Source organism: Pseudophryne corroboree, chromosome 9 (genome assembly GCF_028390025.1).
Source record: "Pseudophryne corroboree isolate aPseCor3 chromosome 9, aPseCor3.hap2, whole genome shotgun sequence".
Classification (NCBI taxonomy): domain Eukaryota; kingdom Metazoa; phylum Chordata; class Amphibia; order Anura; family Myobatrachidae; genus Pseudophryne; species Pseudophryne corroboree.
Window position 1 is genome coordinate 405,340,682 of NC_086452.1, and position 72,089 is coordinate 405,412,770.

A 72,089-nucleotide genomic window follows, 5' to 3' on the forward strand; every position below is an offset into this window, starting at 1 on the left:
GGCAGACAGCGTCCCCTTTTATACACATTACGGCAGACAGCACCCCCCTTTTTACACATTACGGCAGACCGCGTCCCCCTTATTACACATTATGGCAGACAGCGTCCCCCTTTATACACAATATGGCAGACAGCGTCCCCCTTATTACACATTACGGCAGACAGTGTCCCCTTTTTTACACATTACGGCAGACAGCGCCCCCCTTATTACACATTACAACAGTGTCCCCTTTATTACACATTGCGGCAGACAGCATCCCCCTTTTTACACATTACGTCAGACAGCGTCCCCCTTTTTACACATTACGGCAGACAGCGTGCCTTTTTACACATCACGGCAGACAGTGTCCCCTTTTTTACACATTGCGGCAGACAGTGTCCCCTCATTACACATTACAGCAGCCAGCGTCCCCCTTTTTACACATTACGGCAGCCAGCGTCCCCCTTTTTACACAATATGGCAGACAGCGTCCCCCTTATTACACATTACGGCAGACAGTGTCCCCTTTTTTACACATTACGGCAGACAGCGCCCCCCTTATTACACATTACAACAGTGTCCCCTTTTTTACACATTACGGCAGCCAGCGTCCCCCTTTTTACACATTATGGCAGACAGCGTCCCCCTTTTTACACATTACGGCAGACAGCGTGCCTTTTTACACATTACGGCAGACGGCGTCCCCTTTTTTACACATTGCGGCAGACAGTGTCCCCTCATTACACATTACGGCAGCCAGCGTCCCCCTTTTTACACATTACGGCAGCCAGCGTCCCCCTTTTTACACATTATGGCAGACAGCGTCCCCCTTTTTACACATTACGGCAGCCAGTACCCCTTTTTACACATTACAGGAGAGAGAGAGAGAGAAAGAGAGATACTTACCATCTCTACCCTCTGGCAGTCAGGCTCCTCGTGCAGGCAGATCCATTCCCGGGCAGCGGAGAAGGAGGTGGGAGGGGGACTGGAGCCGCAGCAGCGCTATGTAATTGGTGGAGGCGCCGCTGCAGAAGCCCCCTCTCCTTCCGCATTAGCTGTCCGCCACTGTGAATGCTGAGATGAGGGAAGCGCATCCCAGCATTCACAGCAGCACCGGGCAGCCAATACGGAAGGAGAGAGGACTGCTGCAGCGGCGCTACTACCAATGACATAGCGTTGCTGCGGCTCCAGTCCCCCTGCCTCCTCCTTCCCTGCCTCCGGCGCTGCTGCTCTCCTCCAGTGCGGCGCACGGCACAGAACAGGCGGCTTGTAATGAGTCAATTTGACTCATTACAAGCTGCTGGCTGTGCGCCCTCAGGGTAACTGCGCTGTGTGGCGCACTTGATAGAAAATGGATACATAAAATGTAACTTTTATTAATTAAATGTTAAAAGGCCTGTAACGGTGAAATATTAAAACCACATACAACTACTGACAAAACACCATGCAAACATATATTGTTAAAAACACACACTGTGCCCAATGTGTCGTGCATACCCTGTATACTTTAATTATTTGGTACTATGACCTCCAACGTATTGCGTGTACTGTCAGCTTGAGTACTTGTAACAATAAAGATGTTAATATTCGTGAGTGTCTTATAGTGTACTCTCTTGTTATCTAATTCTTGGCCAGAAACTGGATAGTATGCCTTAAATGCTGCTGCGTGTATTACTGGACTATAAGTCCCAGTATTATCATCTGGATATATCCTCTTATTATATATGATGTTCCAGGACCATTCAGGTGTGGTCTTAATATGAGTCGTTATACGGTAATGCCTCACAAATTCCTAGGCGTAATTAAATAGTCTCCCCTTCTATCTGAGTATATACTGGTAGGCTATTGCCTGGTATAACCCAAAGGAATTTGTGAGGCATTACCGTATAATGACTCATATTAAGACCACACCTGAATGGTCCTGGAACATCATATATAATAAGAGGATATATCCAGATGATAATACTGGGACTTATAGTCCAGTAATACACGCAGCAGCATTTAAGGCATACTATCCAGTTTCTGGCCAAGAATTAGATAACAAGAGAGTACACTATAAGACACTCACGAATATTAACATCTTTATTGTTACAAGTACTCAAGCTGACAGTACACGCAATACGTTGGAGGTCATAGTACCAAATAATTAAAGTATACAGGGTATGCACGACACATTGGGCACAGTGTGTGTTTTTAACAATATATGTTTGCATGGTGTTTTGTCAGTAGTTGTATGTGGTTTTAATATTTCACAGTTACAGGCCTTTTAACATTTAATTAATAAAAGTTAAATTTTATGTATCCATTTTCTATCAAGTGCGCCACACTCAGACCAATTTCTTTCTTTCCTTGTGCATAACTTTTTTTTTTTTATAAATCTGTTTATTTTGATTTTCATAGAGTATAAGGTCAAACAGGAACAAATCGGTAGCATTTGATGACGTAAACAATTATATCATGTAGGTAGGTACATCAAACTGTATCGAAAAGAAAACATACAATCTTATCTGAGCATGGGAATAAAAGTAGTGAAAAAGGCATATGTTCCCGTGTTTCAGGTATGCACTATTTGTACCATAAAACCCTCAGGAAGATGTTCCTTAAAGCTAACCATTAAAACATCATTCAAAAATCAATTTGTTTTCACATGAAGATGAGAAAAAAGTACAGAGAGAGAAGAAAGAAGATGGGGTAGGGAAATACATTAGGGTAAATGGGGAAGGAGGGAAAGATGCTCCTGACAATTGAATCGAGGAAAAATAGCAGTGAATATATCAATCTCCTGGCAGGGTCTGGAGGAGGTCAACCCTAGGACTGAGAAGCCTAAACGGCATGGATGGTTATGAGGTAGATTCTTCTAATAGTTTCCTATGGAGAAACCATTCAGTTTGTTCAAAGACTTTAAATATCTGGGCTTGTGTGGACTGATCTCGTGACTCTATATAAAGACCCCACTTTTTGTAAAAAGTTTTAACCCCCACCTCTATATTGGCTTGGACCGATTTCCTATCATAGTATAGTATCTGTAGAAGTTTACCATGAACTTCCCCGAGTGTAGGGGGAGAGGGTGATAACCAGTGTGATAAAATAATTTTCTTTGAGACTGTTACCAAAATTGTGAGAAATGGTATAGTTCGCCGTTTCTCAGGTCCTAAATGCCATTCGGAGAAATTTGCACACAAACAAGATAGGGGTGTTGCTGTTACATGTATATTCAAAAGCTTATTAATGTAAGCCAGAAGTTTGTTCCAAAAACGTTTAATCCGACCACATTCCCAGAACATATGATAGAAGGAAGCCGTACGTATATGACATTTGGGACATTCCCCAGTTTCCGTGGGGTGAAACTTAGCATGTTGGCTCAAGGAAATATAGGCTCTCTGTAACGTACGGAGGTGGACCTCCTGTAAGTAAGGTGAGGCCAGGGCTTTCAAGCTAGAAACATAATGATCACTGAGTTGGTGATGGGCAGTCAGAGTAGGTATATCTTTACTCCATTGGTGAAGTAGTCTTTCCCATCTACAGTCTGTTGTGCTAGATGTCAGAATAGAGTATATTTGTCTAATGCGTGTCGGGCCTATTCTATGTGTTTTAAGCGAAAGCTGTAGTGGGTTAGTAGATAAGGGAGTTTCTTGTGAGGTAGTACTCCTGTGGGTAGCCAAGCCTAGATAGTGTCGTGTCTGTAGATACATGAAAAAATGAGAGTGGGGTAGGCTATATTTCTCTTGGAGCGATGTGAAGGAGTACATGGATCCTCCCGGGTCAAATACTTTGGAAGAGTTTGAGAGTCCTTTCTCTTTCCAGAGTCGGTAATTTGAGTTAAGGAGGGACGGGGGGAAAGCTGGATTACCCCATAGCGGGATGCATATAGATTCCTCAGGATTGCATTTAAATTTCTTGTGTAAAGCGCACCAGTTATAATAGATATCCCTAAAAAGGGGGTTAGCAAGGATGTGGGTCGGGATCAGTGAGGGTTTAGATAGGAGTAATGCCCCCGGGGAGTAAGGAGTGAATAGTGCCTCATCTAGAGCGGAGTCTGTATAGAGTTCCCTGTCAAACAGCCAGTCAGCAGCACATCTAAATAGGGATGCCATTGAGTAGGATGCGTAATCTGGAACACCAAATCCGCCTGCGGACTTGGGTGCCATCAGTTTATCCAAAGCAATGAACGCCTTCTTGCCTTTCCATAAAAACCTTGACATAATTTTCCGTAGATATTGAATATCATGTTTAGTAAGGCGGACTGGGAGCATCTGCATGAGGTAAAATATCTTTGGGAAAACAATACTTTGTAACACAGCTATTCTCCCTATCAAGGATAGAGGTAACAATTTCCAACCATCCAGTAGTGCGGTAATACGTGCAAGAACAGGGGTAAAATTTTCTTCATAAAGCCTGGAGAGGTTTGCTGGGATTTGAATCCCTAGGTATGTGATCTTAGTGAGGGCTATTTTGAATGAGAGATCTGGGAGTAGTGTGGAAATAGTACGTGAGGAGGGGCCTAATGGTAAAAGTTCTGATTTGGCCACATTGACCCTATACCCCGCCCTAACTCCGAATGCCTGTATCATTCCAAGGATCTCTGGGATAGAGGTCGATGAATCTGAAACAAATAGTAGCATATCATCGGCAAAGAGGGCAAGGCGAAGGTCAATATCTCCTATTTGAATTCCTTTAATTACACTCGATTGGCGTAGGGCAATCGCCAGGGGTTCCAATGCTACTGCAAACAGTAAGGGTGACAGTGGGCACCCCTGCCTGGTACCTCTCTGAATCTCAAAGGGAGAAGAGAGAACTCCATTGCAGGATATCTGTGTTTGTGGGGCCGTGTAGAGAAGTTTTAGAAGATTTACAAAATCTACTGGGAAGCCAAATTGTAGGAGTGTGGAAAAAAGATGATCCCAGTTCACCATATCAAACGCTTTTTCCGCGTCGAGTGATAGAATAACTGGAAGGGAGGAAGGGGTATTTGAAGAGGAGGAGGAGACATAAATGGCAGAAAGAACTCTCCTTACATTGATCTCCGAGTGTCTGCCCCAAATAAACCCAGTTTGATCTTTATGTATGATATGAGGGAGTAATAATTTAATCCGGTTAGCTAAGATTTTAGTAAGTAGTTTGTAATCAAGATTTAAGAGTGAAATTGGGCGATATGACCCTGGTTGGGATAAGTCTCTACCAGGTTTAGGGAGGACTTTGAGGATGGCAGTGTTAAAGTGTTTAGGAAGAGTATCAGAAGACAGAATCGCATTGAGGACGGACACCAGTGTGTCCCCTATTCGGGGTAAAAGAATTTTATAAAAGTCGGCACTAAAGCCATCAGGGCCCGGTGCCTTATCTCTGCCAAACTGTCCAATGACACTCCGGACTTCTTCCAATGAGATGGGCGCCAGCAATGGTGATGTCATGGAAGCCTGAAGCTGGGGAGCAGAAAGGTTATCCCAAAAGTTCTTGGGCCATGGTGACTGGGTGGGAGTAGTAGAAGGGGTGGAGTTTGAGGAAGAGGAATATAGATCCTCGTAAAATGTTTTCATAACATCAGAAATCTCCTGATTATTAGTAGTTAATGTGCCAGCAGGGGTATACAAAGGGTGAGTGACCATGGGAGGGCGGGAGCCCATGAGGAGTGTCGTCAGCAATTTGCCCGTTTTATTACCAAATTTGTAGAACCGATAGTTCACCGAGAATGAATACCTATTACCCATGGAGGACATGAATTCATCAAAGTGGGCTTTGGCTTCGATGTATATAAGGCGATTTTGAGGGGTCGGAAAGGATTTGTATTGCTGATAGGCTGTCGACAAGGGTCTCTGGAACTCCAAATATTGAGAGGCATATTTTTTATTGGTAGCTGAGACATAGGATATAATGTCTCCCCGGAGAACTGATTTTGCAGTCATCCAAAATAGAATTGGATTTTCCTCTAAATGTGACGCGTTGTTAGTTTTAAAGGCCTCCCAAGAGGATTCCAACCTTTGCTGGAATTTCAGGGAGTGAGCGAGATAGGAGGGGAATCTCCACAATCTGGGAGAGTGCGGTATGTCTGGGAAGTGGAGCGTTGCAGTGACTAGGGCATGGTCCGATAAGGAGATTGTCTCAATTTGTGAATCTGATACGTTCGGTAGTAGAGCATGGGACAGTAAAATATAGTCTATCCTAGATAGCGTGTGATGGGCCGCTGAGAGACATGTGTATTCCTTCTCTGTGGGATGTAAAGCTCTCCAGATATCTACCGTCTGTAGGCTGTCGGCTAATAGAGGGACCCCGAGTTTGGGTAGTGAAAGAGGTTTTGTTGGTGTGTGGGATCGGTCCAAATAGGGGGAAGAGATAAGGTTCAAATCGCCACAGAGTATTAAGGGGTCTGTGAGAAGGGGGGTTAATTTGGCGAGTAAAGACTGAAAGAAATTTTTGGAATAAATGTTAGGTGCATATACGTTACATAGTGTGTAAACTCTACCATTAAGCTTAACAGACAGTATCACATAACGACCTTCAGGATCAGTGACTGTGGTCAGGATTTCAGTGGTCACAGAACGTTTCGCCAATATGACAACCTCTCTGGCTTTGGAATTGTAAGAGCTGAAACCTAAAACCCGCCAGTTCAGGGCATTCAATTTTGCCGTTTCCTCTGGAGTTAGGTGCGTTTCTTGTAGGAATGCCATGTCTATGTGCTGTTTACCTAAATATAGGAGTATTTTCCGTCTCTTTGCTGGGGAGTTAAAGCCCCCGACATTCCAAGATCCCACTATCAGGTTAGGCATAATTCAGAGGAAAGGGCAAAACAGAGGACCTGTAAACCATTCACATAAGGGGAATGAGCATCATCACCTGCCTGAGGACGGGGGGTGGGAAGGAGGGGGGAGGGAAGAGACAAAACAGGTGGGGAAAAGAGGAGATAGAAATAGAAAGTAGTATTATATAACAGGCCATACAATTGAAAAGAGGATACTGTGATAAATAGCCAATATTTCTGTGACCAGTGACCTCCGGTCAACGAGCATGGGCGACTACCAGTGGTGGCAATCTCGAACCCCGGCATTCAGTGGTGTGTACCAGCAGGAAAGGAGGAGCCCCTCCCCACCGCGATATACATAAACAAATCCCACCCAGAGACCCCTAGTAACTGAGCTATATAACCAAATGCTCCAAGAAGCAATATAATATTATGATATAATATATGCAATATGCAGTGAGCGGTATATAGTATACAACCTGTGGCTAATGTAGTGGAGACGGCTGTATAACATGAAAATGCAGCATAATGGGATATGTCCCGACCAACATAGCGCTTTTTCAATTTGTATCTGTAAAGTATGCGCTTAGGTTAGAATATTTCAAAAGAAAAAAGCAGAGAATCGGTCAAAACAACATCTAAGAGCAGTTAAAGTAATTGTGGAGTAGCGATAGCTACCATAGTGCCTGTGAGTCATTGTTGCTCTAACAAAATAGATCAAGGCAGTCTATGCCTAATGAGCTACTAAACTGCAGGTGAACATTCAGCAGGAAATGATCAATTTGTCGCTGAAGGGAGATCAGAAATGTCCGCGCTGTCTTCTCTGGATATTGTCACTGACCTGGTTTGGGAGTGTTGTGGACTCGGGGCTTCTTCCGATGACCGGGAAGAGGAACCGCCACTGGGTCGTAGTAGAGATGGCCGGATGTAGGTCTTCCTCATGCAGGACTAAGACGGCAGGCGGGAGGCCCAGAGGAATTCTTGAAGGTCTCCTGTAAGACAAGACTTGTAGAAATACTGAAGGCTGGGGTACTGAGATATTGGAGACACTGTGGTATTGGAGGCACTGAGGTGCTGGGAGTACAGGGAGTGCAGGGAGGCCCTTGGAGGCACGGAGGTGCTTGGAGGCACGAAGGTGCTTGGGGGCACGGAGGTGTTTGGAGACACCGAGGTGCTTGGAGGGATGAGGTGCTTGGAGGCACGAGGTGCTTGGAGACACGGAGGTAACTGGAGGCACGGAGGTGCTTAGAGGCACGGAGGTGTTTGGAGACACCGAGGTGTTTGGAGGGATGAGGTGCTTGGAGGCACGAGGTGCTTGGAGGTAACTGGAGGCACGGAGGTGCTTGGAGGCACGGAGGTGCTTGGAGGCACGGAGGTGTTTGGAGGGATGAGGCACTTGGAGGCACGAGGTGCTTGGAGGTAACTGGAGGCACGGAGGTGCTTGGAGGCACGGAGGTGCTTGGAGGCACAGAGGTGCTTGGAGGCACAGAGGTGCTTGGAGGCACGAGGTGCTTGGAGACACGAGGTGCTTGGAGGCACGGAGATAATTGGAGGCACGGAGATAATTGGAGGCACGGAGATAATTCGAGGCACGGAGGTGCTTGGAGGCTCAGGATGCTTGGAGGCACAGGATGCTTGGAGGCTCAGGATGCTTGGAGGCACAGGATGCTTGGAAGCACAGGATGCTTGCAGGGACGAGGGAGCTCTGGAATCACAGCTTCCGCAGGAGAAACGAAGATACTCAGGCACCGGATCTCTGCCTGGTATCTGATTTTAAATTCCCCGCCCTAGCCTGATTGGCGGAGCAGGCAGGTGACGTCAGACCTGCTCCGCCTCCTTGCCCTCGCTTGTGATGGCGGCGTCCTTGCTTCCGGGAAGCCGCCGGAGAGCAGCGCCGACCCGCCGCTGAAGCCGGAGACCGTCAGGGGAAGAGAGGCGCCGGGCAGACCAGGCCACCCGCAGGGACAAGCGCGGTCGCCGCTGCCCGAGGTTCGTGACAGTACCCCCTCCTCCAGGAGTGGCCCCTGGACACTTCCCGGGCTTAGTCGGATGTCTGGAGTGGAAGATCCGAATCAGACGAGGAGCCGTTACTTCAGTAGCCCCAATCCAACTTCTCTCCTCAGGACCATAACCCTTCCAGTCCACCAAGTACTGTAATTTTTTATGAAGATAACGAGAGTCAAGAATAGTTTTGATTTCAAACTCCGCTCCAGCTTCTGCCACTACGGACGTTGGCCTAGGGAGTGCTGAGTGGAACCGATTCAGAATGAGGGGACGGAGTAGAGAAACATGAAAGGCGTTAGGTATTCGAAGATGGGCAGGCAAACCCAGTTTACAGACCACAGGATTTAAGACTTGTAGCACAGGGTAAGGACCGATGAACCTTGGAGCGAATTTCATGGTGGGCACCTTCAACCGGAGATTCCGTGTGGACAGCCATACCCTGTCCCCAACTTTATATTGAGGTGCGGCTTGCCGTTTCTTATCTGCGAAGAACTTGTACCGAACAGAAACCTGCTTAAGATTAGCATGAACCTTTCTCCAAATTTGTCCAAAGTGTCGTAGAGTGGACACTACAGCAGGAACCTCTATTATCGGAAGGCTTGGAAATTCCGGAACACGGGGATGGAACCCGTAGTTGACGAAAAATGGTGATTCCCCAGTGGAAGAATGAAACAAATGGTTATGGGCAAACTCCGCCCAAGGCAACAACTCCACCCAGTTGTCCTGTGAAGGAGAGAGATACAAACGAAGAAAAGTCTCTAGATCTTGATTGACTCGTTCCGTTTGCCCATTAGTTTGGGGATGATAAGCAGACGAAAACTTAAGTTTAATGTGTAGAGTTGAACAAAGGGCTTTCCAAAACCTGGCGGTGAACTGTATGTACTCCATGGTCAGAAACAATCTCTTGTGGCAACCCATGCAAACGAAAATGTTCTCGGATAAACAATAGAGCCAAAATATAGGTAGAGAAAAACACAGGAAAAAAGCGCTCAGTGCCGTTTCACATCTAACAAAAAAAGGGAAAATGTATTGCGATACTTAATGTCCAAATTGTCGAAACAGTCCAGTGGTTAGCAGAATACTATTCTGCTCATCATTGAGGAGATTTTGAAGGACATAAAGAAACCTTGACACGAGGGTTCCCACTTGTGGAGAAGTGAGTATGGTACGATATACTTGAATTACCATCATATGAAAGATACCTTTATGAGTGGATCAATATCACATTTATTGTGAGTGGGGTACGCATTGGATCCCTGCTTTTTGTTGGTTGGCATCTGAATAGAGAGTTTCTGACATACTACACCATGATATTGTATTGTTTTTCTTTGCATATCATCATGAGCCATTTTTGAAGACAGTTATCACTTCTTGGGAGAATATTTCCAGAGGATCACTAGATGGGATTCTGCTAACCACTGGACTGTTTCGACAATTTGGACATTAAGTATCGCAATACATTTTCCCTTTTTTTGTTAGATGTGAAACGGCACTGAGCGCTTTTTTCCTGTGTTTTTCTCTACCTATATTTTGCCTATAAGGGTTTTAGTGGCCCTTTTCACCACAGGTAGCTGCATAGGTGTTTTTGCGCCTTGGGTAATTCATCACTCTATTTTCTGTAAACAATAGAGCCAGTTTCGGTGCTGTCGGGAGACCAGTCAAGGGCACAAAGTGTGCCATCTTCGAAAAACGGTCAACGATAACCCAAACGGTGTTGCAACCCTTGGAACAGGGCAAGTCAGTGATGAAGTCCATGGAAATGTGAGTCCAGGGTCTCACAGGGATAGGCAGAGGACGAAGTAACCCTGCAGGAGGCAGACGAGGAGATTTATGTTGTGTACATTGGGGACATGAATTAACGCAATCTTGTACATCCTTCCTCATGGTGTTCCACCAGTAAGACCTTTGCAGAAACTTGTACATCTTCTGAGCGCCGGGATGACCGGAAAACTTGGAGTTATGGGCCCACAGTAGTATTCCTGGGCGGAATCTAGCTGGCACGGACATTCTTCCAGGAGGAGGAGCTGGAGTAGTTAAAGCAGCAGAGACAGAAACTGGATTCAGAATTAAACCCCGCTCCGGAGGTTCATCCTCGTCTGTGGGAACTTGTGAACGAGAAAGCGCATCTGCTTTAATATTGAGAGTCCCGGCCCGGTACTTGATAATGAACGAGAATCGGGAAAAGAAAAGTGCCCATCTCGCCTGGCGAGGATTCAAGCATTGTGCGGATTTGATGTACAGCAAATTCTTGTGATCCGTGTAGATGGTAAACACATGTTTAGCCCCTTCTAGAAGATATCTCCATTCTTCCAAGGCAGATTTGATTGCCAAGAGTTCCTGGTCTCCAATAGTGTAATTTCGTTCGGCTGGAGAGAATTTACGAGAATGGAAGCCACACGGATGTAATTTTTTATCAGAGGAATACTGGGAGAGAACAGCCCCAACCCCGACTGAAGATGCATCAACTTCTAAGAAGAAGGGTTCCTCGAAATTTGGTTGTTGGAGAACTGGAGCCGTCATGAAAGCTAACTTTAAGTGAGAAAAAGCTACAATGGCTTCCGGAGGCCACAAACTAGGATTAGAACCCTTCCTCGTCAGGGCAGTAATGGGCGCAACAATGGTGGAGAAACCCTTAATGAATTTCCTGTAGTAGTTCGCAAAGCCCAGGAACCTTTGTATTGCTTTCAGGGAAAGAGGCTGAGTCCAGTCACGAATGGCCGACAACTTTTCCGGATCCATGCGAAGCTCCGTCCCCGAGATGACATAACCGAGGAACGGAATAGATGTTACTTCAAAGGTACATTTGGAAAGCTTGGCGTAGAGATGATTCTCTCGTAAACGGTGTAGCACCTCTTTGACTTGAGTCCTGTGTTCGACAAGATTCTTGGAAAAAATCAGTATGTCGTCCAGATATACCACAACGCTCTGATACAGCATATCACGAAAGATTTCGTTGACGAACCCCTGGAAAACCGCGGGAGCATTACTAAGACCAAACGGCATCACCAAGTATTCGTAATGCCCATCTCGGGTATTAAAGGCAGTCTTCCATTCATCCCCCTCTCGGATGCGTATAAGATTGTAAGCTCCTCTCAAGTCGAGTTTTGAAAAAATGCGGGCACCACGAACCCTATCAAATAACTCTGTGATTAGTGGCAAGGGGTATTTATTCTTAATAGTAATGTCGTTTAGGCCGCGGTAGTCGATGCATGGTCTCAACCCCCCGTCCTTTTTCTTCACGAAAAAGAAGCCTGCACCGGCAGGGGAGGAAGAGGGGCGAATGAATCCCTTGAGCATATTGGACTTAATATACTCCGACATGGCTTGAGTCTCGGGAAGAGACAGAGGATATGTGCGACCACGAGGTGGCGTCTTCCCTGGGACAAGGTCAATAGGGCAGTCCCAAGGCCTGTGAGGTGGTAACAGGTCAGCAGCTTGTTCCGAAAATACGTCCTTGTACCCTTGATATGCCTCCGGAATGTGCTCTTCATCCGTTTTGGAGGTAACACGGAGCGGACAAACAGGAGTAAGACAATTAGTGTGACAAAAGGGACTCCAGGACAGAATTTGTGACGACTTCCAGTCGATGTGGGGATTATGACTTTTCAGCCAAGGCATTCCAAGAACCAGATCATGAGGCATTTCTGGGATTACCAAGAGTTCCAAATCTTCCTGATGTAGAGCCCCGACCTGCAGCTTAACTGGCCCCGTGCGCCACATTATAAGACCTTTGGAAATTCTAGTCCCGTTGATAGCCGTCAGTGAAATTGGCCGCTCAATAGGCCGTAACTTTAAACCCAAACTTTGGGCACAGAAAGAAGAAACGAAGTTCCCTGCAGCTCCGGAATCCAATAGGGCTTCACAAGACCTGGAGACTGAATTGGAGACTAGAGTTACTGGAAGCAAGCAGTCCGAAGTTGGAGAAGCTTTTGTCGTAACTCCCAGCTTGACTCCTCCGGAACAAGCTAGGCCTGCCCGTTTCCCGGACGGGCTTTACAAGATTTAAGAAAATGATCTGCGGCTCCACAGTAAAGGCAGAGTTTACCCTCACGACGACGCTGTCGTTCTTCCGGAGACAGTCGGGAGCGGTTAATTTGCATGGGCTCATCTGAGCTGGGTGAGGCCACCGGCCTAGGAGTAGGATTCCGGAACCTGGAACGATCCGAACGGCTACGTTCTCTTCCACGCTCCTGCATCCGAAGATCCACCTTGACGCAAAGGGAAATCAAATCTTCTAATGGATCCGGCAGATCTCTAGTAACCAGCTCATCTTTCAGCCGGTCGGAAAGACCGTTCCAGAAGGCAGCTCTCAGGGCGTCATTATTCCAGCGTAGTTCGGAAGCAATGGTCTGGAAATGAACCACGTACTGGCCCACGGAACGGGCGCCCTGCCGAACACGGAGCAAATCGGAAGAAGCAGTGGTCATTCTGCCGGGCTCGTCGAAAATCCTTCGAAAGGACGAGATGAAGTTGGTGTAGTTGGAAACCATGGGATCAGATCGTTCCCATAATGGAGACACCCAATCCAAAGCAGAACCTTCCAACAGAGAAATAATATATGCTACCTTGGACCGGTCTGTAGGAAAGTTGTGTGCAAGTAGCTCGAAATGTACCTCGCATTGGTTCAAGAAACCACGACAATTTTTGGGATTCCCATTATAGCGGGACGGAGTAGGCAACTGAAGGCGTGGAGTGACACCGGCCGATGGTTGAACATTGCTGGCAACGGCAACTGGTGCGACTACTGGAACAGGTGCCGGAATTACTGAGGCCAGAGACGCCTGAATCTGATCCAGACGCCCGGACAACTGCTGGAGGTACTGCATCACCTGGCCTTGCGCTGCTTCCTGACTTTGCACTCGAGAAGCCAGGTTCTGAATGGCACTCGAGTCCGTGTTCCGATTCCCCGAGTCCATGTGGCCTGAGTATACTGTCACTGACCTGGTTTGGGAGTGTTGTGGACTCGGGGCTTCTTCCGATGACCGGGAAGAGGAACCGCCACTGGGTCGTAGTAGAGATGGCCGGATGTAGGTCTTCCTCATGCAGGACTAAGACGGCAGGCGGGAGGCCCAGAGGAATTCTTGAAGGTCTCCTGTAAGACAAGACTTGTAGAAATACTGAAGGCTGGGGTACTGAGATATTGGAGACACTGTGGTATTGGAGGCACTGAGGTGCTGGGAGTACAGGGAGTGCAGGGAGGCCCTTGGAGGCACGGAGGTGCTTGGAGGCACGAAGGTGCTTGGGGGCACGGAGGTGTTTGGAGACACCGAGGTGCTTGGAGGGATGAGGTGCTTGGAGGCACGAGGTGCTTGGAGACACGGAGGTGCTTGGAGACACGGAGGTAACTGGAGGCACGGAGGTGCTTGGAGGCACGGAGGTGCTTAGAGGCACGGAGGTGTTTGGAGACACCGAGGTGTTTGGAGGGATGAGGTGCTTGGAGGCACGAGGTGCTTGGAGGTAACTGGAGGCACGGAGGTGCTTGGAGGCACGGAGGTGCTTGGAGGCACGGAGGTGTTTGGAGGGATGAGGCACTTGGAGGCACGAGGTGCTTGGAGGTAACTGGAGGCACGGAGGTGCTTGGAGGCACGGAGGTGCTTGGAGGCACGGAGGTGCTTGGAGGCACAGAGGTGCTTGGAGGCACAGAGGTGCTTGGAGGCACGAGGTGCTTGGAGACACGAGGTGCTTGGAGGCACGGAGATAATTGGAGGCACGGAGATAATTGGAGGCACGGAGATAATTGGAGGCACGGAGGTGCTTGGAGGCTCAGGATGCTTGGAGGCACAGGATGCTTGGAGGCTCAGGATGCTTGGAGGCACAGGATGCTTGGAAGCACAGGATGCTTGCAGGGACGAGGGAGCTCTGGAATCACAGCTTCCGCAGGAGAAACGAAGATACTCAGGCACCGGATCTCTGCCTGGTATCTGATTTTAAATTCCCCGCCCTAGCCTGATTGGCGGAGCAGGCAGGTGACGTCAGACCTGCTCCGCCTCCTTGCCCTCGCTTGTGATGGCGGCGTCCTTGCTTCCGGGAAGCCGCCGGAGAGCAGCGCCGACCCGCCGCTGAAGCCGGAGACCGTCAGGGGAAGAGAGGCGCCGGGCAGACCAGGCCACCCGCAGGGACAAGCGCGGTCGCCGCTGCCCGAGGTTCGTGACAGATATATTACGGAGGTAGGCCGCTGCGTCAGCAGGTGTTAAGAAATCTTTGTGGGAGGTACCTTCGTAAATGTGCAGGCGAGCGGGATATAACAGGCCAAACTTGCGGCCCTCTGAGACAAGTTGAGTGCAAATAGGGGAAAAAGCTTTGCGGGCCCGGGTCAGTTCCACTGAATAGTCCTGGAATATGAAGAGCTTGTTACCCTCCCACTGGATATCCCTCATTTTGCGAGACGCGGACCAGAATGCTACTTTATGAAGGTAGTTCAGACAGCGGAACAGAGTTACACGTGGGCGCGGTTTATTGGGGGTGGGCATAGGACCCACACGGTGAATTCTTTCAATTACTAAATCATTGCATTCCCGTTCTATATTCAAAATTGCGGGAAGGGTGACTCGGGCAAAATGAGCCAGTGCCGTGCCTTTAAGTGATTCCGGCAGTCCCACAATTCTGATATTATTTCTTCTTGCGCGATTTTCCATATCATCTAATTTATTCCATATCTGATAGTTCTCTGTAGTTAGAGATTTCACTGAGTGGTGCAGCCCTTCTATGTCATGTGTGGCAGCATGCAGTTGAGATTCAGTGTGTGTGACCCTCTGCTGTAAGTGCTGCAGCTGTGTTGTTATATCACTGACAGCCTGTGAAAGCAGGGGGGCCATAGTGGCTTTTATTGCTGCCACAACGTCTCCATATGTTACCGGAGCCTCCGGATCTCTGCATACCTGTGAGCCTGCATATTCAGTCCCCTCCGCCGCGGCTTTCTTAGAGGCAGGAGAGGTGACTTCAGGTCCGGCGCCAGGCGCCATATTGCTTCCCGCGCGGCGCTTCTCCAGTCTCGTGGGTGCGCCAGCGGGGGCCTGTGTAGCCGCGGTTACGGGTGTCACGAAACGATCCATCGTGATCACGGGTCTCACCAGGGGTAATCTGGGCGGTGTGGAGGCTGTAGCAGCCTTGAAAAGGTTCAGTGCGGCGGGCTGTAGGATGGAGCTCCGGCGATGAGAGACTCACTCCATGGGTCCCGGAACCGGAAGTCCCTTGTGCATAACTTTACATATATTGGCAACAATATATGGTGTGGCAGCACCCCCACCTTTAATTCTATATATGAAAAACAATAAGATATGGGGTTCTCGCTTTGATTTTCTATGTATAACCATGTTCTAGTGCAGTAGTTTTTCCCTTTTCCCTTTTCCTATTTAAAGTAACTGCGCTGTGTGCCAGGCACACCTGGCACATAGGTAGTTACGGCGCTGCCAAACAGCACATCATGCAAAGAAGAAAAAGAGGTGCATTGAGGTAGCTGGATGGCTAAGCTAAGCGACTCAATTGTGCAGCACAAAAACCTAGCCCATCTAGGAGTGGCACTGCAGCGGCAGACAGGATGGCAGATTTAAAAAATAGGCCCTAAACAGCACAGCATGCAGAGAAAACAGAGGTGCAATGAGTTAGCTGTATGACTAAGCTAAGCGACACAAGTGTGCGGCACAAACAGCTGGGCCACCTAGGAGTGGCACGCAGTGGCTGAATGCCGAAAGTGGCCCGCAATTTTTCAGGCCACCGACAGCATCTCCTGCACGCTCCTGTCATTTCTCAAAAAATTCTGCACCACCTGATAATGTCGATATTATCTTAAACCATAAAGCTATACCTTAAAACACACTTTTACCATGGAGCCGCTGCGGCCGCTAGACTTAATACACACGCTACGTACTTTGTACGCTATTTGCGTACAGAGTCCCGTACCACGTGCGGATTTTGCGTATAAACGCTGCGCTGGGGGTACACAGCGCGCACACAATCTTGATATACTTTAAACCTTATTAGTAATGCAATGCAATGATATTATTACACTCTGAACCTTATGCAGCAAAGCACTGCAATGATGTTACACCTTAAACCTTATGCAGCGCTGACGGCACAAAGTACCCCCAGTGCGTACACAACTTATCAATACACTTTTAAACCTTATACAGTTAGGTAATGTCATACGCTTTAAACCCTAGCAGGGAAAAGAGGACACAACACCGATGTGTAGTTAAACACTGGGCTCCGACACCTCAGCATATATATCTGGAAGGGGATAACAATACAATTTATACACTACAATATACAACAGAGTAAATGGCTACAGTCAATGTACATACGTGAGAATATTCACTTGCGCAACCTGGTCCAGTCCTCCGCTAATCAGGTAGATAGCGTTAAGAGTCTTCTGACCGGCCAGGCAGCAACAGGCTTTTTATACACTACTTCCAAAAACAATACAATGGATACTGTAATCCCTTTGTCCATTGGACACAGAGATGCATCTTTACATTACAGGAGAGGTCATAGGTTGATTTGAAAAGGTGGGCGATGTCTTTCTCAACTGCTCTTGTGGGTGGTCTCCTCTGGATTCCCGCTGCATACATAATATACAGTTTAAACCTATATTCTACTTCTGCACATAACTATATGCAGGAACATGTGATCTTCCTCTAACCAACACCGGAATGTTACCCTTAAAATACCCTACAGCTGGATACTAGACATCACCTTATAACCTTATTCTGTCCCTTCCTATCATGTAAAGGCGAATCCCTTAGTCCTGGAATCATTTAAACTGTTGATACTTGCTGATGTGGTGCAGGGGGGCTATGTGTACAATGTGCACTATTTGGATTAAATATGTAATGTTTTGATAACCCTCTATGCGCTCACAAACTCCGCCGTAAATACCCATACCACGCGCAGGACCGCGGGAGCGATCATACGCAAATTGCGGATATGTGCACGCACAGTGGAACAAGTGCACGCGCAGCGGGCATGTGTGTGTGGTTAGTACGTGATGGGTGTACTGGAATATTTTTCGACTTTGACAGTCCACCCTTTGGCAGTCAACAATAACTGCCACTATCTAAACACTAAACAGAAAAATATACAATACAATATCTACAGATGATTGGATGGTAGGAGGAGAGGTGTAGGTGGGAAGATGTATGAGCTAGTGGGATAGTAAAAGAATGTATGTATGAATCCATGTCTGAGGGGCATGTATCATCGTGCCGTATATGTTCTAGATAAGCTTCGAGGTATTGCGAAGTATACATTAAATCCTTCTTAACCCGTATTAAGGGTCTGTAAGTGGGCCAACAAACACTACCGAGCTCTTTTCGGCTTCTTGTTCCAACAAATGGGGTGCACATTTAGTTGATGATACATGGAGGGGGAACATGTGAGTGCTAATATATGTGGATATCACCTGTCGACTATGTGTGTCACTAACTGAAGGTTGTAGAGATGAAGATAAGACACATATCTAAAGTACATTTACATAACATTTTCATAAACATTCTTGGGTGTAGTCGATGTCTTTTCCGGATCGATGTATCTGGGCAAAGAGGGAGACAAAGGAAAAACGGGTGAAAGAAACGGGCCATGGAATTCATTTGCAATCCTTATCATAACATTGTCTCTATGGATGGGTCGTAAATTAAATCTGCTGCTGTAACAGCGCCCCCGCTCCTTAAACTCATCAAATTTGTGCCGTGCTTGCGCCGCATTAGAATTCGAACACACCTAAATATCAAGCCAATAATTATGACGACTCCCAGGATACAAAGGAGAAACTTTCCTACACTCATAATAACATTTTGAGCTCACTCTCCTAAACCTGAGAACCAATTGCGTGGGTTCAACCATGAGACCCAGCCTGTCAATTCATTACCCACAGCTGTCAGGGTAAGATTGTGTCTCCTTCGGAACTCCCACTTTAACTGTAAAATATCATCCATCTTTTGATCGATGATCTCCGTGGGGTCGTCAGTGCTGTTCGTGATATACGTACAGCACTTCACGCCGCATTGAGTTGCCAAAGTGACACAGTACCCACCCGTCACGACTGTGACATAATTAAGGACCATCCTGTGCTGAATCAATTCCTTCTTGTAAGCTTGTAACTCCCTTCTTGTATACCTGAAGGTATCGTCATACATCTCAGTGATATTATCTATCAAGTTCGCCAGCGCATGGATATACCTATAATTTATAATTCCTCTGGCAGTACGGGTGATGTCTAATGCGAGAAGGAATTTAATCCCGGTGGATTCGTGGATCAAATCAGAGGCTACGTGCTCTGTCCTATCTATGAGGTGTCTCTTGACGATGTGTTCATAATGAGTGTGAGTATAAGGAGCCTGAGCACTGCGGTGAACATCTTTCATTTTATCATGGGTTATGGTCATGACCTCTGGCAACACTCTTCCAACATAACACAATCCTTCTGAGTTCGGGGCAAGCCACTTGTACGCTTTCCTACCACATATGAAATAGTCATCATTGGGGAGAACATATGGGACAGAATATGACATTACCATATTGCAAACTTTCAAACTGAAAAACCCAAATCCTAGTTCTCCCATCTGCTCTGTACAAGTATCTGGATGGATGATATGAGCACAGTACCCTGGTGATACTTTTCCAACCCACATGGTCTTGCTTCCTCGAGTATACCTATACCGGAAATACCTTCCACTGTTGGCTATTTGGCGTACAAGTTCAGAGTCTATGGGTATCCTATCAGCTCTGTGTGAAAACGTCATTGTCTGGTTATTCCAGGTCACTTCCCAATTTCCCGGTTTTCGGTAATTGGAAATGTTGAAACATTATAAGGATCTATCTACATGATACTGGCGGAGCTTCAAGCTAGGGGGCCTAGAAATATTATATTTCTTGTCCACCGGTCTCCCACCCCGTAATTCGAGTACCTCATCTATTGCTAAAGGGTATGGTACTAATCCTGTCTTACTCTGTCCTTGAGGTACTTGTGAGCACACCCAGCATTCTGTCTGGTTTAAGACCTTACCCACTAGTGAGTGGTAATCACTCAACGGATGACGGTCCATGTCGATATTAAGGTTGGACTGAAATCTCTGGATGCACCCATCCTCGACTATGTTCTCACAATTCCTACAAATGCAATTTTCCTCAGACAATAACCCTTCACAGCGCCTCCGAGCTCCTTGACTACCAGAGCTTTCTGATACTCGCCTTTGCTCGATTAGTGTGTTGCTCTTGAGATTCTACAAATCCATCCTCGCCATCAGAACCCATTCCAGATCCTTTCTCGACCTCTCTGGGACCCTCACCGAAACAGACTGTCCTGGTCAACAACAGGATTAACAGGAAAACCCGGAATGCAGTCTCTTGGGATAAGTCCATCTTGTTAAGGGAAGAGAAGGGAGACAAGGAGGGGGGGAGAAAGAGAAGAAGAGAAGGAGGGTAGTGGGAGATGGAAAAAGAGAAACTGGTGCGACAACCGCCTCTGATCTTGTTGTCCTCTGCGCTCAGGTGCCGTCTCAACCTTCCCGAAACAGACACTCCAGTGATACGATGTTCTCTACACTCTGCTCTTTGTCACGGGTTCTCTCCGGGTCAGCGACCTTCTTACAGTGGGACGAGTGGACCCAAGTCTCTCTTTCGGCAACCTTTAATGCTGTCATGCTGGTTAGCAAGACTTGGTACGGTCCTTCCCACCTGTCAATGAGGCAACCCGAGCGTAGAAAATTTCGAATCATTACATAGTCCCCAGGTTCAATGTCATGACAATTACTGTTCGGTAGGTCAGGAATCACCAGCTTTAGATTCCTATTTTGATTCCTCAGCTGCTGGCTCATCTTAACCAAATATTTTACAGTCACTTCGTTATTGCATTTCAAATCATCCTGGGGGTCTATCATTACATGGGGTTGTCGGCCAAAAAGAATCTCAAAGGGTGACAGATTAAGGGGGGACCTGGGAGTGGTTCTGATGCTGTACAATACTAGTGGCAAAGCTTCTGGCCACAACAATCCAGTCTCGGCCATCACTTTGCTCAGCTTGTTCTTAATAGTGCTGTTCACTCTCTCCACCTTCGCACTCGCCTGTGGTCGGTATGGAGTATGCAGCTTACTATTAATTCCCATCAGTTTGCACATAACCTGAAAGACTTCACCTGTAAAATGGGTACCCCTATCGCTTTCAATTATTCTAGGGATACCATACCTACACACAAATTCCTGCACAATTTTCTTTGCAGTGAACGTAGCAGTATTTGTGGCAGCGGGGAACGCTTCTACCCAATTGGAAAACACATCAATACAAACTGACACATATTTTAAATTCCTACAGGGTGGTAACTGTATGAAATCAATTTGTATTACCTGAAAAGGGCTGTCTGTCGGAGGGATATGGGATGGCTCTGTTGGTATTGACTTTCCAATATTCTTCCTCAAGCAAGTAAGACATGTCATTGCTCTCTTACCTGCATGAGAAGAGAATCCTGGCGCACACCAGTAGGCTCTCACCAGCTTACACATACCCTCTTTACCCAGATGAGTCAGACCGTGTGCCGCCTCAGCTAAGCTTGGAAGATATGCACTGAGGGCTACTGGCTTACCGTGTCCACCTGTCCAGAGTCCTGAGGACTCCTGTTCATACCCCTTTGACTTCCAGACCGCCTTTTCCTGTGGAGAACACAAATTTAGCATTTCAATTAATTTTTGTGTGTTGATTGTGTTGAATGTCATCAGTGATGTGATGTTCGTTTGTATGGGGGTGCTGGCTGCTGATTTAGCAGCTTCATCTGCCCGGCTGTTACCAAGTGAAATTGGATCTTGGTTGTAAGTATGTGCTTTACACTTGATAACAGCCACTCTGCCTGGTTCTTGTATTGCTGTCAGAAGCCTTTTTATGTGGGACGCATGCGCTACAGGTGTGCCAGCTGCCGTCATGAAATTTCTGAGGTGCCATAGGGCCCCGAAATCATGCACCACTCCAAAGGCGTACCTAGAATCTGTGTATATATTAGCTGACTTACCCTTGGCCAATTCACACGCTCTGGTTAGGGCGACCAGCTCAGCAACTTGTGCTGAGTGCGGTGGGCCCAGGGGCTCAGCTTCTATGATACTTCTGTCGTCTACAACTGCGTACCCAGTGCATAAGTCTCCCGAGTCCGTCTGTCTGTGGCAACTACCGTCAGTGTAAAAAGTAAAATCTACGCCTTCCAGTGGGTTGTCACTAATGTCAGGTCTCGCAGTGAAAGTCTGGTTCAGATATTCCATACAATCATGCGTATCAGTGTCTGCACTAAATCCTCCTTCACTACCATTCTCATCCTCCACACTTTGTGTCGGTCCAGGCACACTTGGCAGATAAGTTGCAGGATTTAGTGTGCTGCATCTCTTTATGGTGATGTTTACAGGGGCCATTAGTGCTAACTCCCACCTTGTAAACCGTGCAGATGAGACATGTCTGGTTTGGGCAGAGTTCAGTAAGGCCGATACTGCATGAGGTGTATGGACGGTCAAGTTGTGTCCTAACACTACGTCTTCACTCTTACTCACTAGCAAAGCTATCACTGCAACACTTCGCAAGCATGTGGGGAGAGACCGCGCTACGGTGTCCAACTGTGCACTGTAGTATGCTACTGGTCTGCTGGCATCACCATAATTCTGTGTTAAAACACCTGCCGCACACCCAGCACTTTCCGTACCATACAATTCAAAGGGTTTCCCATAATTTGGCATGCCTAATGCAGGTGCCTGTGATAAGCACTGATTGAGTCTCTCAAGTGCCAGTTCGGACTTATCTGTGTGCGAGACCCATTCTGGTTTGTTTGAAGAGACCATTTCTTGCAAAGGTAAAGCCAGTATGGAGAACCCTGGGATTCAGTTTCGGCAGTACCCACACATACCAAGGAAAGTGCGGATCTGTTGCTGGGTTTGTGGCAGAGTCATGTCGCGAATCGCCTGTATTCTATCAGCGGTGAGATGTCTAAGACCTTGCGTCAAGCAATGTCCCAAATATTTTACCCTAGTCTGGCACAACTGCAACTTATCCTTTGAAACCTTGTGTCCCGTATGGAAAAGATGAAACAGAAGCTGTTCCGTGTCTTTCAAGGACGATTCGAGTGAATCAGAACACAACAACAAGTCATCAACGTACTGTATTAGTAGCACTGATCCACTCTCAGGTTGAAAGGATTGTAAACAGTCATGTAAGGCCTGGGAGAAAATACTTGGGCTGTCAATGAAACCATGGGGGAGACGAGTCCAGGTGTACTGCACTCCCCTGTATGTGAATGCAAACAGGTATTGGCTGTCAGGGTGCAGAGGGACAGAAAAGAAAGCAGAACATAGGTCAATGACAGTGAAAAATTTTGCAGTCGGGGGAATCTGCATGAGGATGACAGCTGGATTGGGCACTACGGGGAATTGGCTCTCAATTATCTTGTTTATCCCCCTTAGATCCTGCACTAGCCTGTAACCCCTCCCCCCACTCTTTTTCACAGGGGAGATGGGACTATTGGCAATGCTGGACGTCCTGACTAGGATGCCCTTCTGTAGCAAGCGCTCTATGACGGGGTACACTTCTAATTCTACCTCTGGCTTCAGAGGATACTGAGGGATTTTTGGAGCTATCCTACCATCTTTTATTTGCACTACTACTGGAGCTACATTCGCCATCAATCCAGTGTCTTGTCCATCTTTGGTCCAAAGGGATCCCGGTATTCATGAGATCATTTCCTCTACCTTTGATGGACACTTGTCTATAACAGCAGAATGCGACATTAGCCTTTGAGGGGTGTCTAATATATCTTGCACTTCCTGAACGTGATTCTCAGGTGTATCTAAGAAGACACCCTCAGGAGTACAATATATGACACACCGCATTTTACACAATAAATCTCTTCCAAGCAGGTTAGTCGGAGCCGATGCAGCTAGCAAAAAGGAATGCTTGGTCTGCAAAGGCCCTATCGTAATAATCTCTGCTGGTCTACTCAAAGGGTATTGTTGCACTGTTCCTGTTACTCCCATTGCCGAAATTGTTTTACCCGTGGTTTTTATACCTACCGTCGAATTTAACACTGACCTGGCCGCCCCTGTATCTACAAGAAAAAGTAATGATCTACCAGCTACATCAACTGTGACCTCAGGTTCACTACCAAGGCTAGCGATCAACTTCACTGGCTGCAGACTACAGGTGTGGCCCAACCCCTATTGTATATTGTGACCCTCCCGCAGCGCGCTGGCAGCTACAATATGTGAGGGGGGTAGCTGAGAATTTTCAGAGGTCTGCCAGTCCCTCCTAGGTGGGTACCTCCTTGTTTCCCCTGCATGTGGCTCATAACTTCTCCTATGCGGTCCCTGATCACAATTATGTGTATAATAGTGTGGTTCATATCCTGGTCTAGGGGGTCGATATACATTATGTGTGCCTTTATAACTACAGTTCCATGCAAAATGTCCTTCCTTCCGACAGTTATAGCATACTACTACACGCGACTTACCATCAGGGGTCTGGGGTTTTGGTTGATGTGGTTTAGTTGTATGAGCATTTATACTTACTGTCATCAGCTTATCCCCCTGAGACTCCCTGTGCTTAATGACGTTCCGGTCGTGCTCGATAGCGGACTCTCTTAATGCAGCCACCGAGATACCTCTCCAGTTAGGTAGAGAGGTTTGTAACCTTGTTCTTAAGACCTCTTTTAACCCGTCCATTAATACTGACACAGCTACCTCCCTGTGATGTACATTGTCCTGAATGTCCTCGATCCCAGTGTATCTAGACATTTCCTGCAGTGCTCGGTGGAAATATTCAGATGCCATTTCACCTTCTTTTTGTCTTATGGAAAAGATTTTATTCCATTTGACAACAGTAGGGAAATATACTCCTAATTGCAGATTGATTTGTCGTACATTCTCCTGAGTGTACTCATCAGTGAGAGGTACTTCTGCGTCTAATCTACAATCAGAAATAAATTTTGCGGGGTCAATATTGGAGGGTTAACATACCCGTAGCACTGTTCGCCAATCTTTGTTTGTGGGTTCGGTGGCGTTACCTAACTCTTTAATAAACCTCTGGCATGCGACTAGATCCTTTCTGGGATCAGGAAATTCTGACATAATTGACCTCAATTCTGCCCGGGACCAAGGACAATGCATGGCAATGTTCCTGACGGGAGTTACTCCCTGAGCGTCAGTCTTCCCATTGGGGACTGCGATCACCCTGACAGGATTTAATTCAATTACGTCATTCTGAGTTGATTCTACAATGTGAGGTGCAATTGTCTCTGCATAATGTACGGTACCGTACTTACCTGTGGACACGACCTCACTTACTCCTCCGTTAGGGGGCCTTACTACTGCTCCTAACACTACGTCTTCACTCTTACTCACTAGCAAAGCTATCACTGCAACACTTCGCAAGCATGTGGGGAGAGACCGCGCTACGGTGTCCAACTGTGCACTGTAGTATGCTACTGGTCTGCTGGCATCACCATAATTCTGTGTTAAAACACCTGCCGCACACCCAGCACTTTCCGTACCATACAATTCAAAGGGTTTCCCATAATTTGGCATGCCTAATGCAGGTGCCTGTGATAGGCACTGATTGAGTCTCTCAAGTGCCAGTTCGGACTCATCTGTGTGCGAGACCCATTCTGGTTTGTTTGAAGAGACCATTTCTTGCAAAGGTAAAGCCAGTACGTGCCCACCTGAGTATTCTGTATGGTGGCTGCTAGAGAGAGTGCCGATATCGTGCTGGGCTCATCTTCCTGCTCGCAGTCCTGGAAAAAATGTAAAATGGGATACAACTGGCAAGGGTTAGCATTAGTACATTTATCAACTATACTCTTATCGGATACCAATATGCCATTGTCTGTAGCCACTTTCTCCCCCACAATATACGGTGGTGGTGGTGCGGTTGCCATAATTTTCCTGCTAGGTTTGGAACCGGCTGCATGAGCTAATTCTCTTTGCATATCCCCCTCTTGCTGCCATAAGTTTAAACAATCTGTATGTCTGACCCTTTGTTTTCGGGATTTTATCAGACATATCCTAATCCTTAAATTCTGCAATACCTCTGGTTCAAAACTGCCTACCTTAGGGAATGGTTCCCTATCTTCCGCAGTCATACGTTCCCATTCATTGCAAAAAACTTCTGTGTGTGGTCCATGCTTCTCACACATTATGTACCTCGCCGACCCCATGGGCTGCAGAATGTCAACCTGAACCCTGGTTGAACGTCCCTTACTTGAGCAACTGGCCCCCATATTTTGCAGGTATTGTCCTTTCGGCTAATCCCACAAAAAAAAACAAAATACTCAATATAAGGCAACGGTGAAAGTTCTCCGAGTGCTTTCACCCACTCACGCCCACGTTGGCCAGTACTACCATACACTGTTGATAGCGCAGGCAATGTACCCAACCTAGGGCCCCTATGTAACCTCTATTTACTGGAAGTTTCTGGGAATAACTTACCCTTTCCAGTAAATATTGGCCGTTGGAGATTTCCTGAGAGAGACCAGCGAAAACTCCCTTAACCTTTATTATACACAAATCACGCTTGCGTATGCTATATACAGCGCTAATGATCCCGCGATTTTACGCAAAGCTCATAAAAAAGGTATCACGTTGCGCTAGATATTGCACCCACTTACGCGTGGTCCAATCGCACAGCGTATAGGTACTTGTTACTTATCCGCCGTACGACCACTGGAATCGAATCACAAGCTGCGAAACCTCAGCCGGAGCGTCTAAAAAAAAACCTATATGGGTGAACCTCGCTGACCCCCTGGGCCGCGGTACTCTAAACCTCGCTGACCTTCTGGTCTGCGGTACTCTGCTACCTTGCTCCTTTGTACTTCAATCTATATTAACATGAGTCAGCTGCCTCACGCCACCGAGTCTCCACTCACTCGGTGTACCACTTCTACGGGATCCCGAATTCCTGGGGTCCACCACATTCAATGTTACGTTCGCTCACTCACGTTCGTTCGTTCGCTCACTCACTCAAATACACTTTGGTTTTTCTGTACAGAAAATTAACTTTCATTCAGATAAAACAGCTTTATTCCCAGAGGCAATACAGTAAAAAAGGTTTTATTTAAACTAAATCTTGGAAACTGAGCAATTTGTGCTAATGTAGCGTGGCTACTGTCCCGCCCCTAAACTAAACGATACTATTGTGTAATTTGCACTTAGCGGTCGTACCATTACGCACGTTGCGTAAACATGCGACCGTGCGTATGTCTTTACGTTGCGTACGCAGTCCCGTACTTTGTCCGAGACACGTGTACAAAAACCGTACGTCCGCAATAGTACAAATCCCACACTTCTATAAATGTAAGCGATATTACCTATAATCGCTCACTTAACACAACACAGTGTCTTTCTGTATAAACCTTTTTAACTAGGCCAGACTGCGTTTGTGTTTTACGTTTACTCCCTTAAAATTTATTCTATATTTTAACTAAATAGCAACAAATTTCTCAATGAATCTAGTAATCAGTACTTATGGCAACAATGCGAGCGGGTATACAAAGAGTATGGGTGTACGTTTGTGTTTGTGTGCGCATTTGGCGCTAAACAGAAATTCACAGACTTTTTAAATAGCTTTGCGTATTTACTTTACGGGTTCTACCAGCATCCCTACAAACCATGCAGAGCAGACACCATCTAATCAGCAATAAATTAGGGTTTCCAGTGTATCCACCAACCAGGAGAAGGCTTACGTGGGATACCTGTCCGCTCTTTGCTGATAGATAAAGTCTGCTTTAACCTGCTAGGCTGCGGGTATGTGGAAAAAACAGACGATGTTCCCAATTGATAATGTCGATTTTATACTAAACAGAAAGCTATACCTTTAAACACACTATTACCATGGAGCCGCTGCGGCCGCTAGACTTAATATGCAATCTACAAACGCCGCGCTGGGGGTACAAAGTACACACAGCATGCACACACCCAGAGATACACTTTAAACCTTATGCAGCAATGCAATACAATGATATTACACTTTAAACCTTATGCAGCGCTGGCGGTACAAAGTACCCACAGCGCGTACACACCTAATTAATACACTTTAAAACCTTAGCAGGGAAAAGAGGACACAACACCGATTTGTAGTTAATCACTGGGTTCTGACACCACAGAGTTATATTTCTGAAAGGGGGTTAACAATACAAATTATGCACTACAATACAACAGAGTAAATGGCTACAGTCAATGTACATACGTGAGAATATGCGCTTGCACAACCCGGCCCGGTCCTCCGCTATCAAGTTGATTGCGTTGAGAGTCTTGTGTGTGGCCAGGCTGCAGCAGGCGTTATTTATACAATTCATCTAAAAGCAATACAATGGATACTGTAATCCCGTTGTCCATTGGACACAGGATTGCACTTTTACAGTACAGGAGAGGTCATAGGTTGATTTGAAAAGGTAGGCGATGTCTTTCCCAACTGCTCTTGTGGGTGGTCTCCTCTGGATTCCCACCGCATACATAATATACAGTAAATACAGTTTAAACCTATATTCTGCTTCTGCACATAACTGTCCTCCGGAACATGCGATCTTCCGCAAACCAACACCGGAATGTTACCCTTAAAATACCCTACAGCTGGATACCAAACACTACCTTATAACCTTAGTCTGTCCCCTCTTATCCTGTAAAGGTGAATCCCTTTGTTCTGGAATAATTTAAACTGTTGTTACTTTCTGATGTGGTGCAGGGGGACTATGTGTACAATGTGCACTCTTTGGATTAAATATGTAATGTTTCGATAGCCCTCCATGCGTTCACAAACTCCGCCGTAAATACCCACACCACGCGCAGGACCGCGGGAACGATCATACGCAAATTGCGGATATGTGCACGCACGGCGGAACAAGTGCACGCGCAGCGGGCATGTGTGTGTTGTTTGTACGTAATGTGTGTACTGCAATATTTTTCGACTTTGACAGTACTCCTACACCACAGCCTGTAAAAATAATTTGGATAATAATAACCCTTTTATTTGGAGCTATTATAATAATATGCAGCACAGGCGAGTGTACCCCTACACCACTCACGGCAAAGCCTGTAAAAATAATTTGGATAATAATAACCCTATTATTTGGAGCTATCTCCTATATAATAGCCCTATTCTGTGACCTTGTGATTCATTTGCTAACGCTGGGCGGAGTCACAACAGTGGGCGGAGTTATTCAAATGAGTCACAGAGATCTGGCCAAATCTACAGGAGACTAGGAGCAGAAGCAGATAGCATGGACATTGGGCATGTCACAGACAGGGCTGCATACCTCCCAGCTTTCTGCAGGAGCTTTCTCCAGGCAGAAGGAGGGAAACACTCGGCGAAAAGGGGGCGTGGCTTCACGGGAGGGTCCCCGTTTTTGTCAGTGAGGGGGCATGCCCAGCGCTCTGTGAGCTGCTGGCATGCCCCCAGGGGCTGATCATGAGTCCGGGGGGCCCAGGGCACTTGAGACAGGGGAGCCCTATCTCATTGCTGTGCCTGCTGGGGGTTGGGGGCGTGGCCTAATCGCGGCCCGCGCGACCACGCCCCCTTATGCAAATTCCGATTTTTGTTTTTATTTTTTTATGGGATTTTGGCCCCTCAGCTAGGGCTAAATCCAGAGGAGGTGGTCGCTCCCCCCTACACACCCGCACAGGGAGAAGAAAGCAGGGAGACTGCTGCCTCCCTGCAACACCACAGACCTGCCAATATGCAGCAGCGTGTGCTGACTGTAGCACAATGCTGCCGCTGTTGCTGGCAGGACGGGGGGGGGGGGGGGGAGCTTCTGAGCTGGGACAGAGCTACTCCAGCCGGGGGGGCCTCTAAAACTGTGGGGCTAACGGTATGTATCCCCCGCCCCCCCCCCCCCCCCCTTAATCCGGCTCTGCTGCTGGAACCCCCCCATTAATCCGTACCACCTGATGCCCCCTCTCCCTCTGTCTCCACTATTCACCGCTGCTCTGCTAAGCAGAACAGCGAGTACAGGAGCTTTCCAACTGCCCCCCCCCCCACCGCAGGACACTGCGACCCGCGGGTGGGACAGCGGGACAGACCCCAAAAAATGGGACTGTCCCGCGAAAATCGGGACATTTGGGAGGTATGGGGGTGTGTGAGGGGTATGTCATACAGACAGACGGGCACCGGCTCACTGTGTGCTTGACCCCCCACATCGGCATACTCAGCAGGGTCTCTCTGGTGCGGAGGAGCGTCACTTTCTGACACACTCCACGCTTCTTAGCTGCAGTTTAGTGAGGCACCTGCCGCTGTGCAGGTTCCATACTGCCTCTGTTATCTCCAGCCCCGGCAACCCCACCGCTAGCTGCAGCGCTGCCACCCGCAGTGGAGTGCGCCCAGCTCATTCACACACTTTAGCTGGCGGGTAGCGCTGCAGAAATCCGAGCTGCTTGCAGGCTCTGACCCACTCCTCCCTCCAGCCGCAGCGTCTCCTGGGAGCTAACCAGTCACTCCCAGTCTCCCCTTACCACAGTGCCCGGAAGCCGTGAGGTCCGCGCCACGTGCATGCTATGACCCCCTCCTCCCTCCAGCCGCAGCATCTCCTGGGGGCTAACCAGTCATTTCCAGTCTCACCTTACCACAGTGCCCGGCAGCTGCGCGAGGTCTGCGGTGTGTGACTGAGGAGGGGGGGGAGGGATGCGGACTGGCAGAGAAAGCAGGACTCCAGCCTGAGAGAGTCAGCCATGCCAAGTCTCCAGCAGCAGCAGATCCCAACAGGTTGGAATGGAACAGCAGCAGCCAGCAGCAGTGACTCCGGTAAGACACATCTGTCTGTCACCACTGTTTTGTCCCTAATACCAATCTCTCCCATGCCCTGTGTTCTGTCATGTCCCTGGCCTTGCCCTGCCACCCTTATTCTGGCCCTTTCACCCTTATCCTGGCCCTGTCACCCTTATGCTGGCCCTGTTACCCCTATCCTGGCCCTGTCACCCCTGTGCTTGCCCTGTGAACCCTATACTGGCCCCGCCACCCCTGTCCTGGTCCTGCCGCCCCTACCCTGGCCCTGTCACCCCTATCCTGTCCCTATCATTTCTGTCCTGGCCCCGTCACCCCTGTCCTGGCCCCGTCACCCCTGTCCTGGCCCCGTCACCCCTATCCTGGCACCGTCACCCCTGTCCTGGCCCCGTCAACCCTGTACTGACCCTGTCACCCCTGTCCTGGCCCTGTTACTGCATACCCTCCAACTAGCTTTTATGGCATGTACAGTACCCGCAGCGCCTCCAGACCTCTCCCCAATGCACCACACCTCCGCACCTTCCCCTCCACCACATGCGGCACTCCACCCCTCCCCCACATGCTGTGCCTCCAGACCCCCTACACCACCCGTGGCTCCCACTCCTCCACCCCTTCACCACCCACAGCACCTCCAGGCCCCTTCCACCATTCACCCCCCTTATACGTCTCCCCCCCACACCTGCCCCCCTCCACCCGCAGCATCTGCAGACACCCTCCTCCATCAGCGGTCCCCCCCTCACCCACCCCTCCCCCACCAATGGCACCCCTGCACCTGCCCCTCCACCACCTGCAGCACCTCCGGACCTCCTTTCCCATCCGCCGCAACACCCGTACCTGCCCCTACCCTACCCATGGTGCCTGCGGTCCCCTACCCAACCCCCGGCACACCCGTCCCTTCCCATCCCACAGCACCTCCGGAACCCTTCACCCATCCACAACATCCCCACACCTGCCCCTCTCCCACCCGTGGCACCCTGCCCCTCCCCCACCTGCGGTGCCTCCGGACCCCTCCCCCATCTGCATCCCCCACTCCTCTGCCCCTCCCCCACGCGCAGCACCTCCCGAACCTTCCCCACCCGGGCCCCACCCCCACTTCTGCCTCCCCTCCACCCGCAGCATCTACAGACACCATCCGCAGTCCCCCCCGCACCCGCTACATTCTGTACATCGTGCCCTGCAGGTGCTGTTCACGCCGTCGCAAGGGGCTGCGCCTCCTTCACCATCGCACGCCCTTTCATTGTGCAATATTTAACCACTAACAAAGGAATGCAGGTAATACTCCATATAATACAAATATTAAACCCCAGAAAGGCATGCAAGGGTTAAGGGGGCGTAGCCCCTTGCGACGGTGTGAAGAGCGCCCGTAGGGCGCGATGAAGCACCTAGTTATAATAATATGTAGCACAGGCAAGCATACCCCTACATCACACAGGGCAAGATGAGCAGGTTCGGTTCTCTGAGAACCGAACCCCCCCGAACTTCACCACCCGAGCCCGGATCGGTTTTCACGCCTGACTTGGAAACCAGAATGAGGCAAAACATCATCATCCCGTTGTCGGATTCTCGCGGAGTTTGGATTCTATATACGGAGCCGTGCATCGCTGCCATTTTCACTCTGGCATTGGAGAGTGTAGAGAGAGGACCTATCTCCGTCCTCAGTGTTCTGCATCAGTACAGTGGTAGTGTCTTGTGCTGCATCTGTCCAGTCACAGTGGCGGTGTCCTCTGCTGCCATATGTCCAGTGCTGCTGTATAAGTCCAGTCCATTGCACTGGTGCTGTGTTGTCCTGCATCAGTCCAGTGGTGGTGTCCCTGTGCTGCCGTATAAGTCCAGTGGTACTGCCATATAAGTCCAGTGATACTGCCATATATGTCCAGTGATACTGCCGTATATGTCCAGCAGTACTGCCATATAAAACCAGTGATACTGCCGTATATGTCCAGTGGTACCGCCATATAATTCCAGTGATACTGCTGTATATGTCCAGTGGTACTGCCGTATAAATCCAGAGGTACTGGCATATAAATCCAGTCCAGTGATACTGCCATATAAGTCCTGTGGTACTGCCGTATAAGTCCAGTCCAGTGGTGCTGCCATTTAAGTTCAGTGGTGCTGTCCTGTGCTGTATATTATTTACTCCAGATAAAGCGGTTATTAATATTTAACCCACATTTTTTTTACAGGGTTTGTCCGGTGTGGTGTAGAGGTACGCTCTTCTATGCTGCATTTTGTTATATAACTCCAGAAAAATAAAGGAGAACAAAAATTTGGAGGATAAAATAGGGAAAGATCAAGTACCACTTCCGCCTACTGCTGCTGTTGCCGCTGCTGCTGTTGTTGTTGTTGCTGCTGGGAATCCATTGTCATCCCAGAGGGGAAGTCAGAAGACCACTCGTACTACTTCAACTAAGCAATTGACTGTCCAACAGTCCTTTGCGAGGAAGATGAAATATGACAGCAGTCACCCTGTTGCAAAGCGGATACTGAGGCCTTGACAGCTATGTTGGTGTTAGATGTGTGTCCGGTATCCGCCATTAGTGCAGTGGGACTGCAATGCCAACCCTAGATGTTTGTGCCGCACACTTGTGTTGCTTAGCTTAGCCATACAGCGACCTTGGTGCACCTCTTTGCATGATGTTCTGTTTGGGGACTAGTTTTTTTAAGTGCCATCCTGTCTGCCACTGCAGTGCCACTCCCAGATGGGCCAGGTGTTTGTGCCGCACACTTGTGTCGCTTAGCTTAGTCATCCAGCAACCTCGGTGCAACCTTTTGGCCTAAAAACAATATTGTGAGGTGTGAGGTGTTCAGAATAGACTGGAAATTAGTGGAAATTAATGTTATTGAGGTTAATAATACCATAGGATCAAAATTACCTCCAAATTCTGTGATTTTAGCTGTTTTTATGGTTTTTAAAAAAAAAAATCATCCAGATCTAAAACCAAAACACGAAAGGGTGGTTTTGGCAAAACCAATCCAGATCCAAAACACGAGCATGGAACCAGATCCAAAACCAAAACACAAAACACGAAAAGTGTCCGCCGCACATCTCTAGTATTAAAGGCTACCTTGGATTTACCTGATCCACTGTATATAGAACCTCCAACCTTTTGCCTTTATATGGTCACAGAATTTTGTGATGATAATATATCTCATATAATATTTGCATAATTCTACTATATATATTATCTTTGTTTCTCAAGAATTATACTGTAACTCTACAAGTCTCTACTTCCACATAGATCACTTCCACTTATTACTAGCTGTTTCCAGCATGTGTCTTCTTTCTTTCTCTGAGGGAGATTTATCTAATCTTGGAGAGAGATAAAGTGGAGACCTTCTGTCATTTTTCTAGCACAGCCTGTAAAATGACAGAAACTAATTGTTTCGTACTGTATATCTCTCCAAGATGTGATAAATCAGCCCCAATGTCAGTTCTAGCCAGGGCTGGACTGGCCATCTGGCCCTTCTGGCAAACGCCAAAAGGGCTGATGGCCTGTTGGGCTGGTTCAGCCACACAGGCCTCCTGGCTTTCTGTTCGCCTGCCCTTCCTGCCTGTCAGTTGCTGTCATACAGTAGATGGGGGCGTGCTGCGAGGCCAGGCCCCATTGACGCGTGGCATGCCCCCTCTACTGTGGCCACACACCCCCATGTCATGTACATGTTCCGCACAAGGACGTTCAGTGGCTGCTTCACTGCCCTAGTCTTTCTCTGGCTCTAACTACTCAGTGTGTTGCCACCACCCACTTTGCGGGGAACCTCTGTCTGCAGTGTACGTCACATTATATGTGGGTCTGTGGGAAGCAGTGCTGATATACCCTCAAGTGTTTGTGGATGTGTATGGTGGAGGGTTGTGCATTCCATAGTGGGGAGATGAGATATAGGGGAACCCTCTAAAGAGGGGCGAAGTGGTCAGGTGGAGAAGATGCAATCAATCAGCTTTTAGCTAGCATAGTACATGCTATGATATGATAGGCAGAAGATGGTAGGTTTCTGTGGGCAACTTATCCCCTTCTCCACTCTTCAGAAGGATTGATTCACCTCCCCCTGGTTTTCTAAACACATAGAACAATGACACTGGCACTGTACATGTTAAGCCTGACATGCATGTGCACTCAGGTGATCATGTGTCTTTTTAGTACATAAGTAAAATGAAGCATAGCTAGAGTCTTAGGAGAAAGAGGGTGTATATGTATTTGTGTGTTGCTAGATGAACCATAACAGCCACCAAATAATCAGATCTATGGAAGAGGTGGACAGGTGTGATTATGTGAGTGCCCAAATACTAACTTAAAATATAACCATTGATGATACCCCACCACAGTCATGTACTCAGTTCACAGAGGTCTAGAAATTCTATATATTGCAAAAATGACCATTTCAAATTTTTTATTTTTAGCCACGACATTATAATAAAAAAGAAAACAAAATTAAAAAATATATATATTTTTCAAAAACTTAAAACAAATTTACATAACATTCTATAATAAAAAATCTAAATGAATTGATAAGCACGTATCCTATTGGAATTTGGCACAAGCTTAAAACTGATTCGCCTAACAGAAGCGTACACGGAATTACTGTATACAGTATTACGAGTGCATTACACGGTACATATCTATGGGATTGCATTAAGTACTGTGAAACAGGTGACCTGGCTATGTCAAGCATTTATCTCTTAGATATCAGAAGAACCATGACATACGTGTTCTTTTTACCGAGTTCACTGATTTAGTTTGATGTTTTACATCCAATCTGTTTTACATAATAATTTAAGCCTCTATTAGTGTGGTTTGTTCAATTATATAATGGTATAAACAAGACTAGCCTAGTACCAGAAGAAATCAATATGGATTGTAAGATGGTAATTGAAGTGACCCGAATGACAAAACAAAGCACGTTTGGTGAAACAGATCGGAATACAAAGGTGAACGAGGAGAATGGAGATAGATTTCTGCAATCATTCTGCTGCTCATTAAGCAACATCACAGACGCAGCCCGACACAAATATAGAAAGTGTTCTCAATATTCAGTGATTGAATAACTCAGGAATAAGGAACGGACGCATTAATTCCAATACACAAGCCACATAAACAGAGTACAGGAAGGAAAACTGAACCAGGCAAACATATATAGGCAGGTCACATGACGTTAGGGGTGAACAAACGTCAGGTGGCACCTGGAAAGGAGATGACAAGCTAGAGTACATGTTCAACTCAATGGGGGGTATTCAGTTGTCAGTTGGGTGTCTGTTTTTTCCTATCTAAGAGACAGGAAACAACAGACACCCAACCGACTTTTCAAACAATTGAATTCCACCCTAAGCATCTACTATTGGCAGAGCCTACGGTGTTGATAGGTGTCAACCAGGCTTATTGGTCTATTTACTGGCAAATAACAGGATACAGCGTAACACTTGGTGAATGCACTGGTAGAAACAGATCCAGCCAAGAGTTAAAGGGGTTAGTGCGGGTGGTTTGCATTTTAGGGTAGCACACACCTGTATATACACTCAGTGGTGGCCTAGGCTCTTTCACAGTTAGTGATGGTGACACTGTGGCACTTATGGTACCTCCGCAGTATAGACCAGTCTCTAGTGCAGTGAGACACTCAGGGGCACTTCCGGGCTCAGTGAAGGGCAGAAAGAGAAGATGCATTTGGGTCGGAGGTCGCGCAGTGAGGTCAGCGCACCTCTGTCTTAGGTATGGATACTCAGACCCGGCTGTGAGGGAGACAGTGTGGGGAGCTCTCCCTCTTATATCTGCCATCCATCATCTCCCTTCATAATGCCACTTCACACTCCACGTCGTATTTTTGGGGTGATGCATATGGAGCTTGCTTTTAACTGGCTAACAATGGGTGGGCACCCTTATGTTACAGGGCAAAGCCAGGGCCGTGTCACAGGGATGTAAACTAGAGATGTGCACTTGAAATTTTTCGGGTTTTGTGTTTTGGTTTTGGGTTCGGTTCCGCGGCCGTGTTTTGGGTTCGACCGCGTTTTGGCAAAACCTCACCGAATTTTTTTTGTCGGATTCGGGTGTGTTTTGGATTCGGGTGTTTTTTTCAAAAAACACTAAAAAACAGCTTAAATCATAGAATTTGGGGGTCATTTTGATCCCAAAGTATTATTAACCTCAAAAACCATAATTTCCACTCATTTTCAGTCTATTCTGAATACCTCACACCTCACAATATTATTTTTAGTCCTAAAATTTGCACCGAGGTCGCTGGATGACTAAGCTAAGCGACCCTAGTGGCCGACACAAACACCTGGCCCATCTAGGAGTGGTACTGCAGTGTCACGCAGGATGGCCCTTCCAAAAAACACTCCCCAAACAGCACATGACGCAAAGAAGAAAAAAAGAGGCGCAATGAGGTAGCTGTGTGAGTAAGATAAGCGACCCTAGTGGCCGACACAAACACCTGGCCCATCTAGGAGTGGCACTGCAGTGTCACGCAGGATGGCCCTTCCAAAAAACACTCCCCAAACAGCACATGACGCAAAGAAGAAAAAAAGAGGCGCAATGAGGTAGCTGTGTGAGTAAGCTAAGCGACCCTAGTGGACGACACAAACACCTGGCCCATCTAGGAGTGGCACTGCAGTGTCACGCAGGATGGCCCTTCCAAAAAACACTCCCCAAACAGCACATGACGCAAAGAAGAAAAAAAGAGGCGCAATGAGGTAGCTGTGTGAGTAAGATAAGCGACCCTAGTGGCCGACACAAACACCTGGCCCATCTAGGAGTGGCACTGCAGTGTCACGCAGGATGGCCCTTCCAAAAAACACTCCCCAAACAGCACATGACGCAAAGAAGAAAAAAAGAGGCGCAATGAGGTAGCTGTGTGAGTAAGATAAGCGACCCTAGTGGCCGACACAAACACCTGGCCCATCTAGGAGTGGCACTGCAGTGTCACGCAGGATGGTCCTTCCAAAAAACACTCCCCAAACAGCACATGATGCAAAGAAGAAAAAAAGAGGCGCAATGAGGTAGCTGTGTGAGTAAGATAAGCGACCCTAGTTGCCGACACAAACACCTGGCCCATCTAGGAGTGGCACTGCAGTGTCACGCAGGATGGCCCTTCCAAAAAACACTCCCCAAACAGCACATGACGCAAAGAAGAAAAAAAGAGGCGCAATGAGGTAGCTGTGTGAGTAAGCTAAGCGACCCTAGTGGCCGACACAAACACCTGGCCCATCTAGGAGTGGCACTGCAGTGTCACGCAGGATGGCCCTTCCAAAAAACACTCCCCAAACAGCACATGATGCAAAGAAGAAAAAAAGAGGCGCAATGAGGTAGCTGTGTGAGTAAGATAAGCGACCCTAGTGGCCGACACAAACACCTGGCCCATCTAGGAGTGGCACTGCAGTGTCACGCAGGATGGCCCTTCCAAAAAACACTCCCCAAACAGCACATGACGCAAATAAAAATGAAAGAAAAAAGAGGTGCAAGATGGAATTGTCCTTGGGCCCTCCCACCCACCCTTATGTTGTATAAACAGGACATGCACACTTTAACCAACCCATCATTTCAGTGACAGGGTCTGCCACACGACTGTGACTGAAATGACGGGTTGGTTTGGACCCCCACCGAAAAAGAAGCAATTAATCTCTCCTTGCACAAACTGGCTCTACAGAGGCAAGATGTCAACCTCATCATCATCCTCCGATATATCACCGTGTACATCCCGCTCCTCACAGATTATCAATTCGTCCCCACTGGAATCCACCATCTCAGCTCCCTGTGTACTTTGTGGAGGCAATTGCTGCTGGTCAATGTCTCCACGGAGGAATTGATTATAATTCATTTTAATGAACATCATCTTCTCCACATTTTCTGGAAGTAACCTCGTACGCCGATTGCTGACAAGGTGAGCGGCGGCACTAAACACTCTTTCGGAGTACACACTTGTGGGAGGGCAACTTAGGTAGAATAAAGCCAGTTTGTGCAAGGGCCTCCAAATTGCCTCTTTTTCCTGCCAGTATAAGTACGGACTGTCTGACGTGCCTACTTGGATGCGGTCACTCATATAATCCTCCACCATTCTTTCAATGGGGAGAGAATCATATGCAGTGACAGTAGACGACATGTCCGTAATCGTTGTCAGGTCCTTCAGTCCGGACCAGATGTCAGCATCAGCAGTCGCTCCAGACTGCCCTGCATCACCGCCAGTGGGTGGGTTCGGAATTCTGAGCCTTTTCCTCGCACCCCCAGTTGCGGGAGAATGTGAAGGAGGAGATGTTGACAGGTCGCGTTCCGCTTGACTTGACAATTTTGTCACCAGCAGGTCTTTGAACCCCAGCAGACTTGTGTCTGCCGGAAAGAGAGATCCAAGGTAGGTTTTAAATCTAGGATCGAGCACGGTGGCCAAAATGTAGTGCTCTGATTTCAACAGATTGACCACCCGTGAATCCTTGTTAAGCGAATTAAGGGCTCCATCCACAAGTCCCACATGCCTAGCGGAATCGCTCCCTTTTAGCTCCTCCTTCAATGCCTCCAGCTTCTTCTGCAAAAGCCTGATGAGGGGAATGACCTGACTCAGGCTGGCAGTGTCTGAACTGACTTCACGTGTGGCAAGTTCAAAAGGTTGCAGAACCTTGCACAACGTTGAAATCATTCTCCACTGCGCTTGAGACAGGTACATTCCACCTCCTATATCGTGCTCAATTGTATAGGCTTGAATGGCCTTTTGCTGCTCCTCCAACCTCTGAAGCATATATAGGGTTGAATTCCACCTCGTTACCACTTCTTGCTTCAGATGATGGCAGGGCAGTTTCAGGCGTTTTTGGTGGTGCTCCAGTCTTCTGTACGTGGTGCCTGTACGCCGAAAGTGTCCCGCAATTCTTCTGGCCACCGACAGCATCTCTTGCACGCCCCTGTCGTTTTTTAAAAAATTCTGCACCACCAAATTCAAGGTATGTGCAAAACATGGGACGTGTTGGAATTTGCCCATATTTAATGCACACACAATATTGCTGGCGTTGTCCGATGCCACAAATCCACAGGAGAGTCCAATTGGGGTAAGCCATTCCGCGATGATCTTCCTCAGTTGCCGTAAGAGGTTTTCAGCTGTGTGCGTATTCTGGAAACCAGTGATACAAAGCGTAGCCTGCCTAGGAAAGAGTTGGCGTTTGCGAGATGCTGCTACTGGTGCCGCCGCTGCTGTTCTTGCGGCGGGAGTCCATACATCTACCCAGTGGGCTGTCACAGTCATATAGTCCTGACCCTGCCCTGCTCCACTTGTCCACATGTCCATGGTTAAGTGGATATTGGGTACAACTGCATTTTTTAGGACACTGGTGAGTCTTTTTCTGACGTCCGTGTACATTCTCGGTATCGCCTGCCTAGAGAAGTGGAACCTAGATGGTATTTGGTAACGGGGGCACACTACCTCAAGAAATTGTCTAGTTCCCTGTGAACTAACGGCGGATACCGGACGCACGTCTAACACCAACATAGTTGTCAAGGCCTCAGTTATCTGCTTTGCAACAGGATGACTGCTGTGATATTTCATCTTCCTCGCAAAGGACTGTTGGACAGTCAATTGCTTGGTGGAAGTAGTAAAAGTGGGCTTACGACTTCCCCTCTGGGATGACCATCGACTCTCAGCAGCAACAACAGCAGCGCCAGCAGCAGTAGGCGTTACACGCAAGGATGCATCGGAGGAATCCCAGGCAGGAGAGGACTCGTCAGAATTGCCAGTGACATGGCCTGCAGGACTATTGGCATTCCTGGTGAAGGAGGAAATTGACACTGAGGGAGTTGGTGGGGTGGTTTGCGTGAGCTTGGTTACAAGAGGAAGGGATTTACTGGTCAGTGGACTGCTTCCACTGTCACCCAAAGTTTTTGAACTTGTCACTGACTTATTATGAATGCGCTGCAGGTGACGTATAAGGGAGGATGTTCCGAGGTGGTTAACGTCCTTACCCCTACTTATTACAGCTTGACAAAGGCAACACACGGCTTGACACCTGTTGTCCGCATTTCTGTTGAAATACTTCCACACCGAAGAGCTGATTTTTTTGGTATTTTCACCAGGCATGTCAATGGCCATATTCCTCCCACGGACAACAGGTGTCTCCCCGGGTGCCTGACTTAAACAAACCACCTCACCATCAGAATCCTCCTGGTCAATTTCCTCCCCAGCGCCAGCAACACCCATATCCTCCTCATCCTCGTGTACTTCAACACTGACATCTTCAATCTGACTATCAGGAACTGGACTGCGGGTGCTCCTTCCAGCACTTGCAGGGGGCGTGCAAATGGTGGAAGGCGCATGCTCTTCACGTCCAGTGTTGGGAAGGTCAGGCATCGCAACCGACACAATTGGACTCTCCTTGTGGATTTGGGATTTGGAAGAACGCACAGTTCTTTGCGGTGCTTTTGCCAGCTTGAGTCTTTTCATTTTTCTAGCGAGAGGCTGAGTGCTTCCATCCTCATGTGAAGCTGAACCACTAGCCATGAACATAGGCCAGGGCCTCAGCCGTTCCTTGCCACTCCGTGTGGTAAATGGCATATTGGCAAGTTTACGCTTCTCCTCCGACAATTTTATTTTAGATTTTGGAGTCCTTTTTTTACTGATATTTGGTGTTTGGATTTTACATGCTCTGTACTATGACATTGGGCATCGGCCTTGGCAGACGACGTTGCTGGCATTTCATCGTCTCGGCCATGACTAGTGGCAGCAGCTTCAGCACGAGGTGGAAGTGGATCTTGATCTTTCCCTAATTTTGGAACCTCAACATTTTTGTTCTCCATATTTTAATAGGCACAACTAAAAGGCACCTCAGGTAAACAATGGAGATGGATGGATACTAGTATACTTATGGATGGACCAGCGACTGCCGACACAGAGGTAGCTACAGCCGTGGACTACCGTACTGTGTCTGCTGCTAATATAGACTGGATGATAATGAGATGAAATTAATATATATATATATAATATCACTAGTACTGCAGCCGGACAGGTATATATATTTATTATGTAATGACTGATGACGGACCTGCTGGACACTGTCAGCTCAGCAGCACCGCAGACTGCTACAGTAAGCTACTATAGTAGTATGTATCAAGAAGAAAGAGAAAAAAAAAACACGGGTAGGTGGTATACAATTATGGATGGACCAGCGACTGCCGACACAGAGGTAGCTACAGCCGTGGACTACCGTACTGTGTCTGCTGCTAATATAGACTGGATGATAATGAGATGAAATTAATATATATATATATATAATATCACTAGTACTGCAGCCGGACAGGTATATATATTTATTATGTAATGACTGATGATGGACCAGCTGGACACTGTCAGCTCAGCAGCACCGCAGACTGCTACAGTAAGCTACTATAGTAGTATGTATCAAGAAGAAAGAGAAAAAAAAAAAACACGGGTAGGTGGTATACAATTATGGATGGACCAGCGACTGCCGACACAGAGGTAGCTACAGCCGTGGACTAACGTACTGTGTCTGCTGCTAATATAGACTGGATGATAATGAGATGAAATTAATATATATATATATATATATATAATATCACTAGTACTGCAGCCGGACAGGTATATATATTTATTATGTAATGACTGATGACGGACCTGCTGGACACTGTCAGCTCAGCAGCACCGCAGACTGCTACAGTAAGCTACTATAGTAGTATGTATCAAGAAGAAAGAGAAAAAAAAAACCACGGGTAGGTGGTATACAATTATGGATGGACCAGCGACTGCCGACACAGAGGTAGCTACAGCCGTGGACTACCGTACTGTGTCTGCTGCTAATATAGACTGGATGATAATGAGATGAAATTAATATATATATATATATATATATATATAATATCACTAGTACTGCAGCCGGACAGGTATATATATTTATTATGTAATGACTGATGACGGACCTGCTGGACACTGTCAGCTCAGCAGCACCGCAGACTGCTACAGTAAGCTACTATAGTAGTATGTATCAAGAAGAAAGAGAAAAAAAAAACCACGGGTAGGTGGTATACATATACAATTATATATATATATATATATATATATATATATATATTAAACTGGTGGTGATTAATTAAACTGGTGGTCAGGTCACTGGTCACACTATCAGCAACTTGCAAGTAGTACTCCTAAGCAGACAATCACAATATATACTGGTGGTCAGTGTGGTCACAATGGCAGAGTGCCAGCAAAAGTGTGCACTGTACATTAAAATATGTACTCCTGCTCTCAGACTCTAACTGCTCCCCACTGTCTCCCCCACAAGTCAGATATACAGTCACACTATCACTTCAGCAAGTAGTAGTACTCCTCCTAATGCTCCCCAAAATTACTAAAGTAAATAATACTGTGTCTCTCTCTACTCTAGTAGTCTCACTCTCTATAAACGGAGAGGACGCCAGCCACGTCCTCTCCCTATCAATCTCAATGCACGTGTGAAAATGGCGACGACGCGCGGCTCCTTATATAGAATCCGAGTCTCGCGATAGAATCCGAGCCTCGCGAGAATCCGACAGCGGGATGATGACGTTCGGGCGCGCTCGGGTTAACCGAGCAAGGCGGGAAGATCCGAGTCGTTCGGACCCGTGTAAAAAAAACTGAAGTTCGGGCGGGTTCGGTTTCCGAGGAACCGAACCCGCTCATCTCTAATGTAAACGTCAGGACAATGGAGCAGGAGGAGATGGCATGTTCAGTGGCACCTAGATAGAATAGCAGCATTATGAATTCTGTTTGTATTACGACTATTGATTTGTAATATGACAGGATACATATGATATCCCGGCAGACGGGATGCCGGTGTCACTATACCGATAGCGGCATCCCGTCTGCTGGAATCCATTTGTGAGGCAGCAAGTACCCTCATGGGCTTATTGAACTCACTGCGCATTGCCCCTTGCAGCTCGCTTCGCTCGCCACAGGTTCTATTCCCACTCGGTTGGTGGCGTGGACCCACCAACTGAGTGGGAATACCCAGCGGTGGTCGGGATTCCGGCTACTGGTATTTCACCAGCTGTCGGGATTCCGGTGTCGGTCTCCTGAACTCTGGGATCCCGACAACTGGTATATTGAGTGCATCCTATTAAAACAACTTTGCTAGTTAACGCTAATAACAGATTGCACCCGTAAATGTTGATCATCGTCTGCGTGTGGAATTCCTATCTGCCCAAAGGAACAACCATCATCAGTAGTACTTTGACATGCACCCACTCCATTCTGGTTGCAATGATATCTATCACAGGCATTCTAGCTCAATCTGGACACTACTGAGTTCGGCTTACATGTCCACGTCCAATGACACTCTCACTAGACTGTTCCGATTCATACAGCTGCATAGTCGCTGTCTAGTAACTACCTTAAAACGCCTTTTAGGCAGAAAGAGTCTGTCCATACTTGCGATCTCTGTTTATGTGCACCTGCATGTGTATGTGAGCATTGACCAATTTTCCTGCAAGTATGGTCCAACTTCTTTCACATCTCTGACCTCCTGACTGAGACGCAGGAGGCGTGGTATGTAGATCCTGGGTTTTCCACGTGACATCTGAATTTCGTAAGCTCATGCACACTAATGGAAACACCTTTATGGACTTGTCTTGCATGCCTCAGCATCTACTGTACTCTATATAACTCCAGCAAAATGACTTCTGATTTGGCAGATTATTGTGTCCATGAACCAGGGTCTAGCATTTCACAGGGTGCCTGGTCTGGAATTTGGGTGACATCAAAATGCATGCTGGACAATATGGCTGCACTGTCAGAACTGGCCCCAATCGTCTTGTAATACAATTTTTTTAATCTGCTTTTTCTCTACATTTCCTTCTTTATTCAGTTATATCTCTACATTTCCCTCTTTATCACTTGTCCATTCATATTTGTCCACAAAAGTCTGAAACAATGAGCTGAAATAACCATTTTCTTGTAGTCAAAACCAAATCCTGCATTTGGTGTACACTTCTAGTCGTGCATGGGCCTGGTATAGCAAAGCTCTGAGGATTAAGAAGCAGAGCAGAAGTCAGAAGGATGTATAATACCCTTTTCAAACTGAAGCCCGGGCTCCGACCTGTGTGAGTCCCAGTATACTGAACACAGGTCAGAGCTGGGGCTATTGCTGTACTTACCCCTTCACACCAAATGATGGTCCCACGTCATCATCACTCACATAAGATGTTTGGAGATGACATCATCTCCACACAATCCTGAGTCCACCAATCTGCAGCCTTTTAGACACTTAAGTCTGCCTTTCACAATGCAGAGGACCTGCTGTAGGTTGGACTGGGGCAGGGGCGGATTAGTCGTAGGGTTCACCAGGAAGATTTTGTATTGCCTGTTTGTGTGTTGTCATGTGGCCCCACCCCCCACATGACAGGCAGCCCACCACACTCAGTACACTGCATTATCCCCATTCATTCTGTTATTCCATCTCTGCAGTACAACAACTCTGCCATCCAGTGATGCCGCTATGGCTACACGGTATGTTATACCTCTTGTGCTGCCACTTTTAGTTCCCAATCTGCTCCTGGTCACCAGCACAACTGCAACAAAAGACACAAGGAATGGCGCAATTGCGTACAATCAGGCCTTATGAAGAGGAATCCGCCCCACTCAATGGACCCAACCCCCTCATCAGACCACACCCCCATTAAGGCTGCTTCCATAAATTTCCAGGCTGGTTTTCCATCCCAATCCGCCTTTGGATTTGGGAATAACCCTGGTTGTGGCCCGGGTCACAGACCCAGACAGAATCCCTGATGCACAACCCAGGCTGATCCTTTCACACCGAGCCGGTACATGACGGCTTGCTCCAGCAATAAACCAGGTACTCAGCTCTGTGTGAAAGTGATATAAACCTTTCCCAAATATTTCTATTGGGACTGGCAATGAAGAGGCGGTATGTGAGGAATATAGAATGAAACAATATACAGTATAATAAGGTGAACACAAATGGACAACGGTTGCTCAGCAGGGAGTGTTACCAGAATCCAGTTGCTAATCTGCCAATATGTGCAGAAACTGAATATTCTCATATTGTAATTAGAGATGAGCGGGTTCGGTTCTCAGAGAACCGAACCCTACTGGACTTTGCCTTCCGAGCCCGGATCCGATTCAGGCTCAGGTTTTCCCACCTGACTCGGAAACCCGAACGCGGTAAAACATCATCATCCCGCTGTCGGATTCTCGCGGGATTTGGAATCCATATAAGGAGCCGCGTTTCTCGGCCATTTTCACTCCAGTCTCGGAGAGTGTAGTGAGAGTACATGTCTCCGTACTCCAGTGTCTGTGTGGGGGCGGAAAAGTGGGATGGCAAGTCTTGTGCTGTGTTGTGCTGCTCAGTCCAGTCCAGTGTAGTCAGTGTATTGTGCTGCATCAGTCCAGCCAGTCACAGTGTTGGTGTTCTCTGCTGCCATATATCCAGTGTAGCTGTATAAAGTGTTGTTGTGTTGTGCTGCATCAGACCAGTGGTAGTGTCCTGTCCATCAGTCATTCCAGTGACGATATACACTGTTATATGTCCACTGCTGCCGTATAATAATAATAACAGCAACCACAAGTCCCTTACACTATTGTTGTGTTGTGCTGCATCAGACCAGTGGTAGTGTCCTGTCTCATCAGTCATTCCAGTCATTCCTGTGCCGCATATTGTCTCATATAACTCCCAAACAATAATGGAGAACAAAAATTTTGAGGCTAAAATAGGGAAAGATCAAGAAGAACCACTCCCTCCTAATGGTGAAGCTGCTGCCACTAGCCATGACATAGATGATGAATTGCCATCAACGTCGTCTACCAAGGCCGATGCCCAATGTGATAGCAGAGGGCATGTAAAATCCAAAAAGCCAAAGTTCAGTAAAAAGAACCAAAAAAAGAAATTTAAATGGTCTTTGGAGAAACATAAACTTGCCAAAACGCTATTTACGACACGGAGTGGCAAGAAATGGCTGAGGCCCTGGCCTATGTTCATGGCTAGTGGATCAGCTTTACATGACAATGGAAGCCCTCCTCCTCCCGATAGAAAAATTAAGAGAGTTAAGCTGGAAAGAGCACAGAAAAGAACTGTGCGTTCTGAGATGGTATCACAAATCCCCAAGCAGAGTCCAAGTGTGTCGGTGGTTGCGATGCCTGACCTTCCCAACACTGGACAGGAAGAGGTGGCTCCTTCCACCATTTGCACACCCCCTGCAAGTGCTGGAAGGAGCACCCACAGTCCAGTTCCTGATATTCAAATTGAAGATGTCACTAATGAAGTACACCAGGATGAGGATATGGGTGTTGCTGGTGCTGAGGAGGAAGTTGACGATGAGGATTCTGATGGTGATGTGGTTTGTTTAAGTCAGGCACCGAGGGAGACACCTGTTGTGCTTGGGACGAATAAGCCCATTGTTATGCCTGGGCAAACTACCAAAAAAGCAACCTTTTTGGTGCGGAATTATTTCTCCACAATCCAGACAACAGGTGTCAAGCCATCTGTTGCCTCTGTCAATCTGTAATAAGTAGGGGTAAGGATGTTAACCACCTAGAAACATCCTCCCTTATACGTCACCTGCTGCGCATTCATCAGAAGTCAGTGTCAAGTTGTGAAACTTTGGGTAAGAGCGTAAGCAGTCCACTGACACCTAAATCCCTTCTTCCTCCTGTACCCAAGCTCCTGCAAGCCACACCACCAACTCCCTCAACGTCAACTTCCTCTTCAGTCAGGAATGTCAGTAGTCCTGCAGGCCATGTCACTGTCAAGACTGAGGAGTCCTCTCCTAACCGGGATTCCTCCGCTGCTGCTGCTGTTGTTGCTGCTGGGAGAGGATCATCATCCCAGAAGGGAAGTCGGAATACCACTTGTACTACTTCCAGTAAGCAATTGACTGTCCAACAGTCCTTTGTGAGGAAGATGAAACATGACAGCAGTCATCTTTTTGCAAAGCGGATAACTAAGGCCTTGACAGCTATGTTGGTGTTAGACGTGCGTCCGGTATCCACCATTAATTCAGTGGGACTTACAGAATTGTTTGAGGTACTGTGTCCTCGGTATCAAATCCCATCTAGGTTCCACTTCTCTAGGCAGGCGATACCGAGAATGTACACAGACGTCAGAAAGAGTCACCAGTGTCCTACAAAAATGTGGTTGTATCCAGTGTCCACTTAACCACGGATAAGTGGGCAAGTGGAACAGGGCAGACTAAGGACTATATGACTGTAACAGCCCACTGGGTCGATGTATGGCCTCCCGCAGCAACAACAGCAGCGGCACCAGTAGCAGCATCTCGCAAATGCCAACTCGTTCCTAGGCAGGCTACGCTATGTATCACCGCTTTCCTTAAGAGGCACACAGCTGACAACTTCTTACGGAAACTGAGGAACATCATCGCAGAATGGCTTACCCCAATTGGACTCTCCTGGGGATTTGTGATATCGGACAACGTCCCCAATATTGTGCGTGCATTACATCTGGGCAAATTCCAGCATGTCCCATGTTTTGCACATACAATTAATTTGGTGGTGCAGAATTTTTTGAAAAATGATAGGGGTGTGCAGGAGTTGCTGTGTGAAAAATTGCGGGCCACTTTCGGCCGAAAACTGCGTGCCGAAAACTGGAGCGCCAGCAAACACTCCTGAATCTGCCCCACCATCAACTGAGGCAAGAGGTGGTAATGAGGTGGAATTCAACTCTCTATATGCTTCAGAGGATGGAGGAGCAGCAAAAGGCCATTCAAGCCTATACATCCACCTACGATATAGGCAAAGGAGGGGTAATGCACCTGACTCAAGCGCAGTGGAGAATGATTTCCGTCTTGTGCAAGGTTCTCCAACCCTTTGAACTTGCTACACGTGAAGTCAGTTCAGACACTGCCAGCTTGAGTCAGGTCATTCCCCTCATCAGGCTTTTGCAGAAGCAGCTGGATAAATTGAAGGAGGAGCTAAGTCGGAGCGATTCCGCAAAGTATGTGGGACTTGTGGATGGAGCCCTTCATTCGCTTTGCCAGGATTCAAGGGTGGTCAATCTGTTGAAATCAGAGCACTATATTTTGGCCACCGTGCTCGATCCTAGGTTTAAAGCCTACGTTGTATCTCTCTTTTCAGCAGACACAAGTGTGCAGAGTCGTCTACTGTCACTGCATATGATTCTGTCACCATTGAAAGAATGATGGAGGATTATATGAGTGACAGCATCCAAGTAGGCATGTTAGACAGTCCGTACGTATACTAGCAGTAAAAACGGGCAATTTGGCAATTTGGAGGCCCTTGCACAAACTGGCTTTATTTTACCTAAGTTGCCCCCCCCCCCCCCCCCCTTTCCAGTGTGCACTCCGAAAGAGTGTTTAGTAGAGATGTGCACTTGAAATTTTTCGGGTTTTGTGTTTTGGTTTTGGGTTCGGTTCCGCGGCCGTGTTTTGGGTTCGACCGCGTTTTGGCAAAACCTCACCGAATTTTTTTTGTCGGATTCGGGTGTGTTTTGGATTCGGGTGTTTTTTTCAAAAAACACTAAAAAACAGCTTAAATCATAGAATTTGGGGGTCATTTTGATCCCAAAGTATTATTAACCTCAAAAACCATAATTTCCACTCATTTTCAGTCTATTCTGAATACCTCACACCTCACAATATTATTTTTAGTCCTAAAATTTGCACCGAGGTCGCTGGATGACTAAGCTAAGCGACCCTAGTGGCCGACACAAACACCTGGCCCATCTAGGAGTGGCACTGCAGTGTCACGCAGGATGTCCCTTCCAAAAAACACTCCCCAAACAGCACATGACGCAAAGAAGAAAAAAAGAGGCGCAATGAGGTAGCTGTGTGAGTAAGCTAAGCGACCCTAGTGGCAGACACAAACACCTGGCCCATCTAGGAGTGGCACTGCAGTGTCACGCAGGATGTCCCTTCCAAAAAACACTCCCCAAACAGCACATGACGCAAAGAAGAAAAAAAGAGGCGCAATGAGGTAGCTGTGTGAGTAAGATAAGCGACCCTAGTGGCCGACACAAACACCTGGCCCATCTAGGAGTGGCACTGCAGTGTCACGCAGGATGTCCCTTCCAAAAAACCCTCCCCAAACAGCACATGACGTAAAGAAAAAAAGAGGCGCAATGAGGTAGCTGTGTGAGTAAGATAAGCGACCCTAGTGGCCGACACAAACACCGGGCCCATCTAGGAGTGGCACTGCAGTGTCACGCAGGATGGCCCTTCCAAAAAACACTCCCCAAACAGCACATGACGTAAAGAAAAAAGGAGGCGCAATGAGGTAGCTGTGTGAGTAAGCTAAGCGACCCTAGTGGCCGACACAAACACCTGGCCCATCTAGGAGTGGCACTGCAGTGTCACGCAGGATGGCCCTTCCAAAAAACACTCCCCAAACAGCACATGATGCAAAGAAGAAAAAAAGAGGCGCAATGAGGTAGCTGTGTGAGTAAGATAAGCGACCCTAGTGGCCGACACAAACACCTGGCCCATCTAGGAGTGGCACTGCAGTGTCACGCAGGATGGCCCTTCCAAAAAACACTCCCCAAACAGCACATGACGCAAATAAAAATGAAAGAAAAAAGAGGTGCAAGATGGAATTGTCCTTGGGCCCTCCCACCCTCCCACCCACCCTTATGTTGTATAAACAGGACATGCACACTTTAACCAACCCATCATTTCAGTGACAGGGTCTGCCACACGACTGTGACTGAAATGACGGGTTGGTTTGGACCCCCACCGAAAAAGAAGCAATTAATCTCTCCTTGCACAAACTGGCTCTACAGAGGCAAGATGTCAACCTCATCATCATCCTCCGATATATCACCGTGTACATCCCGCTCCTCACAGATTATCAATTCGTCCCCACTGGAATCCACCATCTCAGCTCCCTGTGTACTTTGTGGAGGCAATTGCTGCTGGTCAATGTCTCCACGGAGGAATTGATTATAATTCATTTTAATGAACATCATCTTCTCCACATTTTCTGGAAGTAACCTCGTACGCCGATTTCTGACAAGGTGAGCGGCGGCACTAAACACTCTTTCGGAGTACACACTTGTGGGAGGGCAACTTAGGTAGAATAAAGCCAGTTTGTGCAAGGGCCTCCAAATTGCCTCTTTTTCCTGCCAGTATAAGTACGGACTGTCTGACGTGCCTACTTGGATGCGGTCACTCATATAATCCTCCACCATTCTTTCAATGGTGAGTGAATCATATGCAGTGACAGTAGACGACATGTCCGTAATCGTTGTCAGGTCCTTCAGTCCGGACCAGATGTCAGCATCAGCAGTCGCTCCAGACTGCCCTGCATCACCGCCAGTGGGTGGGCTCGGAATTCTGAGCCTTTTCCTCGCACCCCCAGTTGCGGGAGAATGTGAAGGAGGAGATGTTGACAGGTCGCGTTCCGCTTGACTTGACAATTTTCTCACCAGCAGGTCTTTGAACCCCAGCAGACTTGTGTCTGCCGGAAAGAGAGATCCAAGGTAGGCTTTAAATCTAGGATCGAGCATGGTGGCCAAAATGTAGTGCTCTGATTTCAACAGATTGACCACCCGTGAATCCTTGTTAAGCGAATTAAGGGCTCCATCCACAAGTCCCACATGCCTAGCGGAATCGCTCTGTGTTAGCTCCTCCTTCAATGTCTCCAGCTTCTTCTGCAAAAGCCTGATGAGGGGAATGACCTGACTCAGGCTGGCAGTGTCTGAACTGACTTCACGTGTGGCAAGTTCAAAGGGCATCAGAACCTTGCACAACGTTGAAATCATTCTCCACTGCGCTTGAGACAGGTGCATTCCACCTCCTATATCGTGCTGAATTGTATAGGCTTGAATGGCCTTTTGCTGCTCCTCCAACCTCTGAAGCATATAGAGGGTTGAATTCCACCTCGTTACCACTTCTTGCTTCAGATGATGGCAGGGCAGGTTCAGTTGTTTTTGGTGGTGCTCCAGTCTTCTGTACGTGGTGCCTGTACGCCGAAAGTGTCCCGCAATTCTTCTGGCTACCGACAGCATCTCTTGCACACCCCTGTCGTTTTTTAAAAAATTCTGCACCACCAAATTCAAGGTATGTGCAAAACATGGGACGTGCTGGAATTTGCCCATATTTAATGCACACACAATATTGCTGGCGTTGTCCGATGCCACAAATCCACAGGAGAGTCCAATTGGGGTAAGCCATTCCGCGATGATCTTCCTCAGTTGCCGTAAGAGGTTTTCAGCTGTGTGCGTATACTGGAAAGCGGTGATACAAAGCGTAGCCTGCCTAGGAAAGAGTTGGCGTTTGCGAGATGCTGCTACTGGTGCCGCCGCTGCTGTTCTTGCGGTGGGAGTCCATACATCTACCCAGTGGGCTGTCACAGTCATATAGTCCTGACCCTGCCCTGCTCCACTTGTCCACATGTCCGTGGTTAAGTGGACATTGGGTACAACTGCATTTTTTAGGACACTGGTGAGTCTTTTTCTGACGTCCGTGTACATTTTCGGTATCGCCTGCCTAGAGAAGTGGAACCTAGATGGTATTTGGTAACGGGGGCACACTGCCTCAATAAATTGTCTAGTTCCCTGTGAACTAACGGCGGATACCGGACGCACGTCTAACACCAACATAGTTGTCAAGGCCTCAGTTATCCGCTTTGCAGCAGGATGACTGCTGTGATATTTCATCTTCCTCGCAAAGGACTGTTGGACAGTCAATTGCTTACTGGAAGTAGTACAAGTGGTCTTCCGACTTCCCCTCTGGGATGACGATCGACTCCCAGCAGCAACAACAGCAGCGCCAGCAGCAGTAGGCATTACACTCAAGGTTGCATCGGAGGAATCCCAGGCAGGAGAGGACTCGTCAGAATTGCCAGTGACATGGCCTGCAGGACTATTGGCATTCCTGGGTAAGGAGGAAATTGACACTGAGGGAGTTGGTGGGGTGGTTTGCGTGAGCTTGGTTACAAGAGGAAGGGATTTACTGGTCAGTGGACTGCTTCCACTGTCACCCAAAGTTTTTGAACTTGTCACTGACTTATTATGAATGCGCTGCAGGTGACGTATAAGGGAGGATGTTCCGAGGTGGTTAACGTCCTTACCCCTACTTATTACAGCTTGACAAAGGCAACACACGGCTTGACACCTGTTGTCCGCATTTCTGTTGAAATACTTCCACACCGAAGAGCTGATTTTTTTGGTATTTTCACCAGGCATGTCAATGGCCATATTCCTCCCACGGACAACAGGTGTCTCCCCGGGTGCCTGACTTAAACAAACCACCTCACCATCAGAATCCTCCTGGTCAATTTCCTCCCCAGCGCCAGCAACACCCATATCCTCCTCATCCTGATGTACTTCATCACTGACATCTTCAATCTGACTATCAGGAACTGGACTGCGGGTGCTCCTTCCAGCACTTGCCGGGGGGGTGCAAATGGTGGAAGGCGCATGCTCTTCAAGTCCAGTGTTGGGAAGGTCAGGCATCGCAACCGACACAATTGGACTCTCCTTGTGGATTTGGGATTTCGAAGAACGCACAGTTCTTTGCGGTGCTTTTGCCAGCTTGAGTCTTTTCATTTTTCTAGCGAGAGGCTGAGTGCTTCCATCCTCATGTGAAGCTGAACCACTAGCCATGAACATAGGCCAGGGCCTCAGCCGTTCCTTGCCACTCCGTGTGGTAAATGGCATATTGGCAAGTTTACGCTTCTCCTCCGACAATTTTATTTTAGGTTTTGGAGTCCTTTTTTTACTGATATTTGGTGTTTTGGATTTTACATGCTCTGTACTATGACATTGGGCATCGGCCTTGGCAGACGACGTTGCTGGCATTTCATCGTCTCGGCCATGACTTTTGGCAGCAGCTTCAGCACGAGGTGGAAGTGGATCTTGATCTTTCCCTAATTTTGGAACCTCAACATTTTTGTTCTCCATATTTTAATAGGGACAACTAAAAGGCACCTCAGGTAAACAATGGAGATGGATGGATACTAGTATACTTATGGATGGACTGCCGAGTGCCGACACAGAGGTAGCTACAGCCGTGGACTACCGTACTGTGTCTGCTGCTAATATAGACTGGATGATAATGAGATGAAATCAATATATATGTATATATAATATCACTAGTACTGCAGCCGGACAGGTATATATTATATATTTATTATGTAATGACTGATGACGGACCTGCTGGACACTGTCAGCTCAGCAGCACCGCAGACTGCTACAGTAAGCTACTATAGTAGTATGTATAAAGAAGAAAGAAAAAAACAACAACCACGGGTAGGTGGTATACAATTATGGATGGACTGCCGAGTGCCGACACAGAGGTAGCTACAGCCGTGGACTAACGTACTGTGTCTGCTGATAATATAGACTGGATGATAATGAGATGAAATCAATATATATGTATATATAATATCACTAGTACTGCAGCCGGACAGGTATATATTATATATTTATTATGTAATGACTGATGACGGACCTGCTGGACACTGTCAGCTCAGCAGCACCGCAGACTGCTACAGTAAGCTACTATAGTAGTATGTATAAAGAAGAAAGAAAAAAACAACAACCACGGGTAGGTGGTATACAATTATGGATGGACTGCCGAGTGCCGACACAGAGGTAGCTACAGCCGTGGACTAACGTACTGTGTCTGCTGCTAATATAGACTGGATGATAATGAGATGAAATCAATATATATGTATATATAATATCACTAGTACTGCAGCCGGACAGGTATATATTATATATTTATTATGTAATGACTGATGACGGACCTGCTGGACACTGTCAGCTCAGCAGCACCGCAGACTGCTACAGTAAGCTACTATAGTAGTATGTATAAAGAAGAAAGAAAAAAACAACAACCTCGGGTAGGTGGTATACAATTATGGATGGACTGCCGAGTGCCGACACAGAGGTAGCTACAGCCGTGGACTAACGTACTGTGTCTGCTGATAATATAGACTGGATGATAATGAGATGAAATCAATATATATGTATATATAATATCACTAGTACTGCAGCCGGACAGGTATATATTATATATTTATTATGTAATGACTGATGACGGACCTGCTGGACACTGTCAGCTCAGCAGCACCGCAGACTGCTACAGTAAGCTACTATAGTAGTATGTATAAAGAAGAAAAAAAAAAAAAAACACGGGTAGGTGCTAGGTGGTATACAATATTATATATATATTATATACAATTATATATATATATATATATATAATATATATTAAACTCATAAACTGGTGGTGATTTATTAAACTGGTGGTCAGGTCACTGGTCACACTATCAGCAACTTGCAAGTAGTACTCCTGAGTCCTAAGCAGACAATCACAATATATATTATACTGGTGGTCAGTGTGGTCACAAACAATGGCAGTGTGGCTGGCACTCTGGCAGCAAAAGTGTGCACTGTACGTTATATGTACTCCTGAGTCCTGAGTCCTGCTCTCAGACTCTAACTGCTCCCCACTGTCAGTGTCTCCCCCACAAGTCAGATAATACAGTCACACTATCTCTCTCTATCACTTCAGCAAGTACTAGTAGTAGTAGTACTCCTCCTAATGCTCCCCAAATTACTACTGTGTCTCTCTCTGTCTCACTCTCTTCTCGAATCTCTATAAACGGAGAGGACGCCAGACACGTCCTCTCCCTATGAATCTCAATGCACGTGTGAAAAATGGCGGCGACGCGCGGCTCCTTATATAGAATCCGAGTCTCGCGATAGAATCCGAGCCTCGCGAGAATCCGACAGCGTGATGATGACGTTCGGGCGCGCTCGGGTTAACCGAGCAAGGCGGGAAGATCCGAGTCGCTCGGACCCGTGTAAAAAAACATGAAGTTCGGGCGGGTTCGGATTCCGAGGAACCGAACCCGCTCATCTCTAGTGTTTAGTGCAGCCGGTAACCTTGTCAGCAATCGGAGTAGGAGGTTACTTCCACTGAATGTTGAGCAAAATAAATAAATTCCTCTGGGAAGATTTTTATATGCAATTGCCTCCAGAAAGTACACAAGGACCTGTGATGTGGATTCCAGTGGGGACGAATTAATACTGTGTGAGCAGGATGTACACAGTGAAGGGGGTGAGGAATCGGAGGATGATGATGATGTCGACATCTTGCCTTTGTAGAGCCAGTTTGTGCAAGGAGAGATTGATTGCTTCTTTTTTGGTGGGGGCTCAAACAAACCAGTCATTTCAGCCACAGTCGTGTGGCAGACCCTGTCGACCGAAATGATTGGTTTGTTAAAGTGTGCATGCCCTGTTTGTACAACATAAGGGTAGGTGGGAGGGCCCAAGGATAATTCCATCTTGCACCTCTTTTTCTTTTTTGCATCATGTGCTGTTTGGGGACTAGTTTTTTTAAGTGCCATCCTGTCTGACACTCAGTGCCACTCGTAGATGGGCCAGGTGTTTGTGCCGCACACTTGTGTCGCTTAGCTTGGCCATCCAGCTACCTCATTGCACCTCTTTTCGTCTTTGCATCATGTGCTGTTTAGGGCCTATTTTTTAAATCTGCCATCCTGTCTGCCACGGCAGTGCCACTCCTAGATGGGCCAGGTGTTTGTGCCGCATACTTGTGTCGCTTAGCTTAGTCATACAGCCACCTCGGTGCAACTTTTAGGCCTAAAAACAATATTGTGAGGTGTTCAGAATAGACTGGAAATGCGTGGAAATGAATGTTATTGAGGTTAATAATACCGTAGGAGCAAAATTTCCCTCAAATTCTGTGATTTTAGCTGTTTTTATGGGTTTTTTTTTTTATTATCCAGATCCAAAACCAAAACACGAAAGGGTGGTTTTGGCAAAACCAATCCAGATCCAAAACAGGAAAGTGGAATTAGAACCAAAACACAAAACACGAAAAGTGCCCGCCGCAGATCTCTAATTGTAATGCACCTGAGAGTCTAGCAAAATCCTTTCTGAGTTATGTATCATTATATTTGACTAACAGCCCATGACCAAAATATGTACTTTATATACACATATCCTTGAGGCTGAAATAATTGCAGCGATAAAATTCTGTGATATTTCATTTAGCACAATGAGCTTTATGATGAAGGCTGACAGATCGTGCACATATTTTAGTCCCATTATCCATTACTGATCAAACTTTCAGACTATGGGAGATTACTGGCGCTCATTAACCTCTAATATCTCACCTGATACATGCGCCAGGACATCACTGAAAACTGCTGGACAGGTAACTGTGCAAAAAAAAAAAAAAAAAGGTGATAGATAAATTAGCAACTAGATATTACTTATAGAGATGAGCGGGTTCGGTTCCTCGGAATCCGAACCCGCCCGAACTTCATGTTTTTTTTCACGGGTCCGAGCGACTCGGATCTTCCCGCCTTGCTCGGTTAACCCGAGCGCGCCCGAACGTCATCATGACGCTGTCGGATTCTCGCGAGGCTCGGATTCTATCGCGAGACTCGGATTCTATATAAGGAGCCGCGCGTCGCCGCCATTTTCACTCGTGCATTGAGATTGATAGGGAGAGGACGTGTCTGGCGTCCTCTCCATTAGAATAGAGATAGATTAGATAGAGAGAGAGAGATTGTGCAGAGTCGCAGACAGAGTTAGTTTACCACAGTCAGTGACCAGTGCAGTTGCTAGTTAACTTTTATTTAATATAATATATCCGTTCACTTCTCTCTGCTATATCCGTTCTCTGCCTGAAAAAAAAAACGATACACAGCACAGTCAGTCACACAGTGTGACTCAGTCTGTGTGCACTCAGCTCAGCCCAGTGTGCTGCACAGTCATCAATGTATAAATTAAAAGCTTATAATTAATTGTGGGGGAGACTGGGGAGCACTGCAGGTTGTTAGCAGGAGCCAGGAGTACAATTATATTAATTAACAGTGCACACTTTTGCTGCAGGAGTGGTGACCAGTGCCTGACCACCAGTATAGTATTGTTGTATACTACTAATATCTCTTTAAATATCAACCAGTCTATATTAGCAGCAGACACAGTACAGTGCGGTAGTTCACGGCTGTGGCTACCTCTGTGTCGGCACACGGCAGGCAGTCCGTCCGACCAGAATTGTATTATTTATTATTATATACCTACCACCTAACCGTGGTTTTTTTTTCATTCTTTATACCGTCATAGTGTCATCCTAATTGTTACGAGTATACTACTATCTCTTTATCAACCAGTGTACAGTGCGGTAGTTCACGGCTGTGGCTACCTCTGTGTCGGCACACGGCAGGCAGTCCGTCCGACCAGAATTGTATTATTTATTATTATATACCTACCACCTAACCGTGGTTTTTTTTTCATTCTTTATACCGTCATAGTGTCATCCTAATTGTTACGAGTATACTACTATCTCTTTATCAACCAGTGTACAGTGCGGTAGTTCACGGCTGTGGCTACCTCTGTGTCGGCACACGGCAGGCAGTCCGTCCGACCAGAATTGTATTATTTATTATTATATACCTACCACCTAACCGTGGTTTTTTTTTCATTCTTTATACCGTCATAGTGTCATCCTAATTGTTACGAGTATACTACTATCTCTTTATCAACCAGTGTACAGTGCGGTAGTTCACGGCTGTGGCTACCTCTGTGTCGGCACACGGCAGGCAGTCCGTCCGACCAGAATTGTATTATTTATTATTATATACCTACCACCTAACCGTGGTTTTTTTTTTCATTCTTTATACCGTCATAGTGTCATCCTAATTGTTACGAGTATACTACTATCTCTTTATCAACCAGTGTACAGTGCGGTAGTTCACGGCTGTGGCTACCTCTGTGTCGGCACACGGCAGGCAGTCCGTCCGACCAGAATTGTATTATTTATTATTATATACCTACCACCTAACCGTGGTTTTTTTTTTCATTCTTTATACCGTCATAGTGTCATCCTAATTGTTACGAGTATACTACTATCTCTTTATCAACCAGTGTACAGTGCGGTAGTTCACGGCTGTGGCTACCTCTGTGTCGGCACACGGCAGGCAGTCCGTCCGACCAGAATTGTATTATTTATTATTATATACCTACCACCTAACCGTGGTTTTTTTTTCATTCTTTATACCGTCATAGTGTCATCCTAATTGTTACGAGTATACTACTATCTCTTTATCAACCAGTGTACAGTGCGGTAGTTCACGGCTGTGGCTACCTCTGTGTCGGCACACGGCAGGCAGTCCGTCCGACCAGAATTGTATTATTTATTATTATATACCTACCACCTAACCGTGGTTTTTTTTTCATTCTTTATACCGTCATAGTGTCATCCTAATTGTTACGAGTATACTACTATCTCTTTATCAACCAGTGTACAGTGCGGTAGTTCACGGCTGTGGCTACCTCTGTGTCGGCACACGGCAGGCAGTCCGTCCGACCAGAATTGTATTATTTATTATTATATACCTACCACCTAACCGTGGTTTTTTTTTCATTCTTTATACCGTCATAGTGTCATCCTAATTGTTACGAGTATACTACTATCTCTTTATCAACCAGTGTACAGTGCGGTAGTTCACGGCTGTGGCTACCTCTGTGTCGGCACACGGCAGGCAGTCCGTCCGACCAGAATTGTATTATTTATTATTATATACCTACCACCTAACCGTGGTTTTTTTTTTCATTCTTTATACCGTCATAGTGTCATCCTAATTGTTACGAGTATACTACTATCTCTTTATCAACCAGTGTACAGTGCGGTAGTTCACGGCTGTGGCTACCTCTGTGTCGGCACACGGCAGGCAGTCCGTCCGACCAGAATTGTATTATTTATTATTATATACCTACCACCTAACCGTGGTTTTTTTTTCATTCTTTATACCGTCATAGTGTCATCCTAATTGTTACGAGTATACTACTATCTCTTTATCAACCAGTGTACAGTGCGGTAGTTCACGGCTGTGGCTACCTCTGTGTCGGCAGTCGGCAGGCAGTCCGTCCATCCATAATTGTATTATTATTATAATATATACCACCTAACCGTGGTTTTTTTATACCACCTAACCGTGGCAGTCCGTCCATAATTGTATACTAGTATCCAATCCATCCATCTCCATTGTTTACCTGAGGTGCCTTTTAGTTCTGCCTATAAAATATGGAGAACAAAAAAGTTGAGGTTCCAAAATTAGGGAAAGATCAAGATCCACTTCCACCTCGTGCTGAAGCTGCTGCCACTAGTCATGGCCGAGACGATGAAATGCCAGCAACGTCGTCTGCCAAGGCCGATGCCCAATGTCATAGTACAGAGCATGTCAAATCCAAAACACCAAATATCAGAAAAAAAAGGACTCCAAAACCTAAAATAAAATTGTCGGAGGAGAAGCGTAAACTTGCCAATATGCCATTTACCACACGGAGTGGCAAGGAACGGCTGAGGCCCTGGCCTATGTTCATGGCTAGTGGTTCAGCTTCACATGAGGATGGAAGCACTCAGCCTCTCGCTAGAAAACTGAAAAGACTCAAGCTGGCAAAAGCACCGCAAAGAACTGTGCGTTCTTTGAAATCCCAAATCCACAAGGAGAGTCCAATTGTGTCGTTTGCGATGCCTGACCTTCCCAACACTGGACGTGAAGAGCATGCGCCTTCCACTATTTGCATGCCCCCTGCAAGTGCTGGAAGGAGCACCCGCAGTCCAGTTCCTGATAGTCAGATTGAAGATGTCAGTGTTGAAGTACACCAGGATGAGGAGGATATGGGTGTTGCTGGCGCTGGGGAGGAAATTGACCAGGAGGATTCTGATGGTGAGGTGGTTTGTTTAAGTCAGGCACCCGGGGAGACACCTGTTGTCCGTGGGAGGAATATGGCCGTTGACATGCCAGGTGAAAATACCAAAAAAATCAGCTCTTCGGTGTGGAGGTATTTCACCAGAAATGCGGACAACAGGTGTCAAGCCGTGTGTTCCCTTTGTCAAGCTGTAATAAGTAGGGGTAAGGACGTTAACCACCTCGGAACATCCTCCCTTATACGTCACCTGCAGCGCATTCATAATAAGTCAGTGACAAGTTCAAAAACTTTGGGTGACAGCGGAAGCAGTCCACTGACCAGTAAATCCCTTCCTCTTGTAACCAAGCTCACGCAAACCACCCCACCAACTCCCTCAGTGTCAATTTCCTCCTTCCCCAGGAATGCCAATAGTCCTGCAGGCCATGTCACTGGCAAGTCTGACGAGTCCTCTCCTGCCTGGGATTCCTCCGATGCATCCTTGCGTGTAACGCCTACTGCTGCTGGCGCTGCTGTTGTTGCCGCTGGGAGTCGATGGTCATCCCAGAGGGGAAGTCGTAAGCCCACTTGTACTACTTCCAGTAAGCAATTGACTGTTCAACAGTCCTTTGCGAGGAAGATGAAATATCACAGCAGTCATCCTACTGCAAAGCGGATAACTGAGGCCTTGGCATCCTGGGTGGTGAGAAACGTGGTTCCGGTATCCATCATTACTGCAGAGCCAACTAGAGACTTGTTGGAGGTACTGTGTCCCCGGTACCAAATACCATCTAGGTTCCATTTCTCTAGGCAGGCGATACCGAAAATGTACACAGACCTCAGAAAAAGAGTCACCAGTGTCCTAAAAAATGCAGCTGTACCCAATGTCCACTTAACCACGGACATGTGGACAAGTGGAGCAGGGCAGGGTCAGGACTATATGACTGTGACAGCCCACTGGGTAGATGTATGGACTCCCGCCGCAAGAACAGCAGCGGCGGCACCAGTAGCAGCATCTCGCAAACGCCAACTCTTTCCTAGGCAGGCTACGCTTTGTATCACCGCTTTCCAGAATACGCACACAGCTGAAAACCTCTTACGGCAACTGAGGAAGATCATCGCGGAATGGCTTACCCCAATTGGACTCTCCTGTGGATTTGTGGCATCGGACAACGCCAGCAATATTGTGTGTGCATTAAATCTGGGCCAATTCCAGCACGTCCCATGTTTTGCACATACCTTGAATTTGGTGGTGCAGAATTTTTTAAAAAATGACAGGGCCGTGCAAGAGATGCTGTCGGTGGCCAGAAGAATTGCGGGACACTTTCGGCGTACAGGCACCACGTACAGAAAACTGGAGCACCACCAAAAACTACTGAACCTGCCCTGCCATCATCTGAAGCAAGAAGTGGTAACGAGGTGGAATTCAACCCTCTATATGCTTCAGAGGTTGGAGGAGCAGCAAAAGGCCATTCAAGCCTATACAATTGAGCACGATATAGTAGGTGGAATGCACCTGTCTCAAGCGCAGTGGAGAATGATTTCAACGTTGTGCAAGGTTCTGATGCCCTTTGAACTTGCCACACGTGAAGTCAGTTCAGACACTGCCAGCCTGAGTCAGGTCATTCCCCTCATCAGGCTTTTGCAGAAGAAGCTGGAGGCATTGAAGGAGGAGCTAACACGGAGCGATTCCGCTAGGCATGTGGGACTTGTGGATGCAGCCCTTAATTCGCTTAACAAGGATTCACGGGTGGTCAATCTGTTGAAATCAGAGCACTACATTTTGGCCACCGTGCTCGATCCTAGATTTAAAGCCTACCTTGGATCTCTCTTTCCGGCAGACACAGGTCTGCTGGGGTTGAAAGACCTGCTGGTGACAAAATTGTCAAGTCAAGCGGAACGCGACCTGTCAACATCTCCTCCTTCACATTCTCCCGCAACTGGGGGTGCGAGGAAAAGGCTCAGAATTCCGAGCCCACCCGCTGGCGGTGATGCAGGGCAGTCTGGAGCGACTGCTGATGCTGACATCTTGTCCGGACTGAAGGACCTGACAACGATTACGGACATGTCGTCTACTGTCACTGCATATGATTCTCTCAACATTGATAGAATGGTGGAGGATTATATGAGTGACCGCATCCAAGTAGGCACGTCACACAGTCCGTACTTATACTGGCAGGAAAAAGAGGCAATTTGGAGGCCCTTGCACAAACTGGCTTTATTCTACCTAAGTTGCCCTCCCACAAGTGTGTACTCCGAAAGAGTGTTTAGTGCCGCCGCTCACCTTGTCAGCAATCGGCGTACGAGGTTACATCCAGAAAATGTGGAGAAGATGATGTTCATTAAAATGAATTATAATCAATTCCTCCGCGGAGACATTGACCAGCAGCAATTGCCTCCACAAAGTACACAGGGAGCTGAGATGGTGGATTCCAGTGGGGACGAATTGATAATCTGTGAGGAGGGGGATGTACACGGTGATATATCGGAGGGTGAAGATGAGGTGGACATCTTGCCTCTGTAGAGCCAGTTTGTGCAAGGAGAGATTAATTGCTTCTTTTTTGGGGGGGGTCCAAACCAACCCGTCATATCAGTCACAGTCGTGTGGCAGACCCTGTCACTGAAATGATGGGTTGGTTAAAGTGTGCATGTCCTGTTTTGTTTATACAACATAAGGGTGGGTGGGAGGGCCCAAGGATAATTCCATCTTGCACCTCTTTTTTCTTTTCTTTTTCTTTGCATCATGTGCTGATTGGGGTGGGTTTTTTGGAAGGGACACCCTGCGTGACACTGCAGTGCCACTCCTAGATGGGCCCGGTGTTTGTGTCGGCCACTAGGGTCGCTAATCTTACTCACACAGCTACCTCATTGCGCCTCTTTTTTTCTTTGCGTCATGTGCTGTTTGGGGAGGGTTTTTTGGAAGGGACATCCTGCGTGACACTGCAGTGCCACTCCTAGATGTGCCCGGTGTTTGTGTCGGCCACTAGGGTCGCTAATCTTACTCACACAGTCAGCTACCTCATTGCGCCTCTTTTTTTCTTTGCGTCATGTGCTGTTTGGGGAGGGTTTTTTGGAAGGGCCATCCTGCGTGACACTGCAGTGCCACTCCTAGATGGGCCCGGTGTTTGTGTCGGCCACTAAAGTCGCTAATCTTACTCACACAGCTACCTCATTGCGCCTCTTTTTTTCTTTGCGTCATGTGCTGTTTGGGGAGGGTTTTTTGGAAGGGACATCCTGCGTGACACTGCAGTGCCACTCCTAGATGGGCCCGGTGTTTGTGTCGGCCACTAGGGTCGCTTATCTTACTCACACAGCGACCTCGGTGCAAATTTTAGGACTAAAAATAATATTGTGAGGTGTGAGGTATTCAGAATAGACTGAAAATGAGTGTAAATTATGGTTTTTGAGGTTAATAATACTTTGGGATCAAAATGACCCCCAAATTCTATGATTTAAGCTGTTTTTTAGTGTTTTTTGAAAAAAACACCCGAATCCAAAACACACCCGAATCCGACAAAAAAAATTCGGTGTGGTTTTGCCAAAACGCGTTCGAACCCAAAACACGGCCGCGGAACCGAACCCAAAACCAAAACACAAAACCCGAAAAATTTCAGGCGCTCATCTCTAATTACTTACCCACAGCAACATATATGTAGTATTAAACGCCCTTACGGCTCATTTCAGCCTAAACATGCCAGCACTTGACAAAACTCCACTTACAGTATTAGTGGTGGAACTTGTGAGTTGCCCAGGTGCAAAAATATAATTTGGGCCCCCCTCTTTCACCCCAACCAAGTTAATAATATGCCACACGGCAGTGGATGACAGGGAGAGGCATAGAGTGACAGCGTAAGACAGGGGAGGCAGAGGTTGACACTGAGAGGCAGAGGTGACAGCGGAATACAGGGGAAGGCAGTGGGTGACAGGGAGAGGCAGTGGGTGACGGTTACAAGCACTATGTCCTGCACGGTGTGGAGAACATGGGGCATGTTCTTTGGTGGGGGCAGGAACACAGTGCCCTCTGCTCTGTCTGTAACAGGGACCCCATCCACTTGTACTTTCCTCAGTTTGGCACTTGATCAGGCAGACTATGACAGTGCCAGCTACTGGTTGTGAGCTGCCTTTAATTCACAGATAGCAATGAATCAGAATAATGGCCCTCATTCCGAGTTGATCGCTCTGTATTTTTCATCGCATCGCAGTGAAATTCCGCTTAGTACGCATGCGCAATATTCGCACTGCGACTGCGCCAAGTAATTTTACAATGGAGATAGTATTTTTACTCACGGCTTTTTCATCGCTCCGGCGATCGTAATGTGATTGACAGGAAATGGGTGTTACTGGGCGGAAACAGGCCGTTTTATGGGCGTGCGGGAAAAAACGCTACCGTTTCCGGAAAAAACGCAGGAGTGGCCGGGGAAACGGGGGAGTGTCTGGGCGAACGCTGGGTGTGTTTGTGACGTCAAAACAGGAACGACAAGCACTGAACTGATCGCACAGGCAGAGTAAGTCTGAAGCTACTCTGAAACTGCTAAGTAGTTAGTAATCGCAATATTGCGAATACATCGGTCGCAATTTTAAGAAGCTAAGATTCACTCCCAGTAGGCGGCGGCTTAGCGTGTGTAACTCTGCTAAATTCGCCTTGCGACCGATCAACTCGGAATGAGGGCCAATGTACAGCTCTCTGTTAATTAGAGGCAGTATGTGGCTGAGATCATCAGCGCTTACAGGTGGCAGGACGCCTATCAACCCTGACTCCCTAAGGCAGGCATGTCCAAACTGCGGCCCTCTAGCTGTTGTGAAACTACATATCCCAGCATGCCCTGACACAGTTTTGCTGACAGAGAATGCTAAAGCTGTGTCAGGGCATACTGGGATGTGTAGTTTCTCAACAGCTGGAGGGCCGCAGTTTGGACATGCCTGCCCTAAGGTAAGGGGCAGGTCGCTAAGGCAGAGTGGGGCCCACCCTGCTCTCTGCAATGAGCCATTCATCCGACGTTGCTCAAAATGGTCTGCGGGTGTGCCAGGGGAAAACTCATTGCTGGTCTGGGCAGCACCAGTGGGCTTTTTAGTCCTCAGGGATCCTGGTGCAATGCATGTGCTGCACCAATGGTAGTTCCACCTCTGTACAGTATCTAAAATAACAAACCAGGAGAAATACATGGCAGGGTACAGGGTCAGCTTAATTTTAAATGATACAATTAGAGAGGTACAGTATGGTGGCAAAGAAGGAACAGTTAGAACTCACTGTCAGGGCCCACTAATTACACAATTCTGAAAGGAAAAGTAACTTGCCTAGCAACACAGAAACACCCTTTACTTGCCAAATGCTGGAAAGTGTATGCTGGCTAGCCTCGGGCTTTGAACCTCTCCAGGCATATAGAATGCCTTGCGTAATTTATTAGCCAGTGCATAGATGTATCCAACTTGCAGGGCCGGTTCTAGCCCTTTTGGCGTCCCGGGAGAAAATAGGGGCGTGGCTTCATAAAGGAGCATGGTCAGGTATGCCCCCTGTAGACTTGTGCCCCGTTTGTGCCCCCTGTAGAGTTGTGCCCCCTGTAGAGTTGTGCCCTCGTTTGTGCCGCTTACAAAAAAATAAAATTTTATTAATTAATACTCACCATCCCCGCTCCTGATTCCCAACGGCTGCTTACCTCCATCTCCGGCCTTTGTCGCCGCTCCTATGATCTATGGGAAGGATGTCATGACGTCTCTCCCACAGCACAGCATAGACACTAGAGGTCAATTATGACCTTTAGTGTCTATGTGCCGCTCCCACAATGCCGTGCGGTGCATCGCGCACCGCACAGTGCACCGCACAGCTGTGACAGCACAGCACCGGGGGTAGCGGATCTTGCTAAGGTAGCGGCGCCCACCGGAAGGCGGCGCCCCGGGCAAAAATTCTGTGTGCCCGTAGCAAGATCCGCTACTGCCAACTTGCCAACCATTTTTTTTATAAAGAGACAGACAGCATTGAACATGCTCTGCACAAATGTCCTGCATATACTCGCGCAGCATGTAATTTAATCTAGCAGTGCTTTGTGATCCATACAGGCACACCCTTCTGTCACAGCACGTTCTTCCCATTCCCTAATGCCTATGACTACTTCAGCTCTTTTGCAATTTCAATTTCTGATTCATTTTCAAGTACAGCGGAGTACGAGGAACATTACATTATGTCGCACATTTAAAATTCTAATGTCGGGGGTCATTAATCATTGTTGTGTTTATCTGTGAGGCACAATATTTACATGCAGTTGGTATCTGTGAAGAGGAATCCATTTTTAACGTCTGTTTTGTGATTTATTCTCGTCGTCCCATGTCTGACATTATTATAAGCATCAAAATTACCTGAGAGAGCATCATTTACATGTATTATACTCAGCACATTGGCCATAATTCCATATTCAGTGCTTCAGAATCCAGAATATGAGGTTTTTGTGGAAAAAGAAGTAACATATTTATTATTATTATTATTATTATTATTATTATCTTTTATTTCTATAATGCCACAAATGTTGCACTGCGCCATACACATGCGAACAGAGAAAACATTTAACAGTATTAAACAATGCATAGATAACAACAAACAAGACAAAATTGCACAATAAAAAAATGATACAATGATCCGTCGGCAAAACAGATGACATACTGCAGCATAACACAGAATTGTAGATCCCGCTATTGACAAGACACTGAGCATCAGTGATAAGTAGCACAAACTGTATGAGAGATCGCCAAGTGCCCATGAACATGAGCTACCAGAACAGAGATTCTGAGGTGCAGTGGTAGGAAGAAAAACACAAGGCTGTTGGAAATTATGCGTGTCTGGGTGTTGAGTTACAGATGTGTTCACATTCTTTTTAAGTCCTATTTGCAGCAAATGTGAATTGTTTGCCGCAAATCGTGTGCCCGTGGTTGTGCGCAGTTATGTGTGTATGCACCCACTTCCAAACGAATGCATGTTGCATACACACACTGCAACTAGTCGCTTCAGGGTGTGACCAGAAGCTGCCGCCATGCGTCCGCAGGCAGTGGGCGAAAACGTGGAAGATGAACATGGACACATGTTTCTAGGCTCGCACCAGCGGATAACTCAAACTAAGAACAGTCCAGTTATTTATCCAGTTGTGTTGGTTTATTTAAAGATAGCAGATATAGGGGTCTATTCAATTCAAGTCGGTTATGCCGTCAAGTCGGAAAGACTTCACTTTCCGACTTTTTGAGGTTGAATCTGGATTCAACCTATTCAAGTGCCATTTTTCTGACAAGTCGGGATTTTCAACTTGTCGGAAAAAAAAATGGATCGGCAGATTAGCCGCGGATCCACGTATTTTGTCGGATTTCCAGGCATTTCCGACAGGTTTTTGGCCCGTTTTTGACAGTGCCGATCCGACTTTAAAAAAAGTTGGATTAGCATTGTCAAAACGGGCTAAACCTGTTGAAAATGCCCGCAAATTGACTAGTTCAGTGTCGGATCCTCCGACACTGATTAAATACACCCCATAGCCATACTCACTGTTACACTGGATCTCATGGAGTGAAGCTTCAGCGGGATGGGGTGTTATACAGCTCACCAGGTGATGAGTATATGTAGGCACTGCATAGTTGTGCAGGAATACTGGAATAGTGGATTGCAGGTAATCAGAAGTCTCTCTTCTGTCACCCACAATGCCACACCACTCTGATGCTGCCCTGCTCAGTGCTGTAAATGCTGGGACGACAGGCCAAGCTCCGCCTGCTGTATGTTACATATGTTAGGTTTGCAGGCTGACTCTATGTCAAAGGGCCCTAGGTATCCTTGCTTAGCTTCGACAGTAAAGTATGCCTCTGCCCCATCCGTGTGTGCATCTGCCCCTACCTGTGTGTGCATCTGCCCTTACCAGTAGGTGCCTCTGCTCCTATCCATATGCCTATGCCCCTACTCGTGTCTGCATCTGTCCCTACACATGTGTGCCTCTATCCTTACCTGTGGGTGATTCTGCCCCTACCCGTGTGTGCCTCTGCCCCTACCCATGTGTGCCTCTGCCTCTGCCCTTACACGTGGGTTCCTCTGCTCCTACCCATGTGTGCCTCTGTCCCTACCTGTGGGTGTCTGCCCTGACAGCTGTCAAGATTGGAGAGCTGTGAGGGACGGGGGTGAGAGCGCCGGGCGCCCGCCAGCACGGCTGTGTCTGGCGCGGCGCGTATAGCGGACTTCAAAGCAGCCGCCGGTTCGTGAGCCAATCAGAGCTCGCGGACCGGCAGCCAATCAGAAGCCGCCGGTCCGCGAGCTCTGATTGGCTCACGAACCGGCGGCTGGTTTGAACGCCATACGCTGCCGTGCCAGACACAGCCGCGCTGGCGGGCGCCCGGCGCTCTCACCCCCATCCCTCACAGCCCGGAGGAGGAGGAGCAGCAGCAGCAGCAGTGCAGCAGCGGTAAGCAGCTGCAGCACTGGCTGCTGTGGGGGCAATTGTATACCTGGCACTGTGGGGGCAATTGGCTGGCACTGTGGGGCATTTGTATGCCTGGCACTGTGGGGGCAATTGTTTACCTGGCACTGTGGGGGCATCTGTATACATGGCACTGTGGGAGCAATTGTTTACCTGGCACTGTGGAGGCAATTGTTTACCTGGCACTGTGGGGGCATTTGTATACCTGGCACTGTGGGGGCATCTGTATACCTGGCACTGTGAGGGCATTTGTATACCTGGCACTGTGGGGGCATTTGTATACCTGACACTGCACTATCGGGGGCATATAATGTAAATTTCGGCTCATACCGGGTGCTGTAATGTGAATTTTGGCTCATACTGTGTGGTATAACGTGAAAGGGGCAGCAGTACTAGATAGTATAAGGGGTCCTACTATTGTGGTGCATAATGCGTATAAGGGGTGTATGGTGTGGTAAACTACACTGAAGGCCACGCCCCCTTTTGAGTGACCACGCCCCCTTTTCCAGAGCGCGCGCACCTTCGGCGCGCGCTTAATTACAAACCTCACATTTCCATACCCCCACTTAAAAATTTCCACTTTAACCACTGGTTGTGTATATTTTAATAGAGAATGATGTACGCCTGTATGTTGTTAGAATATTAATTATATTTGTAAGAACATAGACTAATAAGTGGGGAAGAGTCAGGAATAGTAAGGGGAGGAGTCACAGAGGTGGGCCTGTGTGCTTCAAAAATGCCAGGGCCTATTTTTAGGCCCTGTCTGCTGCCATATGTCCAGTGCTGCTGTAGAAGTCCAGTCCATTGCAGTGGTGCTGTGTTGTCCTGCATAAGTCCAATGGTGGTGTCCCTGTGCTGCTGTATATTTCCAATGATACTGCCATATATGTCCAGTGGTACTGCCATATATGTCCAGTGATACTGCCGTATATGTCCAGTGATACTGCCGTATATGTCCATTGATTCTGCCATATATGTCCAGCGGTACTGCCGTATAAATCCAGTGATCCTGCCGTATAATTCCAATGATCCTGCCGTATAATTCCAGTGGTACAGCTGTATATTTCCAGTGATCCTGACGTATAATTCCAATGATCCTGCCGTATAATTCCAGTGGTACAGCTGTATACATCCAGTGATCCTGCCGTATATTTCCAGTGATCCTGACGTATAATTTCAGTGATCCTGACGTATAATTTCAGTGATCCTGACATATAATTCCAGTGATACTACCGTGTATATATATATACCCTGTTGCAAAGCAGATTACTGAGGCCATAACAACTATGCTGGTGTTAGACGTGCGTCCGGTATCCACCATTATTGCAGTGGGACTGCAGTGCCAACCCTAGATGGGCCAGGTGTTTGTGCTGTACACTTGTGTCACTTAGCTTAGTCATACAGCTACCTCATTGCCCTCTTTTACTTCTTGGCATGATGTGCTGTTTGGGTACTATTTTTTTTTAAGTGCCCTCCTGTCTGACACTGCAATGCCACGCCTAGATGGGCCAATTGTTTGTGTCGCTTAGCTTAGTCATACAGCAACCTCATTGCAATTCTTTTTCTTCTTTTCATGATGTGCTGTTTGGGGCCTATTTTTTAAATCTGCCATCCTGTCTGCCACTGCAGTGCCACTCCTAGATGGTCAGGTGTTTGTGCTGCCCACTTGTGTCGCTTAGCTTAGCCACCTTAGTGCAACCTTTTGGCCTAAAAACAATATTGTGAGGTGTGAGGTGTCCAGAATAGACTGGAAATGAGTGGAAATGAATGATTTTGAGGTTAATAATACCGTAGGATCAGAATTACCCCCAAATTCTGTGATTTTAGCCGTTTTTATGTTTTTTTCAAAAATCATCCAGATCCAAAACCAAAACACGAAAGGATGGTTTTGGCAAAACCAATCCAAAACCAAAACTCCTATATAATAGCCCAGATCTGTGACTCTGTGCCTGTGTGTATAACGCTGGGCGTGGCTAGGAGCTCTCATCGGGTGTGCAGCAGGTCTATCACACACAGTCCACAGCTGATTGGGTGAGAAACGCCCTCCCACACAGGTTACATCCAATGGGAGGCTCTGTCCTTTGGCTGCTGTGTGTTCCCAGAGCAGGATTCACAATGGGGCTGATGGAGCTGCAGCTCCAGGTCAACACCTCAGAATAGGCCCACTCAGAGGCGGATTGGGAACAAAAATCGGCCCTGGAAAAATTTGTACTTGTGGCCCCAGATGGGCAGCACCAGAGGTGTAAGGTCTATACATGGGCCATGGCAGCAGCACCCACCCCCCAAAACTTCCCAGATATTGGGCATGTCCAGCATCAAGGGGGAAGTTAAATAGAAATAAAATTAAATATTATGAGCACATTATATTATACACCTTCAGAATTTAGGAAACTATATCATTCTTTAGAAATATATATTTTCTTGCTTATTACACCAACCGTATCCCAATCACTATCCACTCAATCTTATATGTCAGCCAAGCAGGCAGACAGAGCATAGACTAGGTCATCTGCAATCACAGGCTAAGTGGCAAAGTCATTTTCATATATGCACATTATTTAGCATCTTATTCATTATGTCTATAAAAAGGACCACATGTCCTCAAACAAAACAGGCCCCACGGGTGCGTCGGCCCACGGGGAATCTTCCCTGTAGACCCTATGGCCAATCCGCCTCTGGGCCCACTGCATCTGCAGAAACATACCCTCCAACAATTTACACATAAAAATTGCTACAAATTTGAAAAAGGGGTGTGGCCATGGGTAGCGTGTCGTGACCACTCCCCTTTTTATATACTTTCAATGGAAGTTTGGAGAGCCAAAAATCGGTACAGATCATAAAAAAAGGTACTGTACCTGCCAAAAAGGTACAGTTGAAGGGTATGCCACTGCATCTGCAGCAAGTCTCTGTGCTGTAGATAGGGGGGGGGAATCCTTTTACTGCAGCGTCCTATGTCCTGCTGCCAGTCCGCCTGCCCCCTCTGGCATCAACAATCCCCACTCCCTAGCCACGGCGCAGGTGGAACAAAAGCTGCTGCGGCCACCGGCTTAGACGTGTATGAAAGCGGCGCAGCGAAAGGCTTTCATAGCCCTCCCAGAACCTCACACTCTCTGAGCCTCAGAGCCTCCTCTGCGCGTAATGTCACAGAAGTGCCTCCCCGCCACAACCGCACCCAGATCCCCAGAGGCACTGACTCTGCAACACAGCACCTGGGCTGCCGGCCTGGAAGCCCCGAGATGGCTAATGTAATGGATAGAGTGGGTGATATCATGGAGGGTAATGTCTGGACGCTGAATCAATGTAAAAGGTGACAGTGCTGTCAGAGGCGTCACTCACCTCCTTAACACCCGTTGCGGCAGTGGGAAAAGGGGTTGTAATGGTTGGGGCTTAATTAGAGGGCGGGGCTTCACGGGTGGCACCCATATTTAGTCCATTGAAGGACCAAAAGGGGGCATGGCTTTGCGGGATGGGGCGAGGCTTCGCTTTCCGACACCCAATTTATTTGTCACTTGGGGGTGTGGGAGGTGAGGGCTGTCTCCCGGGGAGTGCTGTCCCTGCAGTGCTGGCTCCTACACAGTGACAGGAGCAGAGTGCTGCACATAATATAACAGTGCAG